Source organism: Scyliorhinus canicula, chromosome 8 (genome assembly GCF_902713615.1).
Source record: "Scyliorhinus canicula chromosome 8, sScyCan1.1, whole genome shotgun sequence".
Classification (NCBI taxonomy): domain Eukaryota; kingdom Metazoa; phylum Chordata; class Chondrichthyes; order Carcharhiniformes; family Scyliorhinidae; genus Scyliorhinus; species Scyliorhinus canicula.
In genome coordinates, this window is record NC_052153.1 from 176,271,046 (window position 1) to 176,343,134 (window position 72,089).

The 72,089-nt window shown below is 48.5% G+C and overlaps 1 long non-coding RNA gene across 1 annotated transcript; it reads left to right on the forward strand.

The window, feature by feature from the left end:
* Positions 1-42,733: 42,733 nt before the first annotated feature.
* Positions 42,734-55,224, forward strand: LOC119970031. Its single transcript, XR_005461524.1, has 2 exons — positions 42,734-42,796; positions 54,679-55,224. It is a non-coding gene; the product is annotated as an uncharacterized LOC119970031 (long non-coding RNA).
* Positions 55,225-72,089: the final 16,865 nt, after the last annotated feature.

Sequence of the window (72,089 nt, forward strand, 5' to 3'; positions counted from 1 at the left end):
CATTCATGAGTGATGATCTATGTCATTTCCTGCTCAGCAGGGGTATCGCCTCCAGCAGGACGACCAGCTATAACCCTCGGGGAAACGGACAGGTAGAGAGGGAGAATGGGACGGTACAGAGGGCCGTCCAACTGGCCCTACGGTCCAGGAACCTCCCGGCCTCCCGCTGGTAGGAGCTCCTCCCTGATGCACTACATTCCATTTGGTCACTACTGTGCAACACCACTAACAACACACCCCATGAACGTCTTTTTGCCTTCCCCAGGAAGTCCACATCCGGGGTGTTGCTCCTGACTTGGCTCGCAACTCCAGGACCCGTCCTGCTCCGTAGGCACGTCCGACTCCACAAGGCGGACTCGTTGGTGGACAGGGTGCAATTGCTCCATGTCAACCCCCAGTATGCCTACGTGGCGTACCCCCACAGCCGCCAGGATACTGTCTCCCTCAGGGGCCTGGCACCAGCAGGTTCCATACGCACTCCTCCGGCCTGAAGTTACTGTGAAAAGCCCCTAGTCGCCACATTCCGCCGCCTGTCCGGGGAGGCTGGTATGGGAATCGAACCGTGCTGCTGGCCTGCTTGGTCTGCTTGAAAAGCCAGCGATTGAGCTCAGTGAGCTAAACCAGCCCCTACGCATAGGTCTTCAGTTTAATCTAACGTAGTGTCGACCCACAGTGCAAGAATGTTCAACAGTTCTTAGCTTAATAAAATAGTGTTGTACTATTTCAAGTGTTGGTAGCCTGTATATGTTACTGGTAAGGTAAACGCAGCCTCCACAGATCCAGAGTACCCAACACATCAAAAAGGACAACATTGTGAACACCATTCTCTCAAACTTCAAAGTGTGGTCTCTGCAGGAAATGAGGTGCGATTCCAGCCGGATGGTTCGATGCGAGCCAGATCGCAATCCACCCACACTTAGAAATGATTTTTGAGGTTGAGGTGAACTGCTTCATGAATAGGTGTGCGGGAGCTGAAGACATCAACAGGTCCAGCTCCTCCGAGATCGGGTTGCAGATTTTAAAGGGTGCACCAATCTCGGACTAATGCTCTGACTCCACCCCCCCCCCCCAACCCTCCATTGTTGCCGGCAAAGCCCCCCCCCCCCACCCCCGGACCATGTGAGCAACACCCTGCTGTGGGGTCACCAAATGTCCTGCCCCTCCCCTTGACAGTGCTGGCACTGCCAGTGACCAGGGCACTGCCTTGCCATGTCCTCAGTCACCCAAGGCTACAATTGCCACTTGAGCTCTCCAGCGTGATCATCATGTCTGGCCTCCTTGTGGTAACTAGCAGTGATTTGCGCAGGCTTCCCATTGTGCAAAGTGAATGGGAGAAATTAAGGAGCTGGATGAATTTGGTTGAAAACAGACCCTGCATATTTAAATGGAGATCTAATTATACTGAGCGTGAGCCACATCACGCCAGCTGGAGCATCAGAAATTGCTTGGCGGCCGCCACCAATTTAGTTGCTCTAATTGGCTGCATAGTTTGCCTCGTAGCTGCACCAGCAATGCCTCCCTGCCCTGCCCCTGAGCGTTAAGGAAATTAAAACACCACTGAAAAAGCCTGCCAAGAAAACCAATCGGATTGTCTAAGCCGAGGATTTGCTTTCAGGCAGATCACACATGATAGGACCTCCCTATACAAGTGAAAATGATGGAAATTCAGATCCATGATGCTTAAACTAGATGAAACTGTACAAAGCATGTGACAAGAATTACATTCCCCTACCTCGCATGAACTGAAATATTTTCTCTGTTTATGAATTCAGCTTTAAGTTCTAATGATGTTAGTGAGTCACATTCTTGAACTGCTGCTGTCCATGTAGGTACACCCATGTTGTTATCAGGAGGGGATTCCAGGAATTTGACCCAGTGACAGTGAAGGAACAACAATGTAAATTTAATTAATAATCTTTATTGTTACAAGTAGGCTTACATTAACACTGCAATGAAGTTATTATGAAAAGCCCCGAGTTGCCACATTCCAGCGCCTGTTCAGGTTCACCTGAAGGAAAATTCAGAATGTCCAATTCACCAAACAAGCATGTCTTTCAGGACATGTGGGAGGAAACTGGAGCACCCTGAGGAAACTCACGCCGACACAGGGAGAACGTGCAGATTCCGCACAGACAGTGACCCAAGCCGGGAATCAAACCTGGGACCCTGGCTCTGTGAAGCAACAGTGCTAACAACTGTGCAGCCATGCTGCCCAATTGGAAATATATCACTGATCCTTCATAGGCTGGGTCAAAATGCTGCAACTCCCTCCCTAACAGCCACTGTGGATGTACCTACACCATATGGACTGCAGTGATTCAAGAAGGCAGCCCACCACCACCTTCTCAAGGGCAATTGGGGATAAATGATTAATGCTGGCGTAGCCAGCGAAGCTTAAATCCCAAGAATGCATATGAAAAGATTAAGCGTGCATGTCTTTGATGCACCTTTGATGGAGTTGGCAACTCATTCTACATCATATTTTTGGGATCTCCTTTTGCACGCACTCTTCAGAATAGCATAAATTGTGCGCATGTATCACGCTCATATTATTATGGCAACGTTTACAGCGCTGCACAATAGAACATCAACAGACAATGAAAGCTTTGTTTCTTGCATTGCAACACTTAAATACCTAATTTGTTGTACAGTGCTGTGTGGTCATGAAAATAATTACGCAAGTCCCTTTTTTTTGAGCAAAGCCATGTGGCTCATTATATTTTTGTGGATTCCAGACTGGTGCCAACACCCTTTGGTTCAAATAGTCACCCATGAATCATCTCTCTAGGATAGAAGTATTACAAAATAACGCTGCAGTTGTTGGTTGACATCGAAAGAAAGACTGCCATTTATATGGCACCTTCCATAACCTGAGGAAGCCCGTAAGTATTTTGCAACTAATGGAGGGCACACAAAATCTAGTCCCCATTGTAATATAATGAAATAATATTGAACAAATGCAACCTGGCACCGTCCAAGGTATTGGCATCTGCCTGAATGACATAATTCTAATGCTGATATATAATCTGAAACGCAACTTAAAATGCTATACCATTGGTTAAAGGCACACTGTTGCTATGCAGAGTCCATTGATGAAGCTCTGCACTGCTGGGAAGCCAAGAAAGTTGAAAAAAGTAAAGAACCATTTCTTTTTGTTTGTCATTTTCCTTCAGATAAGTGGTAAAATCTTTTTGCCCTTGCAGACTAAGCATCAATCAGCTCATCCATGCAGCCAATGCACTGCAGACTAGCTGACCTGACAATACCATTTAGTCTCTGTCCCCATGCACTGAGATTGTCAACTGAAACCTGTCTTTTAGGTCCAGATTTCTGCTGCGGCAAAAGTCCTGGAAATGGCTGGAAATTCTAAATTTTGCCCCCGACCATGGCATTTCCTATTTTTGCAGGGGCGGGAGAGGAGTCAGTCTGAGGCTGAACTTGGTGAATTTATTTGGATAACCCAAATAATGTCCCTGTGGATATGGTCCCGGGGAAACCTTGGGAGAGGTACGCTACCCTTTGGAGGAATTAAGGCACCTTTTGGGATTGTTAAAATTGAACAATTCATAAGTGCATTGGAACTATTAGGGGAAATGAATAGATTTAGTAAAACCTGACTTAGAGTAAAATCGCATGTTAGACAAATGCTTATATCTCAGTGAACTTTACACATCCCAAGGATATTAGCAAAGCAAGAACCCTCCAGCAAGGCCTTGATTGCTATTGTTCGAGGACAGGAATTGAGTCAGAGCAGATAGTGAGCCCTGGTTTTGGTTGAAGGTTTAACAATAAACCTATACAGGCAAGATTAGAATTTTAAACAATGTTCCATGAACCTTTAACAGTATGAGTATCTGTGACTTAGTGAGAGTGTAGCATTAGTGTGCTCCCTTTGTGAGTGCTGCATTAGAGGTGAGTGCTGCTTTGGAGGTTTCTCTGGGGTGTGCTCTCCATGCTAGGTATGAATAAATAATTGTAACTTGTACCTAAACCTTCTGTGGTTAGTTTGTTGAAGTCTACCACAGAAGAACTGTGAAGCTGACAAAGAGCTGTCAAGCTGTCCAGGAACTGTCAAAGTGGTTAAGCAACAGTCAAAGCATACAAGGTGAGCTGTAATGGAGTGTGTAAAGGCAGAGAGCAGTCGGTAGAGGCAGCACTAACATGAATTCGCATTGAGTTGATATCAAGTGAGAAAGGGCCATGGGATGTGGGGGCATACGCAATCTGTGGGGGGTAGGGGAGTGAAACTATTGAGGGCTGGATGGATTTTTTTGTCTTAATCATGTTTTAAGTAACTTAAAGTGCTGGAGCACAGAAGCAGGCTTTCCCTCTGGCCCATCTCCGCACCCGCCAGCCTCTGTACTCCTTATGGGGGCAGCGGGCCTGACTGCCAATCCAGACTGCCCCCCAGAACGATGTGGGCAGCCTTTTTAACGGTTGGTTTCATAGAGCCGGGAATTCTTCCATCTCTGCACACCTGACCTGGAAGGTCAGGAATCTGTTCCTGAGATGGGATTCTAAAGGTGGTAGAATTTACAGTGCAGAAGGAGGCCATTCGGCCCATCGAATTTGCACCGGCCCTTGTAAAGAGCACCCCACTTAAGCCGACACCTCCACCCTGTCCCTGTAACCCAGTAACCCCACCTCACCTTTTTTGGACAATAAGGCAATTTATCATGGCCAATCCACCTAACCTGCACATCTTTGAAAATGAAAATTGCTTATTGTCACGAGTAGGCTTCAATGAAGTTACTGTGAAAAGCCCCTAGTCGCCACATTCCGGCGCCTGTCCGGGGAGGCTGATACGGGAATTGAACCGTGCTGCTGGCCTTCTTGGTCTGCTTTACAAGCCAGCGATTTAGCCCAGTGAGCTAAATCAGCCCCTCTCTGCTCTCTGGGAGGAAACCGGAGCACCCGGAGGAAACCCACGCAGACACGGGGAGAATGTGCAGACTCCGCACAGACAGTGACCCAAGTTGGAATCGAACCTGGGACCCTGGAGCTGTGAAGAAACTGTGCTAACCACTGTGCTACCGTGCTGCCCGAGGTGTAAGAGGGTAATCCATCATATAATTATACACGGACTTGAGATGGCATTAGATGGATCAGTGACTTGGTGAGAATGCTATATTAGAGATGGAATTAGACAGATCAAATGGCTTTTTTCTCACTTTGGTTTTGTTCACATAGAATTATAAATTACTGAAGCAGGCCATTTAGCCCATCATGCCATGCCAGAAATGGGACAGCTTCGGAATTGTATCACATTTTTCAAGGGATAACAACCAACAAGAAGCAAACTAGGTTCTTCAAGTTTTCAGTGTGGCTGACGTCTCAAATGTGCAGAGCCTGATCAATTGATGCCACGTAGCTATGTGGCTTTTTTATGTCCTTGAACTACTAAAACCACCTGGCATGCACCACATGGCCTGCAACAGTTCAAGAAGGCAACCCACCACCACCTTCTCGAGGGAAATTAGGTAAGCCCAATAAATGCTGGCCTAACCAGTGATGCCTATATCCTGTAGAAGAATAATTTTTTTTAAAAACATGGACAAGTGCAGGTTGACTAAAGAAGCGGATGATTGAAAACCAATGGAGTGTTTCAAACCCCCCCAGCTGCACATTCACAAGGCCAGTGTGAGTGTTTCCAGGAGTAATTTTCAGGAGCTATTTTCAGTTCACTTGAGGCATTTTGAACAACTATTTCCTAACTTGGCTATTCTGAATAAGAAACTGGGAAATGGAGAATTGGAGCCAATAGATACTGTTCCCAATATTCCCATTACCATCAAGAGAATTGGCTAAATATTTGCAGAAGCCACAAATTATCATTTTAGAAATTGGGGCATTTGTCTATTTGGAAGATGTTCTTCGAAACAGTTCACTGAGTTTTGTGACCATTTGAAGAGTGTAAAGTCAGGATATCATTTATTTTCTTTTGTGAGACTTTTAATAAATGTTGCACATCAGAAAGAAGCTTTTATAAGGAAATTTTCACCTGGAAGAAATATTATAGGACTGTAATAATTTTTAAGGACAGACCTGGTTTGTGGATGCCACTCACTGGATACCGCCATAATTTACAGACCGACATTTTACAACATTGAAAGATGAACACCTATTGCCCAATTGTGTTTTTCCCCTCCGTGGCAGCGATGAATACAGGACATGTAAAGAGCAACTTGCTCGCAAGAGAATTGTTCTGTTCACTTCTTTTATTTCTAATCACATGTAATTTTGAATGAATTTATGAAAGAACTATCAATCCTGACCTCTCCATAGTCCAATCTATCTTAGACACCCTCGATTATTAATCATAATCTTTATTATCACAAGTAGGCTTACATTAACACTGCATTGAAGTTACTGTGAAAATCCCCTAGTCGCCACACTCCGGCGCCTGTTCGGGTACACAGAGGGATTATAGAATCATAGAATTTACAGTGCAGAAGGAGGCCATTCGGTCCATCGAGTCAGCACCGGCTCCTGGAAAGAGCACCCTACCCAAGGTTAACACCCCCACCCAACATTAAGGGCAATTTTGGACACTAAGGGCAATTTATCATGTCCAATCCACCTAACTTGCATATCTTTGACTGTGGGAAGAAACCGGAGCACCAGGGGAAACCCACGCAAACACAGGGCGAATGTGCAGACTCCGCACAGACAGTGACCCAAGTTGGGAATCGAACCCGAGACCCTGTCGCTGTGAAGCAACAGTGCTAACCACTGTGCTACCGTTCTGCCCACCGTGCTACCACCGGCACCAGCCACAACAGCATCATCTGTTATTACTCAACTTGAACTAATGGAAAATTCTGCACCCCCCCCCCCCCCCCCCCCACCTCCACCGCCCACTCATCACCTGAGAAAAATATCGTCCTGCTGTTGACAATATTTATGCTCTATTCCAAGGAAGTATGTGAGATTACTTTAAAACTGAATTGGCTGCATTATTGTTAACATGTAAAATCTGTGTTAGTTCATGAGGGCTTTTCTGCAAGATGGAAAATGAGGTTGTTTCTCCTGAAATGTTGCCCTCTTGCCCTTTCCACAGTTGCTATCAGGCCCGCTGAGTATTCCCAGCATGTTCAGTTTTTAATTCGGATTTCCAGCAACCTCAGTATTTTGTTGTACTGTCTCTAAATGCCTGCCTGTGGAGTTAAATAAAGAGATTGCTTGACTTCGTAAGTAAATAAATCCTGAAACGAAATTTGCTTGAATCATTGCTCCCCATAGGCAGGGAATAATAACTATGATTATGGTAGTTCATTAGCTTTTGTGTAATGCTGTTCTGTTCATCATTGACAAGCAGGAATAGTTTTTGTAATTGTTTGGCCAGTGAAATGATCAAATTAAAGGCTAATATGAGTAAAGATTGGCAAGGCCCTCTTTATTTTTTTTCCCTTCATGGCCTTGTCTGCACAGTTCAGCAATAAATCTGTGTTTGGAAGATTTGTGGGTGTAATAACTTATTATTAAGCTTCAGAGAGTGAGGTATTAAACAGACCTTGAAGACAATGGCATGGATGTCAGATCTGCACAGTTTTCAATTAATAACTGAACGTGGAATGTGAGTGCATGATACCACTGTGTGAGGTTGTGCATTGAGGTATCAGAGTGCTTCTGGTGAACCACGTGATCTAGAAAGCGACTCACTTGAGAAACACGACATCTTGGTGTCTGCCTTTAAGGTTTGGTAATAGATTGCTGGAATCAAGGTTTTATAATGGCACCCAGCCTGTTCTTTACCGCTGAGATTACATGTTAGATTCTGGACATTGTCTGAACTGGCATCTGGTGCATGCAATCTGCTCCTCATAAAGCCAGCAGCAATCCGGTTCCAAGTTCACAAACCAGGCAAGGAGCTTTTTTATCAGATCTCTCCCAAGGGAAAAGAAAATGGATTACAGAAATTCTGTAAAATGAAAAAAGTATGCAGGCGAGTGATTTTATATCAAGACCATATTGGGGAAAAGAAAGTTAATTAGTGCTGTTAATTAAGATGATTCATCAGGTATATATGATGATCATAATTTAGTTGTAACGATATTTACCACACAGTCCCTTTACCAGCTGGCCATCCCTTTGCACATGCAAATGATATCCATACCTACCTTTATCTAGGAACTCTATTATCCATTGTTTCTAATTATATATTTTTTTGTTTATATATTTCTCCCACATGATATGTACCTTTTGTCACTGAAATTGTGACTTGCTCCCAGGCTGTTGACCAGTTGCTTGAGGATGCTTCCATGTAACCCATAGAATTTACAGTGCAGAAGGATGCCATTCAGCCCATCGAGTCTGCACCGGCCCTTGGAAAGAGCACCCTACCCAAGCCCACACCTCCACCTTACACCTGTAACCAAGTAGCCCCACTAACCTTTTTGGTTACTCAGGGCAATTTAGCGTGGCCAATCCACCTAACCTGCACATCTTTGGACTGTGGGAGGAAACCGGAGCACCCGGAGGAAACCCATGCAGACACCTCCAATTGATTGATTACCTGAAATGAGTGGGTTAACTTATGAGGATAGGTTAGACATGATGTGTTATCTGTGCTGGTCTAACATTGACTGCAACTGGATGCAGTAAAACGAGAAACAGGCTTCCGACACAGGAGATGGTCCAACTCCGTTTTATTGAACCTGTTGATTGCTGTACATAATCTGCTGTGGGTTGGCACTCTATTAACCTAACTGATAACCTCCTACTGGCTTGACCAGACTATCTCTCTATCACACGGTGATGATGTTCATTGGCCTGTGCACTGTGACTATCTCCCTAGCCGTGTCCTGTGAGAGAGGGAGAGCCTTAATGCCCTGTGGGCTCTATAGTGGTGGTGTCCTGTCTGGTGATTGGTTGTTCTGTGTCATGTGTGTTCATTGGTTATCCTGTGTGTCAATCACTGCCTGTCTGCATCTCATGATATACATGAGGGGATATTATGACATCTCCCCCTTTTAAAATAAATGTTGTAACGTGGCTGTATATGCATGCATAACTATGGACAAGTGGGGAATGAATGAACATATGTACATGGGAAGGTGTCTATCATGCAGATACAGAGCAAACTGAACAAAATTTACAAGATTTAAATCTATAGATTCAGTCTTTGTGGTGGGCGACGAATTCTCGTTGATCGCCGCAGAGGTGGAGGGGGGGCGCTGGCACCTGGACAGGCAGGATGGCTGCCATCTCGGTGGCCTTGTGGACAGGTGGGATTACTGCCAGATTGATGGCCTCGTGGTGCAAGACGTCCGGAGGAGGCATGATGACATGCGGAGAAGTGTGGTTGGATGATGGGCAGGGAACTTTACGCAGCACCCTCCTGTTGCACCGTAAAATGGAGCCATCAGCGATTTGGACAACGAAAGACCTGGGAGCAGCCTGTCTGACGACAACAGCTGGGGCTGACCAACCTCCGTTAGGCAGCTGAATGCGAACAACATCGTCTGGAGCCAGCGCAGGCAGATCCGTGGCATGAGCATCATACGTGATCTTTTGCTGGTCCCTGGATCGCTGCACCTTCTGCAGCACCGTGAGGTGGTCAAGGTCTGGAACATGGATGGCTGGAACAGTCGTTCTCAGGTTGCGGTTCATGAGCAACTGTGCCGGAGACAAACCAGTCGACAGAGGTGTTGCCCTGTATGCCAATAGTGCCAGTTTGAAATCTGAGGCTGAGTCTGCAGCCTTGCACAGCAACCGCTTGACAATATGGACCCCTTTCTCGGCCTTCCCGTTTGATTGCGGCTAATGGGGACTGGATGTGATGTGACTAAAGTGGTAGGATTGTGCAAAGACGGACCACTCTTGGATGTAGAAACATGGACCGTTGTCACTCATTACCGTGAGTAGCATCCCATGCCTGGCAAACGTCTCTTTGCAGGCTTTGATGGCGGACTTGGACGTGAGGTCCGACAGTTTCACCACTTCCGGGTAGTTGGAGAAGTAGTCGACCAGGAGCACGTAATCACGCCAATTGGCACGAAAGAGGTCTATCCCCACCTTGGAACACGGAGAGGTCACAACCTCGTGCTGTTTCAGCGTTTCCTTGGGCTGAGCTGGTTGAAACGCCTGGAATGTTGTGCAGTTGGAGGACTGTGTTGGCAATGTCCTGGCTGATGCCAGGCCAGTAATCTGCCTGCTGAGCTCTGCGTCGACAGTTCTCGACCCCCAGGTGACCCTCATGGATCTGTCTGAGCACCATGTTTTGCATGCTTTGGGGAATGACGATTCCATCTCGTTTAGGAAGGATCCCCTCGACAACCGTCAGCTCATCCTTAACGTTGAAGAACTGGGAGAACTGCCCCTTTTGCCAGCCATGGGCGAGGTGCTTCATCACGCGCTGCAGTCGGGGATCTTTGGCAGTTTCTTTGCGTATTTGTATAACTCGTTCATTAGTGGCTGGGAGATTGCTGGCACACAGCTGCACCTGTGCTTCAATGTGGCGAATGAAGTTGCCCTGTTCACACGGCGTGAGGATGGATTGGGATAGGGCATCTGCGACGATCAGCCCCTTCAAAGTCATATCGGCGGAGATGAAGAAGAATTCGCTACAGCCGAGGTGTCATGTCATTTAAATCCTTTTGGATTATGTGGACTAAAGGCCTGTGGTCTGTTTCCACCGTGAACTTTGGCAGGCCGTATATGTAGTCATGAAACTTGACTATTCCTGTCAGGAGATCCAAGCACTCCTTTTCGATCTGGGCATACCGTTGTTCGGTCGGAGTCATGGCCCTGGAGGCGGATGCCACTGGAGCCCAGGACGAGGAGTCGTCTCGTTGGAGGAGCACCGCCCCAATACCGTCCTGGCTTGTGTCTGTGGATATCTTGGTATCCTTGGTTGGGTCAAAGAATGCCAGTGGGGCTGTGGTGAGCTTCGCCTTCAGCTCAAGCCACTCCGCTTGATGTGCGGGAAGCCACTGGAACACTGTCTACTTTTTTATGAGATGCCGGAGGGCTGTGGTGTGGGATGCCATGTTGGCAATGAATTTCCCGAGAAAATTCACCATCCCGAGGAAACGGAGGACCGCCTTTTTGTCGTCTGGGGTCTTCATGGCATTGATTGCCAGCACCTTGTCAGCGTCAGGTTGCACACCCTGCTGTGAAATGTGGTCACCCAGAAACTTGATAGCGGACCTTCCAAATGAGCATTTGGCCCTGTTGAGCTGGAGGCCGTTTTCATGTATCCTCTGGAAAACTTGTTTGAGGTGATCGACAAGATCCTCGGGCGTCGTGGACCAGATGATCACATCGTCCACATAGACTCGCACCCCCTCGATGCCCTCCATCATTTGCTCCATTATACGATGAAATACTTCGGAAGCTGATGTGATACCAAAAGACATGCGGTTGTAGCAATACCTGCCGAACAGAGTGTTAAACATTCACAGCTTCCGACTGGACTCCTCCAGCTGTATCTGCCAGAACCCACGGGAGGCGTCCAGCTTGGTAAAGAATTTGGCATGAACCATCTCTCAGGTTAACTCTTCACGCTTTGGGATCGGTTAGTGCTCGCTCATGATGTTGCGATTCAGGTCTTTGGGATCAATGCAAATGCGGAGTTCACCAGAGGGCTTCTTGACGCAGACCATGGTGCTGACCCAGTCTGTCGGTTCTGTGACCTTTGAGATGATACCCTGGTCTTAGAGCTCTCGTAGCTGCATTTTAAGACTATGCTTGAGAGGAGGCGGCACTCGGCTTGGTGCATGGATGACTGGGATGGCATTCGGTTTGAGCAATATCTTGTAACGATATGGGAGCGTGCCCATTCCGTCAAACACGTTGTGGTATTGCGTGAGAATGTCGTCTATCTCAGCCTGGAGATTTACATTGGGCCAGGCAGTCGCTGATGTCGAGGACGTGGCATGGATGCGCTGGACCAGGTTTCAGAGTTTGCATGCACGAGCACCGAGCAGGGATGCCTTGTCAGGCCGGACGATCTCCAATCATAACGTCACTTTGATTGCCTTGTGAGATGCACCTAGCTGACACGATCCACTGGCAGCTATGGCATTGCCATTGTAGTCAAGAAGCTGGCAGGCTGGTGGAAGAATGCTAGGTTGGTCTCGGATGCTGTCGAGGTCCGACTGTGATATGGGGCGGTATTCTCCGCTCCCGATAAAAATCGGGATGGCCGTTGTGAAATCGGCCGAGGTTCACGATGGCCTCGGGGCCCGCTCCCCGCACCTAATTCACCCCCACCCGGGGGGCTAGGAACGGGCCTCCGTCTTTCCCGGCTGCGACCTTGTCGCGCCGGAAATGACGCGCATAATGGCGCATTTGTGAGGTCACCCGCGCATGCGCGGGTTGCCGGTTCCAACCTGCGCATGCGCAGATGACTTCATCGCGCAGACAGTGCGAACCGCGCATGCGCGGTGGCCGTCTGTCTCCTCAGCCGCCCGGCAAGACGTGGTGGTTTGATCTTGCCGGGCGGTGGAGGAGAAAGTGTGCGTCTGTTTTGGACCTCCCGAGCACAGTCGCGGTGCTCCCGTGCCAATTGGGCCCCTAGATGCCCCAAACGGGCATCTGCCGCCCGTTTCACGAATACAGTGACCAGGTGTGGTTACTGCCGTGTTGAAACGGGTGTGAAGCGCCGGCCGCTAGGCCCATCGGGCTCGGAGAATCGCCGTTCGCCATGAAAAACGGCGAGAGGCGATTTTTCCGAGCCGGGGGTGGGGGAGGGGGGGGGGGATGGAATCGCTGGGAACGCCAGGCGGGCATGAAAAATGTCGGGAGGCCCTCCCACGATTCTCCCACGCCACGTGGGGAGCGGAGAATTCCGCCCACGAGGTTTGCAGATGCGCCAGTGTCCAATTTAAATCGGATGCGAGACTTGTTAACCATGACTACAGCACAGCACTCATTGTCAGGATCCACGGTGAGGATTGAAAGGCAGTTTGCAGGCATGGTGGAGGCCAGCTTGCTCGTGGTGATTATGCCCACCCGGTATGGAGACTCGAGGCAGTCAGCATCGGGGTCCGTTGGGCTGTCGGGATCCGAATCCTGCATGCCTTGTTGTACGCACCGGACACGTCTGCGCTGCAGCTGAGATCGCTGGCTGTTGGTCGGTGGAGCAGACCTGCTGAAGGCCGCGTAATGCCCAGACTTTCCACACTGTAGACATCGCCTTCTTTTGGCTGGACATTGCCACTTTAAATGGGTGGAGGCACAATTTGGACACGTCATGACGCTGACATCAGCGTGTTCCGTGCGCCATCGTGCATGCGCAGTGCGGCCGGCCGACATTCGCACATGCGCATTGGGGTCTTCGGCCTCGTCGTCCACCCGGTCATGGCGCGCATGCGTAGGGACCCAGGAAAAGCGCAGGAAACGGCCACTCTCCTTGATGCTCAGGCCTTGCATTTTTGCTATGGCCTGCACCCTTTCTGCCTCGTGGGAGACTAGTTTTGCATTTTCTGCTGCACTGATGCAGGAGTAATGATTCCTGGCATGCTCATGGACAACGCACGTTTCGATGGCGACAGAGAGAGTCAACTATTTGATTTTGAGGAGCTGCTCCCGCAGGGAGTCGGACTGGACCCCGAAAACAATCTGATCCCGGATCATGGAATCAGCCGTCGAGACTGCGCTAGGATGTGGAGATGTGTCAAGAAGGACTGAAAAGGTTCATCCTTACCATGAAGCCTCTGTTGGAAGATGTGCCGTTCAAAGCTCTCATTCACCTCAGTGTCGCAGTGGTTGTCGAATTTCAGCAGAACCGTCTTAAACTTCGTCTTGTCTTCGCCATCGGCAAACGTGAGCGAGTTATAGATGTGGTTGGCGTGATCCCTGCAGTCGACAGGAACGGCGTGATCTTTCGGGCATCCGATGCTGCCTCGAGGTCGGCGGCCTCGATATACAGGAGGAACTTCTGTTTGAAGACTTTCCAGTTGGTGCCGAGTTTGCCGGTGTTGCGGAGTAGGTTGGATCTTTTCCATGCCGCTGGATGGCTGCGTGCTGGTCGTTGCAGATTCACTCGAGGTAGGTTCGTTAGAGTTAATAGCTCTCTGGTACCATGATGTGTTATCTGTGTTGGTCTAACATCGACTGCAACTGGATGCAGTAAAACGAGAAACCGGCTTCCGAAACAGGAGATGGTCCAACACCATTTTATTGAACCTGTTGATTGCTGTACATAATCTGCTGTGGGTTGACACTCTATTAACCTAACTGATAACCTCCTACTGGCTTAACCAGACTAGCTCTCTGTAACATGGTGATGATGTTCATTGGCCTGTACACTGCGACTATCTCCCCAGCAGTGTCCTGTGAGAGAGGGAGAGCCTTCATGCCCTGTGGGCTTTATAGTGGTGGTGTCCTGTCTAGTGATTGGTTGTTCTGTGTCATGTGTGTTCATTAGTTATCCTGTGTGTCAATCACTGCCTGTCTGCATCTCATGATATACATGAGTGGATAATATGACAAGACAGGCTGGGCTTGTTTCTACCAGTGTTTAGAAAAGTGAAGGGTGACTTGATTGAAGTATGTAAGAACCTGAACGGGCAATTTTAGAATGACCAATCCACCTAAGCTGCACATCTTTGTACTGTGGGAGGAAACCGGAGCACCTGGAGGAAACCCACACAGAAATAGGGAGAACGCGCAGACTCCGCACAAACAGTGACCCAAGCCGGGAAGTGAACCAGGGACTTTGAAGCTGTGAAGTAAAAGTGCTAACCAACTGCATCATCACCTCTAAGGTTACCCTGATAAAGAAGACACTCTTGGTCAATGGCCATTCCCTAGAAATGGAGGTGGATACAGGAGCTGCCAACTCCATCATCGGAACAGACCTTCCAATATCTCCGGATGGATATCTTGTGTCTAAGCCTGTGAGATACCAGGGTCAGGTTGACCACTATAACTCTGGTTACCTATGGGCAGCAGATGGCCTGACTCCTGTTCATAGTTTTTTTAGTACCAATTATTTTTTTTCCAATTAAGGGGCAATTTAGTGTGGCCAATCCACCTAACCTGCATTTCTTTGGGGACCCGGGATTCGAACCGGGTCCTCAGTGCCGCAGTCCCAGTGCTAACCACTGCGCCACATGCCCTCTCCCCGCTCATAGTTATACAGGGTCCAGGACTCAGCTTCTTGGGCAGAGACTGGCTCCAGAGTATCTGTCTGGACTGGCGACAAATCTTTAAACTGGGAACGAGTGGACTGGGTGAGGTCATTAGCAAATACCCAAGGTATTCCAAGAAGGCTTTGGTAGAATAAAGGGAGAAAGTGCAAAGATTTATGTGGACCCCAATGCAATGCCCTACCCAAATATTTTGGGGCATGGCCAGTCTCATACACTTTACATACCAAAGTAGAGATCAAACTCAAGTGGTTGGAGATCTTTGGGATAATATGACCAGTGTAGTTCACAGAGTGAGTTGCACCATTATTTCCCATCCTCAAGCTCGATGAGTCTGTCCGCCTTTTGTGCGGACTATAAATTAATGGTTAACAAAGCCTCGCATTTGGATCTGTAACCCATGCCACGCATGGAAGATCTATATGCCAAACTGGCAGGGGGTCAAACATTCACCAAACTAGATATGAACCATGCCTGTGTCCAGATTAAACTAGATGAGTCATCCAGGAAAAATGTTACAATTAGCACCCATTAGGGTCTATACAGATATACATACCTCCCTTTTGGAGTCTCGTCACCATATGCCATTCCATTTTTCAACACATGATAGAGGACATTCTCTATGGATTATCTAAGATGGTAGTACACTTAGACAAGGTACGAATTGCAGGAGCCATAGAAAAAGTGCACCTAGAAAACCTGGAGGAGGATTTGAGACAATTTCTGATGCAGGTGCCAGTCTCAAATGAATAAAATGTGTGTTCCAGGCAAGCAATAAAAAAGTCGATTTATTAAAAAAAAGGCCTACACCCTGTAGAGGATAAAGATAAGGCCATCAAAGAGGCACTGACCCTACAAAATATGACAGATTTAAAATCTTTCCTGAGCCTCGTAAACTACAATGGGAAATTTATCCCAAATTGTGAAACTTTATTGTTACCCCGCACACACTATTAAAATAAATGAGAAGTGGTTGTGGCAGATGGCGTAGGATGAAGCCTTCATGGAGGTGAAGCAACAGTTACTATCATCAAATATTCTGGCACATCACGGCTCCAATAGAGAACTGATATTAACATCTGATGCCTCTCCATCTGGAGTAGGGGCAGACATTTCCCATCAAAGGGTCGATGGCACAGAGTGACCTATAGCATATGCACCCAGAACCTTGGCGGACAAGGAAAGACTTTATTCTCCGATCGCAAAGGAAGGATTGGTTGTTGTTTTTCAGGTGAAGAAATTCCACTCGTATGTCTGCATTGTCACAATTGGAACAGATCATAAGCCCCTGCTGGGCCTTTTAAAAGAGGATATGACAATTTTTTATTCTCCCCCATCTCAGCTTGGATCCAACGTTGGGCATATGTTGGCGGCCTACGAATACTACGAAAATACATTGCCAATGCAGATGCTCTGAGTTGCCTCCCACTGTCCACACACTTGGTTCCTCTTTTGGCATTGGAAGAAGTCATAATGACCTTGCCAGTATCTGTCAAGGAGGTTCGAGGGTGGCCCAAAAGGACTCCACGGTGACAAAACTGCGCCATATGATCCTCAGTGGCAGATTCTGAGGACATCCTCATGGATTACATGAAACGCTTCCACACTAAATAATAAGAGCTGACTGCAGAAGATCCTATGGGGAACCAGAGCAGTCGTCCCCCAACCAAGTAGGTCCCAATCCATACAGAATTACACAATGGACACGCTGGGGTATCCAGGATGAAAATGCTCACAAAGTATGGTGGCGTGGGCTCAATACAGACATCCAGAATCTGGTTGAGCAATGCTTCTTCTGCCAGGAGAACCAGAAGTTCCCATCTTTGGCCTCATTGCACCCATGGGAATGGCCAGGAAGGCCGTGGATACAGGTGCATGTAGACTTACATAGAACATACAGTGCAGAAGGAGGCCATTCGGCCCATCGAGTCTACACCGACCCACTTAAGCCCACACTTCCACCCTATCCCTGTAACCCAATAACCCCTCCTAACCTCTTTTGGTCACTAAGGGCAATTTGACATGGCAAATCCACCTAACCTGCACGTCTTTGGACTGTGGGAGGAAACCGGAACACCCGGAGGAAACCCACGCAGACATGGGGAGAACGTGCAGACACCGCACAGACAGTGACCCAGCAGGGAATCGAACCTGGGACCCTGGTGCTGTGAAGCCACAGTGCTAAGCACTTGCGCTACCGTGCTGCCCGCTGGCCCGTTCCTGGGATCAATGTTCCTTATTATGGTCAACACCCAGTCGAAATGGTTAGAAGTACATTATATGTTTTCAACAATTTCTCATGCAATAATAGGAAAACCCTGTGAAAGTTTTTGTACCCAGGGCATACCAGAAGTCTTCGTGTCCATTAATTGTACCCACTTTACCGATTGAACAACATTAAACATCCGAACGCTGCCGTACCATCCATCGTCTATTCGGCCTAGCCAAACTGGCGGTTCAAACATTCAAAACCAAAATGAAGAAGCAGCCTGCTCGTTCCCTGAATACAAAATTGGCCCAGTTCCTCTTTGATTATTGAACCATTCCACACGAGACGACGGGAGCCGCACCAGCAGAAGCGTGAATGCGATGGCAACTTGAGAGGGGGCTGGTGGAGTCAAAGCAGGAGACCCAAACAAATAACTACAACAGCAGAAGAATAAAAAGCACCTTCCGAACAGGAGATGCCAGCTATGTGCTGAACTTTGGAGATGCCTCCTAACGAATCCCAGGAGTCGTGTTGGGTAAGACTGGTCCAGTTTCCTACAAAATCGAAGTCCGAGGGAAGGCTGTAAAAAATCACCAAGATTACCTGAGAAGCAGGTAACCCACTCCAGCTGAGACAATTTCAGCAGAGACGATGTCCTTGACACCCGTTGCGACTATCTAGCAAGGAGACTCAGTCTATGTGGGACCCGAGAGTTGTTCCCTCCGATGATGAAGATTCAAGAGTCTGAAATGGAGACTGAAGAGATTGATCCTCCACCAGGGGTCAGCACCAAAGACAAGCCTCCGTCTGTGGCCCTTCAACAAGAAATCATCAATCCCAATCCATTTCAACCCCCCCCCCCCCCCCCCCCCCCCTCCCGATCTGGCTCCACCTGCCGCTGACTTGAGGGCTTGTGCCAAGTGATGAAAGAGGTCATATCATCACGGAAGTGAGGGGGATGATTCAGACTTGAAGAGGGGAGGGATGTGCTAACTCTCATGAGGACCATGGGGAATTGCTGATTAATCTCCTTGTGGACTGTGTAGAATATGAGTTTCCATGGTGAAGAGCAGAGACCAGCTCAGCAGGGGGTTGTTGTGGAACCTTTAATTGTAGCTCCCAGACTCGGGCCTGCAGTTTGCCATCGTCCTGGGCTGGGGTTATTTGTTTTGTGTGCTGTGCTAGGGGCTTTATTTTCAGTTTCAAAAAAACAGTTTGGCCTTTCACTTTGCGCCTCCAGGAATTATTACATTGCTGAGACAACAACGCCCAGGTGTGGTCTCACCAAATTCTGTAATATTGCAGAGAGGCGTCCGTACTGGTGTATTTCACTAGACCTGTATTCACTGGAATATAGAAGAATGAGAGAGGATCCCACTGCAACATAAAATTGTGACAGGGTTGGACAGATTATAATAATAATATTTTTATTGTCACAAGTAGACTTACATTAACACTGCAATGAAATTACTGTGAAAAGCCCCTAATTGCCACATTCCGGCACCTGTTCGGGTACACTGAGGGAGAATTCAGAATTGTCAGCTGGTACGGGAATTGAACCCGTGCTGCTGGCCTTGTTCGGCAACACATACCAGCTGTCTAGCCCACTGAGTTAAACCAGCTCCGAGATACGGGATGTTATTTCCTCTGGCTGGGGGCTCCGGAACACAGGGTCACGGTCTCAAGATACAGGGTAGACCATTTAGGACTGAGATAAAGAGCAACTTCTCCACTTGGGGCAATGAAGCTTTGGAATTCTCTACCACAGGAGGCTATGGAGGCCAAATCACCGAATAAATTTAAAAAGGATTGGATCAAGGGATACGGGGAAAGCGTGGGAATACGTCACTGTGATAGAGGATCAACTGTAATCATGTTGAATGGTAGAGCAGGCTCAAAGAGCAGAATGACCTATTCCTGCTACTATTATCTTTGCTTCTATGGGCGGAATTTTCCTTAATATCAGCAAAGGCTGATAACAACGGGAAAACTGGCTTTGAAACTGCCGGCACCAATGGTGGCATTCTCTGCCGCATCGTCCCAGACGTAGTAACGTCACTGGCAGGAGTTGGTTGCGCTACTGGTCAGGCTAAATCAGAGGGCTCTCATTTGGATCGTCAGTTGTCAAAGGAAAGTACTGGAATCATTCTTTACTCGGTCTTATATTTATTTACAGAGTTAAACATTGCAAGCATGCATCTCCTAACTCAGCCACACCACAGTTTTAATTAGTGTCTTTTTACAGGTGCTCAAGAGGAACAACAGAGTCCCTTCTTCATGTTTAAACAAACATTTGAGTTAATATGAACAACTAAATTTCAAATCATATCAATCAAAAACCTCCATATTCTGCATAAAGTATTTCATTGTAAGGTGCCAGCAAAAATAAATGCAAATTATTGAAGATGCTGGAATCTGAAACCAAATCAGAAAATACTGGACAACCTCAGCAGGCCTGACAGCATCTGTGGAGAGAGAAGGGAGCGAACATTTCGAGTCTGGGTGACTCTCTGTCAAAGCATTACCCTCATTGTAAGATGCCCCTCTTTTAGAAGCCCTAACAATTTACTTGTGCAAACATTTCTTTTTGTTAATGCATCATCCAGTTGATGACTTGTATCCACTTATTTAAATTTAGAGATTTCCTTTCTCTCCAGCATTTATTTCAAGCCAGCAAAGCCAATCATGGACCTTTTTCACTCACTTTTCGTCGAGTGTAAACTATTCCATAATGAATAATCATTTGCTGAACATTCAATGGTATGCTATCTAGAAAGCATACGATACACTACTTAGAATCTGAATTCAAATATTTCATCAATAGAATCCCACAGAATTGCTGCAGCAGAGAAGGCGAACATTTAGCCTGTAGTGTCTGCACCATTTCTCTGAAGGAGCAACTCACTTTGCTCCATTTTCTCACCTTCTCGCCATAACCCCGCACATTCTTTCTTTTCAAATAGCAGTTCCCCTTTGAATACTCAAATTGAACATGCCTCCATTATACTCTCACGCAGAACATTCTAGATCCTAACCACTCGCAGTGTGAAAACATTTTCCCTCATATCACTATTGCTTCTTTTACCAATTTCTTTAAATCTGTACCCTCTTGTTTTCCATCCTTTCGTGAGTGGGAACAATTTCTTCCCATCTAATCTGTCCAGAACCCATGATTTTGATTATCTCAATCAAATCTCCTCTCCGCCTCCTTTTCTCTAAGGAAAACGGCCCTAACTTCTCCAATCCAGCTTCACAATATGTGAATCTTTCTGCCCTCTGTTCAATGCCTTCACATCTTTCCTGAAGTATCATCACATAACTGGGTGCGAGACGCCAGCTGAGGCAAAAGTCCATTTCCCACGTCCATTTCCTCCAGAAGAGCGAGCGTTTCAGCAGCTAAAGCACTTTTAACAACCTTCTTTTATTTTCTTAGCTTTCCCAGCTGAAGTACAACACGCTACTTTTAACCAGTAAGAAATATTATGAACTTGCCACATTAGAATAACGATCAAGAAGATTATCATCTGATGTATTGCTAAAAATGAACTAAGGATGTGAACTTTGGGGCACATTTCTACAGGTTTAATTTTTTTAATGTTTCATTTGCACATATAACATTCTTGACTTTAGGTTTTTCATAATAGCACTTAACTCTAACACATCCAAACATGCATCTGGTCTAATTGGAGTACCCAAGCAATTGAACTCTGTGTAATTGAGCTTTGGAATTGCTCTGTATCTTCCCTATAAAACAAGATTGCTGATTCAAAGTTATTACAAACCTACTCTGCTGAACATCAAAATATATTCAGAGGCCCCACAAGTCAGACTTCCAGTTTTGAGTTCTACTCTAATTTTATTAAGAACACATTTCTCAAATTCCACAGTGCCACCCCATAAGAAATTATCAACACGCATTATGAAGATGTCAGAAAATTTCCTTTTATGATAGCAATAAAACATTGTGGGATCTGCTTTCAGTTGAACAAAGCCTATTTTCAGCAAAATAGATCTCACCAAAGATTTGCCCTGGAAGCATCATTCTGACAATAGATACATCTGTTTAGTTTCCATTGTTTTCTATCAACATCTGCTGCCTCTGGGTTGTCTTTAAAATTCTTCTCTCTGAAAAGAAATGCCAGCTCACCAACTCTGAAATGACGTTCCTTTGGATGCAGATATTTATTGTTGATAACAAACTAATAATAGTAATCTTTATTAGTGTCCTAAGTAGGTTTAAATTTACACTACAATGAAGTTACTGTGAAAATCCCCTAGTCGCCACATTCCGGCGCCTGTTCGGGTACACAGAGGGAGAATTCAGAATGTCCAATTCACCTAACCAGCACGTCTTTCGGGACTTGTGGGAGGAAACTGGAGCACCCGGGGGAAACCCACGCAGACACGGGGAAAACGTGCAGACACCACACAGACATGATCCAAGCTGGGAATCAAACCAGAGTCCCTGGCACTATGAAGCACCAGTGCTGGCCACTGTCATACCGTGCCACCCTCTTCATCGGTGAGATGACCTTTGTCCGAGGGATGATTGATGGAATGCATGTCGTCTCACGAGCACCTGCAGATGACAGTCCGATCTTCACAAACTGAAAGGAGTTCACGCGATGAACGTGCAGCTGGTGTGTGATCATGAGCTGCGCATCATGCACGTCTGCACCACATACCCGGGCAGTGTTCACGACCCGTAATCCTGTCATACTCGACGATTGTTGGCCACTTCGAGGTGCACCCCTGGCTGGGGGATTGGCTCCAGGGCGATGGGTTATCCGTCGTGGTTGTGGCTGATGACACCTATCTGGAAGCACAGACCGCGGAGATTGCTACAATGATGTCCATGCTGCGACCAGGGCCGTGATCAAGTGTTATTTTGGCATCCTGAAGATGCGGTTCAAGTGCCCTCCAGAATAGTGCTGGGAGGGTTGCCTACATCGTGGTGGCCTGATGTATCCTTTACAACATCGCGCAACAGAGGGGCGACATGTTGGAGGAAGAGGATAAACATCAGTCCTCATCTGATGAAGAGGATGCGGGGGGGGGGTGGCGAGGATGGGCAGGACATGGGGCTCTGGCAGGTTCTATAGGCCACACAATGTGTGCATCAGGGCCAATGCGCAAGGGACACTCTAATTACCTCTAGGTTCATGGACTGGGGAGGGGAGACTGGCCAGGGGCACTGACACCGCATCCTACCCCCCACTTGCAATCCTCTCCGTGATACATATCTGCCACACTATGGGGTGCAGGTCCTGGGTTGGCATTAACAGCGGTTATGGTCCATGGGATGGTGGATGATGACAACGCGCTCTGCAATGAGCTCTGGATTGACAACGTCTGGCTTCTGCCCACCGTAGCACTTCCCACCGTCCACCTGGATGATCCCTGCATGTGATCTGACCATTTTATCACTCCCCACTAAATTCATGGGGTGGCAGAGGTCAGCTCAGACCAGCCCATCCCTCACACCCTTCCGAATGAGTATCGAGGTAGGTTGCAGGTTGGAACATTGTGCACAGGTGTTTAATGTGACAACATATAAACAGATTTATGCCCTTGTCCCTATCACTACACTGTCTGCACCCATGCCATTAACTGGTGTCTACTCTTCTGGCCTTACCGGCCCTAACAGTACATCTAGGTGGATCCCCAGACGGTCCATCAGGAGTGAAGGTGGCCTGCTGTAATTCCCGCCCTGCGACCTGGGTCCCCTTTGGCGGGCGTCTTCTGGGCCGACTGGGCCTGGGTGGGCCTGGCTGCTGCTCGGGTGTGCCAGGTGGTGTTGTGCCACCCTGTTCTGCCCACTGCCCACCAGATACACCCGGGACAGAAGAGAGGAGTCCGAGGTGCTGGGGTGTTCAGGCACTTCCCCTGCAGTAGTCAACCGCACTGACCTCACCATCTCCTCGGGGTGTCCATTGGTCCCCAGGCTACTCTATAGGATGGGGGTGCGAGCAGAGCTAACCCCAGAGGCTCCCCTGCCACCTGACGCTGTCAGTCCTGGAGGCCCTTTTCATCCTCGACCAGGGTCTGCATGCTCACGGCCAATGAGCACAGGGAGTGGACCAGCTCTGTCTGGGATTGCGCCACAACATGCTGCAACTGTGCCACCACCTTCTGTATCTGTGCCACATCAGCCAGTGACTGCGCCATCTCCCTCTGGGACTGGAGCACCTCCGTCTGTCATAGCATGTCAGCTAGCGCCTGGGCAAAGCCATTAATGCTCTCAGCCATGGCCCGCTGTGACTGGGCCACGCTCAGATGTGCCGCTACAATGTCCAGGTGGCTCTGGCACATGACTGTCTGTGACAGGGCAGCCTGGTTCTGGGCCTCGGCCACCGCCTGCACAGAGTGCCCCAGATCTCGGGAATGTAAATCCATGGTCGAAACCTTCGCCCCAAGGCCTCCACCGCAGATGCCACCCATACAGTGTTGGCCTGGGTGGCAGACATGGTCGGCACCACCTCTTGCTCCTGCATGCAGTTGGACTGGCCAAACTACACCTGCAGATGCTGGATCAGCAGGAGAAGGAAAGGTACCTCCATGCTGAGGCACCCACAAAGCCCAGATAAGTTTTTTTTCTAACTTGCAGGGACTAGGCAGATGGGACCCTGTAATCCAGGATTCCATTATCAGTGCCTTTGCCATGGGTTAGCTATTGATGGCGGGTCGAGCCCTCTTTGGACCATGGCATGGCCATAAAGGGGGGCTCCCCACCCTGGGAACCAGCTGGAAGGCTGCCACAGTTCACCTGGGGGTTCCCCAAATGAGGCCCTCCTAATGCCAGTAAATTGCTGGTAGAAGTGTGATGTGGCCCTTTAGTGGTCCTCAATTGACACAATTGGTCAGCTCGTGGGAAACCGTGCTGCTGAGGTATCCTTTGCTGTTAAAGTGTCACGGCGGTGGGAAGTCTTCAGGCTCCCCTCCTGATTCCCTTTGTCGCCATTTTACTAGCCCACCTGTTTCATGCCGCATCTCCATGGAGAAAAATCCTGCCCCTCAAGTAAATTCAAAGATAAAGCTAAAATTAAATCGTTGAACAAAATTTCATCCAGTCCCACTCTTCAGAGAGTCCCACTTGAGTTAAATTTCCAATTTTTGCCATCTGTCTGCAATGTGCTTTGTTCTGTGACCACACCATTCTGATCATTCAATGGCAGTGATTCCACCTGAGGACTGGTTACAATTGGAGTTCCACGTAGATCAACACATGCCCCATTACCCCTCACCGTATTTTTCAGTGATTTGGACAAGTTCACAGTGAATAATACGATTGGCAAGGACCTATTACGGCATTAGATGAGAGTAAAAAAAATCAGTTGGAGTCATATTTATTTGCGATGTGTTTATGGTCTTGGGCCAGGCTTGTGTCATGTAATATAGATAAATGTAGTGTTAGTCACATTGCAGAGCTTATGCTAAGCATATGTCGGGTGGAAAACCTATCTCTATTGAATGGTCGGAAGACTAAGATATCCTAATATATAAACCGCTGGAGATTTACAACCAGTTCCAGCGAGACTATTTCAAAAGCAAATAGAGTGCTTGGAGGTATGATCGATTATAAAACAAAATTTACTCTATAATCCTTATATGTTGGTTCGGCCTCATCTAGAATACAGTTCCCAGATATAATCTTTTAACATGGTCAGAAGAGTGTCATTGGATTGATAGTTCAAAGGCCCAGAAAGTGCAGCGGACTTTACTCTAAGATGCGTAGACTTCTTATCCAGCTATACATTCTTACATCATGGTTACACACTGGAGACTTCACGGAATGATAGAATGGTTACAGCACAAAGGAGGACATTTAGCCCTACGTGTCCATTTAGTGTGGTGTCCAAAATTCCACAATACTCTATTTGAGGCCAAACCAGTGGAAGGTTCACCGTAACGTCTTTGTTTTTTTACCCTCTCCCTCACTTTATGAAGCCCAGAATACTTTATTAACCGCGTAAAAGTTCTGGGTTCCAACGACTTGTGACCAAGGACTTAGAACAACAATAGTTTATTAAGCACTCTGAGCATCTCTTCCATGTTTCCATCAGGTGGCCGTTTAAGTAGCCCCGTCATCACGTGGCTACTGGATTACAACTGCTTTCTCATCCTGTCCTACCACTTTCAACATATATACTCCCGATTTTTTCTGTTCCTGCACCCCTTTTAGAATTGTTCCCTTTATTGTACATTGCCTCTGCTTGTCCTTGTTATCAAAATGTATTACTTCACGTTTTTCTGCACTGCATGTCATCTGCTCAACTATCAGCCTGTCTATGTCCTCTTAAAGTCTCTGACTATCCTCCCAAGTTTTGTGCCATCTGGGTGACCGATATATTGATCAACACAACAATGTCTGTTTGAAAGATTAAAAGAATCATGGTGCTTAAAATTTGTTGGGTGATGGGAATGGGGGGCAGGAGTTTGGTAACAGCCGAGTATAAAGAAGAACATAAGAAATAGGAGCAGGAGTAGCCCATTCAGCCCGTTCAGCCTGTTCTGCTGTTCAACACAATTATGGGCGAGCTTTGGCCTCAACTCCACTTTCCCACCCAATGGCCATAACCCACAATTCCTTGAAAAGGCAGATATTTGTCTATTAGGATGCAAAGATGTGCCTTTGCCTTCATTTGGGGGCTCGAGGGTTCTCTCATTCACACATTTCAAATGGATGCCTGCACCACTGAAGATGCATCTTGGGCAGTCCTCCAGATCACTAAATGTGGTGGAGGCAACCTAATCCAGGAACAGAAGATGGTGGGCGGTTGCATAAATATCCTGCAAAGTTGTCCATTGTCCCACTTTTCATAGAGGGGGTTCCGACCAAGTGAGTTGATGTAAACTGCCCCCCCCCCTGTCTTTTGACTCTTCAGTTGACAGGAATAGGTGTTCTTAAAGAATCTCCTTACCAATTTAGTGAATGTTTAGCTGTTTAAATGCTGTAACTGTGAAAGACAGACACATACCGATTTATTTATAAGTTTTAAGAGGTGTCAGAAATGGGTTTTATTGTGCTGTGTATCTGGGTGGGGTGATTCTCCAAGAAAATGACTAAGGACATTATTCAGTGGCCTAATCACGCCCGACTTCATGTTAGGATGAGGCCATTGAATCTTGCGTGAGGTGTCTCTCGAGATTTGCCTCACTCGAAATGTCTTCACTGGGCCTCATTGGGCGAGACCCAGATCAGCACCAGATGAGCTGTGTGGCACACTTATTTATTTATTTATGTAAATTTAGAGTGCCCAATTCATTTTTTCCAATTAAGGGGCAATTTAGCGTGACCAATCCACCTAGCTTGCACATGTTTGGGTTGTGGGGGCGAAACCGACACAAACACGGGGAGAATGTGCAAACTCCACACGGACAGTGACCCAGAGCCGGAATAAAACCTGGGACTTCGGCGCCGTGAGACAGCAGTGCTAACCACTGCACCACCGCGCTGCCCACTGCTGCCCGTTTAAGTATACGTTGGCTGGATTCTCTCGCCACCCAGGACTCAATGGCCACACCTGTGAGAACTCGCCATGGCACCATTTAGTGCTGGTCCACACAAACGTGGGCAAGGCGTAATGGCACCTCGGCGGGTGGGGTGGGAGGTCTCCCAGGCCACTAGAGACCTGCGGGTAGTCGAAGACAGGGCACGGTGGCCCTCTGGCACCCGGGCACCTGGCTGGCAGTGCTAGGGTGCAAAGTTGGCAACGTCAGGGATTGGGCCATGGGGCTGGCACACCCAGAAAATCCTGCCCAGAGTCTTTCGGCTTCTGACTCGCTGACCTTGGAAAATACGTTTATTTAAATGCAAAGGGGTAGCTTGCTGATCACATGACCTGCATTTACGAACTGGCCAGTTACCGAATATAGTCACAGCAAGTTGAGGAGCCCCCATTCCAGATCCAAAATTTAAAGTGATGAGATTACACGGCCGGTGGAGTCTCCTTCTTAGGTGGCATCCATTGTCCAAAGTGATTGAGTCTAATGGATTGGCCTGCACCTGAATAACAGATTATGTCTGAATGGTTCAGGGGATGGGGCATTTACTCTTGTTTAAGTTCATTGTCTCTGGTCGGCCCCTTCCACACAGCCTGATTCTTTCTCATGACTTTGTAATTTGCAACGTGAAATTATGTAAATGTTCGGCCATCTTATGAGTTGCTGATTAAGTTACTTGGATCGCTGTTGCCAGTTTTTATTTAAACTTCTCCTGCAGCGTCATCCCACTCAATAAATAAAGACATATTCCATATAAAACATGGTTGTACAATGAAGGGGCTGAAGAAACCAATCTTGGGATAAAAGGGCTTTAGGAATCTTAAACAGGAAATGGCAGCTCTCCTTACACTGGATACCAGATGTTCTCTTCCAACAGGTTAAAAGAGCTTCCCACTCTTTGCCTATACCCTTTCTCATGCAGGTGATTTAATATAAGTCAGAGGGAGGTTCTGTTCCAAACAGGGAACAAGCAAAGGTCGGCGGTGACTGTCCATGTTATATCTGTCTGGGAGGTTGGCTAGCTCCGTGGCTGGATGGCTGGTTCGTGATGCAGAGCGATGGCAACAGCATGGGTTCAATTCCCGTTTGGCTGAATTTACAATGAACCTTGTCCCTTGCCTGAGATGGGGTGACTCTCAGGTTAAATCACCATCAGTCAAATGGTCCTCTGGGACCATGGCAACTTTCATTTTGTTATACCTGATAAGGGGCTGGCTTAGCACAGTGGGCTAAATAGCTGGCTTTCAATGCAGAATAATGCCAGCAGCGCGGGTTCAATTCCCGTACCGGCCTCCCCTAACTGGCGCCGGAATGTCGATACGGGGCCCTGCACTTCCGGTCGGTGGTCCGCGCATGCGCACGGCGGCGGCCTCAGTCGACCGCACCGCACGACATAGCCGACAGCAAAAAGATAGGCCCCCCCCCCCCAAGATCGGGCATGCCCGCTGATCCGTGGCCATCGATCGGAACCCTGGCCGTCCTGGAGGCCACACTCGGCGAAAGATCCCCCCACCAGGGCGGCTGCGGACTGTGTCCACAGCCCCCACGCCGAGTGCCCGCCGGGTAGAACCATTGGGAACCATGCTGGCAGGAACTCGGCCAGTTGACTTTGGAGAATTGCGGGTGCGGAGTCGGACCCAATCGACCATTGGGGTTGACGCCCATTCTCTGCCCCCGGGCTGAGCACGATTCTGGCGCGAAGGTTTGGAGAATCCCGCTCCCCATCTCCCGAGACTTACAATGGGCATGGGCTGGGAGACACGAAGAAATAATGGGGAGGTTGTGAATTTTAAACATTAATTGACAGGATAAAAGAATATCATGAGTGATATAAACAGTTTTGTTTTCAAAAGGCAAAGGAGATTCTCCATTCCGGTGTCGAAGTTCTCCCATCAGCGGAGATTTGGGACCGTGTTCTGTTGACTCCAGCAGCATTAATGGGGTGGGATTCCCATGACCTGACTGTGCAAAAATATGCAAAGTGCCGAACATGCCGGTTTCCCTGCAGTTACTGGGGTAGTCTCCACATCCTTCTGGTAGTGTGGCAAACAGAATTGGGCGCAATATTCCAAGTGCGGCCTTACAAAGGATCTATACAACTGTTGCATGACCTGCCAGTTTTTACACTCAATGCCCCGTCCAATGAAGGCAAACATTCTGAATGCTTTCTTGACTACCTTGTCCATTTGTGTTGCCACCTTCAAAGATCCGTGGACCTGCATGCCCAGATCTCTCTGACTTTCTATATTCCTAAGAATTTTGCCATTTACGGTATATTTCCCCTCTGTGTTAGACCTACCAAAATGCATTACCTCACATTTGTCTGGATTAAACTCTAGTTGCCATTTCTCTGCCCAAGTCTCCAACCTATCTATGTCCTGCTGTATCCTCTGACGATCCTCAACACCATCTGCCACTCCACCAACCTCATGTCATCCATGAACTTACTAATCAGACCAGCTACATTTTCCTCCATTTCCTCATGCTTGCGTTAGACATGTGCAGGGGAAGTCAGTTGATTATTTCAGTCAGTGCCTTATGCTGATTTGATGCCCGACCTGCTGTTTTGGCCTTACCGCTCTTGCTGACACAATCTTTAAGCACACACACATGTTCAGCAAAAGAACAGATCCCCTCCCCCTTCTGGCACTGTTTAAAGGCATCTATCCAACTTGCAGTTGAGTTGCTTTTGACTGGCTACTTGGGTGTTGCAGCGTTAGTGAAAGCTCTGTCTTGTTGAAAGAGTTTAGTGAAATGGTTTAGATCAGAAGGGTGTGGTGCTGGACATTTGGAAAGTGTGTGATTTTGAAAAACCTCTAAAAACACCACTAGTTCCTGGTCATAGGGACTATAAATTGCAATCTTCCTTGGATTGCAGTATCTGAGCGAGATAATCTAGAGGCTGCGGAGAAGTTTGCTGCTCACAGCGGGAGGAGGGAGAAGGGTTCTCAGTGGGAAGCTTTACCCATTTACGGTCTTCAGCACGGTAGCATTGTGGATAGCACAATCGCTTCACAGCTCCAGGGTCCCAGGTTCGATTCCGGCTTGGGTCACTGTCTGTGCGGAGTCTGCACATCCTCCCGGTGTGTGCGTGGGTTTCCTCCGGGTGCTCCGGTTTCCTCCCACAGTCCAAAGATGTGCAGGTTAGGTGGATTGGCCATGATAAATTGCCCTTAGTGTCCAAAATTGTCCTTAGTGTTGGGTGGGGCTACTGGGTTATGGGGATAGGGTGGAGGTGTTGACCTTGGGTAGGGTGCTCTTTCCAAGAGCCGGTGCAGACTCGATGGGCCGAATGGCCTCCTTCTGCACTGTAAATTCTATGTTACCCTGCCTCGTCCTTAACTGTGTTTGGTGGCTGAACTTCATTAAAGAGATGCTCACAAAATTGTGCCACGTCCTCAAACTGTTTCTGCACCTTTAGAGCAAAGGTGAGAATGGCACTGCTAATGGCTATCTGGAGCTCTGAATTTTTATAACGTCAGATCTTTTCAGGCTGGAACACACAACATCACCAATGTTTAATAGTTTGCCTTCTATCTCTGCACCGGAATGCTTCTCCATAAATAGAGAGAAGCAAGAGGAGTGGGCACAAGGCTTTGCCAGGTTGGTGGGCTTTCCAATGGTGCAGGGAGACATAGAAGCATACAAATGGCCTTGAGGGTGCTACATTTCAATAGGAAGTTCTATTGAAACCACAGGGCTACCAATCACTGAATGTGCAGTTGGTGTGCAATCATGTCAGCACATAATGTTGATCAATGCCTGCTACCTTGGCAGAAGCCTACAGTTCCATCCATATTCAAGCCATGACATAGAAGGTTGCTGCTCATTGACAAGGGCTATCCACAATCTTGTGACTCCTCTCCTGAGCCCAACCACAGCTGGTTAGCACTCAAACAATGAGAGCCATGCTGTGACTTGGAGCATTAGTGAGCAGACCATAAATATGCCAAAGCACTGGTTCTGCTGTCTTGACCGATCAGGGGAACACTTCAGTATTTCCTGGAGTATGTCTCAAGGACAATTAGGGCTGGACAACAAATGTTGGTTTTCCTAGAAATTCTCACATCTCATGAGTAAATAATAAAGTCTCCTGATCCATGATGGCCTGTTGTATGCTCTACAGCCGGGTCATCATGGGGAGATAGCGTGTGCCACCATGGCTTCCCAACTACCTCAGGAGGAGGAAGTGGAGAATTCAAGAAGGAAGCCCGTACATCTGTGGTCCAGACAGCTATTCATGAGCACATCATCAGACTCCAGTATTCCTGGAAGAAATCCAAGACATGCTTCTATGTTTTACCATCCCTCTGTTATGGACCACCACATTGTCCTCTTGGCTGCAATCCTGAATTGAAAGTTGCCATACAACAATCATTTGATACTACCATTATCCAACAACATGTCCAGTAGCTCATACAATCCTCAGAGTAATCACCCTTGTGCATTCCCCGGCATCTGTCTTCTGTGTGCCTTTGCCTATCCTCACGCCTCACATCTGAACCCTGGTGACGGTAGCATGTTGGAAAATTGCTGAATTTCACTTGTGAGACTGCAGGTGGTCTTGAGGGATGGCCCTCAGATGCCCAGCGACACGTGAGCCAAGTCCAGACTGCACCACCTTGAAATATTTGGTAGCATTTAGGGCTGCCTGGCTGACAAGCAACAACAAAGGCAGAGTATGTATGAGCAGTGGGAGAACACACATTGTCATCCTGAGAAAGGACAACAAATTCATGTACCATGGGGCCACACCACTCCCCTGGGTCAGCACTTCAGCAGTCCTAGTAATCTGCTGGAACATAGCTCTCTGGATTACAGTGAAAATCTGCATGCCCCTTTAAGTATTGTTACAGCCATGATGGCACAAACAAGCTTGGCTTTAAGCTGATCTCTATCTAGAGCTTCCACTACAGCAGTCAGGAGGTGGGTCACTTTGGCCTTTGCAGCAATGAAAGCTGAGACATTGGTCAACAGATGATACATCACCGTTGAGTCTGCAAGACTTGTCATAAAGTTGGCCCCCACCTCGGTACTGGAAAGGATGGACTCAAAGCTCTCTGCAAAGTCATGTGGCAAGTTGGAGGCAAACTATTCCATGCTCTATTACAGTGAATACAGGCTTTCTGCCAGGCCCTTCAATAAACCAGATATATCTGTCAGCACGCCCAACAGCCTTTTCCTGTATACAATCCCATCAAAGGTCACATCTGAATCCTAAGGAGTGGGAATCTTCTCCTTATCGAGAACTAGATTTGCACCTTATCCCTGCCAGAAAGGTTTGACATAATTTCTAAGTGTTCAAAAGCGCTAAATGCTCTAAAAAAAACACAATTAGTGACTATTTGGCAGCAAATTTGGAACAGTCAGCAGCATTTGCTATCTTTAACATCAAATGTGATCAAAGGTATCAAAGACACCCAAAGGCAAAAGGTGCTCGAAGGCATCGAGTGCGCTCAAAGGTATCAAGTATATTCAGCAACCTGCATTGAAAAACACAAAGAATCAATTACTTAATTAATTTCTGAATTTATTATGTTGTTTTCATCACGCTGCAGGGATTCTATGCATTCTATGAATTTTAAGTACCTCTCTCCAATCACCCCATAATCTATCTTATTCCAATATAAATCGCCCTACTTTTACCACATCCTTCACATTTTGATTTCCTCGTAACACAGACTATCATAGTGAATCTGCAATATACCCTCTGTGTTAACCTAACATCCTTCCTGGAATCCAAAACTGAGCAATGCTTCAGTTATTGTCTCACTATATAGAGTCAATAAAATTCCTAATGTGCAGAGCAGTGGTCATCAGAATTCCTTTGTACTGCAGTGAGACTGGACTAACATAGATCAGCACCAGAGATATTTCATCAGCAATGCCTCTTCTGAATTCTGCAGGTTCAATGAGAGGACCTTTAAACAAACCCTAGTGTTTTTCTTGAAGGCAGCTCCACAAGTGTTGAGGCAAAATCAACTTTAATGGGCTGGACACTGTCATGATGATTGAAAAGCATTTCCCTCGCCAGGCCCTGGTTTCTCAACATTCAAAGGGCCTGTGTTCCAGGGGAGGACAATAATACTTCAAAGACACCCCGAATCTCGACTTGAGGTGCAACAGCATTGACATTAGTGACTGGGAGGAGCTTGCTCTAGCTGTTCAAAATGTTGTCAACCTGTCCATAAATCTGCATCACACTTTGAGTCTTAATGTCTTAATGACAAGGTAGAATGGCAGAACAGAACAAAAGAAAAGGAAGAAAATCCTGCAATCCGGATCCTAACTGCCTCGCGGGACATTTTACCATATGTGCTGTCATGTGAGTGTCCCTTCAAGAAACATTTTTGTCTGATCACATGGCTTCAATTAGGTCATTTTATGGGTGGAGCTGGGCTGTGGCTGTGAGGTAAGTAGGGCTTTCAGTTTCAGTTTGACCATTTTGGACAACCGAAGGAGAAATAAGTGTTATCCCTCCCCCCCCCCCCCCCCCCCTGTCTTTCTACGTTTTAATTTTACAAGCTGTTCCAGTGAAACACATTGGTCGTGGCTATCTGCCTTGTTAACCTAAAAGATATAGTTTGCTTTCTGGAAGGAGTTTGAATCTTCTGGTTCAGATTCAGGGAATCTCAGGGAAAGGACCAGTCCCATTCAAGTGAGAATGCAGGGTGCCCTTGAAAAGGGGTTTAGTTTATCGAATTTTGTTTTGAATTGGAACAGTTAAGGGGGAAATCCTTAAGTGTTATCCACATAGATTACTGTAGCTGTGTGGTGTTCTGTAGTGGTGTTTTTGTTTGTCATTGATTAAAATTCTTGTTCTGTTTATAGATATATATGTGTTAACTACATTCTTAGAATAAACCTTGTTTTGATTAAATTGTCTAGGTAGTCTGAAGGTTGTAGGTCAGGTGAACTTCATAATACACTTTGGAGTTTCTAAACTCTGGCCCATTACAGTTCTAAAGATCTGCAGATTGAAAAGCAGCCTGGTCAGTCACATGAAGACCCATGACAGAAACTCTAAGTGGACATCATCCTTGAATTGAGGGACAGTCATCACCACCAATGACATCTCAACTTTTCTATTCAAAGTCACTTTCCCTAAAATCCAGCACTACATGAATATTTTTGGTCAACTTATCCACTTGAGGTATTTAGAATCATAGAATTGTTACAGTGCTGAAGGAGGCCATACAGCACCTAGTCTACACCAACCTGCTGAAGGAACACCCTACCTAGGCCCACTCCCTTGCCCAACCTCCATATCCCAATAACCTCAACGAACCTGCACATCTTTGGACACTAAGGGGCAATTTAGCATGACCAATCCACCTAACCTGCACACATTTGGATTGTGGGAAGAAACTGGAGGAAACCCACACAGACACGGTGAAAAAGTGCAAACTCCACACAATTACCCTAAGTCAGAATTGAACCCGGGTCTCTGGCGCTGTGAGGCAGCAGTGTTAAGCACTGTGCCAATGTGCTGCCCTGACTTTACTGACTGATGAACCAAAACTTCTAAATCCATCTGCTCTTACACACCACCCATTCCAACTATCATTATGATATTTTTATACCAAGTTTCAAAACCTCTTTACTGATATTAAACTCTATCTACACTTTCTTCTCCCCTATGCTGCTCAATAATGCCTTGCAGTTTCCTTTGCTCCACAGAATCACTTACCATCACACCAATTCTCAGAAAGAGTGCAAAACTGGCAGGTTATGGATAGAGCATTAGAGCAGCTGACTGATGCCTCTAGCAAGAACCCCAAACCACCTTTGTGACCAAAACCTGTCTGGATGGGTTTGACGAGCTGCCGATGTTTCCAGGGAGTCATCAATTTGAGGTGGGAATGGAAAATCTAGGGGCTCCTCCACTGAGTTCAGCCATGAATGAACCAGAAAAATCAGTCATACTTTTCTTTTTCTCGGGGGTTTAACAATGTTTCTTTTAAGACTAACTGGCTCGGCCACATCCCATACCTTTACCCTTTGATTACAACTTACCCAGCACCAGTGATTGACGCTCTGCTTACCCCCTTGTTCAGAGAATGGAATCTGCTAAAACATCTGTGCCCATCCAACGCTTCTTGTAGGTTCATTGTTTTCATTCAACTTTTTGAGTAAAAAAGTCAAATCACACTGTGCAGAGTCTGCATGTTCTCCCTGTGTCTACGTGAGTTTCCTCCGGGTGCTCTGGTTTCCTCCCACAGTCCAAAGATGTGCGGGTTAGGTGGATTGGCCATGATAAATTGCCCTCAGTGTCCAAAAAGGTTAGGTGGGGCTACTGGGTTGGGGGGGGTAGGGTGGAGGTGTGGGTTTAGGGTGATCTTTCCAAGGGCTGGTGCAGATTCAATGGGCCGAATGGCCTCCTTCTACACTGTAAATGGTATGATTCTCACACTGCATTCAGTTAAAATCAAGAATGAGAGATCCTTAATATTCCTCCTGGAAATTCTTCAGATTTGGCTCTTGTGCCTAGTCTCAAACCCTTCCCTGTTTTTCATTAGACTGCCCTGATTGAAAGTGAATATTGAAGTAATGATGAAGGAGAGTCCAGTATTTTTTCTGGAAAATGTCCATCTTTCTACACACTCAATAGGTTTTGCTTCTTGTGGAGGGCGTGAAAGCAGCTGCACTTTTTCTTCAGAAACAACAATTAGTGGAACTTAAGGTCATGCTCAAACAAAAGAATCCATTGTTCTGCCAAAGATGAAATCTTGTCAAAACACTTTGAACAGTTACCGTCGCTAATTTAGATTTGTTCAACGTCTTACATTTTAGCATTTTATTTATCTCCTCTTGTACACTGACCAAAGCAGGTTAGGTGCACGATGGTTGATTTCATAAACGGCCATTTAAGGTTGATTCGGTGGAGATATGTTTCACTCATTAGCTCGGTTTTCTTTTTTTACTTCTCCCATGGGGATGACGTGACGTTCGGGAGTGACAGAGGGCGGTACAAATTATCTAGCTTTGATATTATGTAGTGGGCTTGATGGAGCAACGGTCCCTGCTTGTTCAACATTTTTGTCGGATAAAGATCTATGTTGTGAAATCCAAATGCTTAACTTAAATGGTAGTTGCAGGTCAGGACTCGGTTGGCCTCTACGTATGCACTGGCGGGGAAGTGACAGCACATGCACAGTTTGTGGGTTTTTACACTCCTTTGGCCAGGAACTGGCCCTGCTCGGCTTTTTGGAAGAAAAGAAACAAAAGAAATGCAAAACCGCAGGTCAGGCGACCTGAACCATAGTGTCATGGTGCTGACGGTGTACCAGGGAGCTGAACACAGGGAGGGAGACAGGACAAAGTCCCAAAAGAAGGTCCAGGGCAGGGACAAAGACAGCGATTAGGAAGAGGTTCCAGAAGACAGTTCTAGGTAAGAGTCAAAGACCAAGATCAGAAACAAATCCTGTCAAGTAAAGTTGAAAGAAAGGAGCGGAGAAGTAAGCAGGGCGTTGAAAGAGAATTGTGCCCATAGTTTGAGTGAGACTAGTTTTCGCACAGCGTGTTGAACATCTGGGTGGATTGTTATACCCATAGAATTTGCTTGGGTCATATCTGCTACTTACTTTGTATCTGACCACAGCTCGCTTGCTAATTTACACGTACCGCATACTATGTGACAGAATAGTACAGATAGCATAGGTGGAATTTTTTGATTTGATTCTGAGTGTTGTCTCCAGTGGGAAAAGCGGTAATCAGCCAGCCAGCTGCCTTGCTGAATTATCCGACTGTACTTTCAAACATTAATAAGAGTTAAGGAGCAGGTGTCACAACACAGTAGCCCACCCTGCCTGAAACGTCAATTTATTTTTAAAGGGCATCCCAATCTAAAGATGAAATTTTAAAAAGAACCCCCGTGGACATGGAACTCCCCTCTCCCTACAGGCACAGGACTCCCGAGGAGGTAACGGCAGGAGATTAGTGCCAGGGTTCTGCCTGGGCATGGCCCTCTCCTTCCAGGGGCTGTGCGACTCTGGCGGGGACCATGGGCCAGGTCCTCCTTGTTTGCCAAGACCTGTTATAAAATTCACTGATGTGATGTCATCCCGGTGGGGGAGGTGGATAATACAGCAGGAAGGTTGCTAATGACATTCAAATGTATGGGAATGGGGTTCCTGATCTTTCATGCAGGAACCTCATTATGTCATTGATAAGGGGGGGGGGGGGCTATCCCAATTATAAACCCTCGCTTTGGATTCTCCGCCTCCTCCAGTTTTCCCATCTGCCAATAATCCCCCTATAACCGTTCTATCTTTCCGAAGGTGTATGTATCTCTAGAGCAGTTGCTGGGGTGAAGGAATAGTGACTATTTGAATCATTTTCTTGTCTTTGTACTGGAATCTTTCCAACCCTTTTATCTGGTGTGACATAATTAATTAGTCATGTTTAATAAACAGTATATTCTTTGCATGAATGTATAACAGAAGACTCCTGTGAATTTGTTCAGTAACTTTCATCCATGTTTTCAGAAAAAAAAAGTAGGATCTATTAGGTTGGGTTCCATTCCACAACCTGACTTGTCCAATATTAACGTCAGCTGGCATTGTAACAATTTAACCACCACGTTGCACCTGGCGCGGATCTGGGTGCACTGGGTGAATAGCGTGAAAGGGCAAAATCGAGATTTTCACCAGGTACAAACCGACGGTGAAATGGCGAGAATATCATAAGCGAGATTGAAGTCGAATGCTGCCTGGGCATTACCTGACCCCCAGCAAGAAATCATGCAGGCATCGTTTAGTACTCCTTTTTAAAAACGTGAAGCAGGCGCGATGGATTCTGATGAGGAGGTTTTCAGGGGCTGGGCATGGTCAGGGGCCTGAAGCGTGGGGGGGGGGGGGGTGAGGGGCTTTATGTCTGTGAGGCCTTCAAGCCATTTTTAAATATTGTGGAGACCCATGCAGGGGCAAACACGTCCAGGACAGAGTCCTGCTTGGCTTATCTCATGAAAGCCAATTTCACTCCCTTTGACTGTGAGCAGCCTCTAGCTTCACAACTGAAGGCTATTTCAAATGAGGAGTTAACCTTGCTGGTTGTGATAGCATGTCACACTGCTCAACCCTCCTTGAAGGCACAGGTGCCATGTTTCAGAGGATGATTAATGCATAGCATGTCAAGCAAACCTTGAAGCCTGAACAGTGTGCCTTAACTCTAGGAGCATCATCACCATAGAGGCAGCTGCCACCAATTAAACACTAAAGAGTGTCTGGATCAGGGGAGGGCACCTGAACATGGCTTAACTAATGTTCTTGGAAGAGGTTTGGAGTCTAGGGGCTCCTGATGTAGCCAGGAGTGAGAGTGCAGAGCAAGGTTTGCCAGCACAACTGGCTCGCTGAATGGCACTTTGAGAGAAGGCGGGATACATACAGGTCCTGGAATAGAAGCCCTAACTGATTGTTGGTCTTTCTCCACCTCCAATTCCTTACAGATACCACAACATTTGCTGGTGTCCATTCCGCAGAGGTTGCCCTCACGTTGCTGGAGCCAGGTGCTGGAGGCGGCTGCATCGACAACGCAGGCTGGAGGTGGTACCCCATGTGCAGGGGGCCGCCAAACACCCTGAAGACCAACAGCCCCTCCGGCTGAGGAGGGACCCAGCAGGGGAATCTAGTGACAGACTAAGTTATACATGTGCTGCAGAAGACTCCATCTCAGGTTGGGCAACTGTGCCATGTCCTCATCTTCACTGACTTGCCACTCTTGTAGGAGGAGGTTCCTGATGGCCATGAATGCCACTGCAGCTCTCACCCTTTATGCCAATGGTTCATTCCAAGTCTTGAGTGGGGACATGTGTGACATTTTACAATCTACGGCCTACAGATTCATCCGAGAGGTGACGGATGCTCTGTATGCCCGGCCATCAGACTTTATCACATTTGAGCTGGACATGGCCCAACAAGATGTGGGCTGCAGGATTTGCTGCCACCACCAGATGCCCCAGGTCCAGGGGTCAACCGATGGCACGCATGTCGCCCTGTGCGCACCGGGGCATTAGAGAGTGCCATATGTTAACAGGAAGGGGTTCCACTCCCTTAATGTTCAGATTGTGTGTGAGTACCACCTCTGTATCATGCATGTGTGAGCCCACTGTTCAGGGAACGTGCATGACTGCTACATCCTGGGGCCCTCAGAGATCCCCTGTGTCTTTGACGACCACCCCAGGATGATGGTTGGCATTTGAGGGACAAGGGATACCAAGGGAGGCCATGGCTGTTGACACCAATGTGGAGGCCTGAGACTGAGGCGGAGACACAGTACAGTTCATTGAGTGGTTCGTCGGACTGCTGAAAATACGGTCTTGATGCCTGGATGTCTCTGGTGGTGCCCTGCAGTTGTGGTCTGCTGTGCCCTCCATAGCATGACAAAACAGAGGGGCAACATGCTGGAGGAGGAGGAGGCAGGTCATGCGACCTTGTTTGAGGAGATGGACCGGGTGGGCTGGATGACAAGCCCAAGGAGGAGCCAGAGGACAGGCGGCGGCAACAATCCAACATGCCCAAAGGACCAGGGAGGCCCTCATCTCCAGGTTCTCAAAGGACAAGTTCTGTCCGTCAGCTCAACAACCCCCTGTTCCCTCCTTCCCCCTCCAATTCTCCCTCCCCAACAACCATTTCTCCCCAATAGCCCCTCCCTACCCCCATTTCCCTCCCTCCCTCAATCTCCCCTTCTCCAAATCCCCCCACCTCATCAATTTTCCCCTCACTCCATTTCCCACCTTCCCCATCCCTCTACCCCCAAACCCCCATTCCCCCCCCTCACCCCCATTCCCTCCTTCCCCCCCAATTTACTGCCCCTCTCATCACACCGCCCCCTCCCCGACCACCCTGTTCCATCCTCCAATGGTCTGTGTAACATCACTCCAGGGTGATGGGCCTGTTTCGGCACTGTCAGTGGGTTACGGTACAAGGCAGTAGAGTGATGATAGCTCACTGTGAGATTACCTCTTGTGTTCCTCAGTCTTTCTGCTGACAGTGCGCTCACACCCATCCTCTGAACATGGTCTGCATCGGGGGGCATCCTGGTCCACTGTGCGCGCGGACTGGGGGGAGCAGAGGGCAACAGGGGGTGGGCGTGTAAGCAGGCCCGCTGTGAAGGTTAGCGTGACAGAGGCTCCACATGTATCAGCTGTTACAGGTTTTAATAGAGCACTTTACATTTCCATTCCCCCTAACTACAGATAGTGAATCCCCCAGTGCCCACTCAGTGATCCTCACTCTTCTTGATCTTTTGTAGTCTAGTGCTATGTCTAGGTGTGTCCCCAGGATGCATATCAGAGGTGGAGGTAGCCTACTGCTTTCCGTGCCATGTGGCCTTAGATGGCCTTGATGGATGTCCTCTGGAGGGCCTGGAGCTGGAAGGGCCCGGCTGACTTACCGGTATCACAAGAGTTGCCGTGCCACCCTATTCTGCCTGCTGCCCTTAAGATGCGCCAGTGTCAGGAAGGGCAGATCGGAAGAACTGGAGCCCGCCATGGTCTCCTTGGTGGAAGACCCCAGGTTCGCCTCCAAACACTTCATCCTCTCTGACAGTGCCTGTGTGGCCCAAGGGGACTCCATGGATCTGTGAGGACAGCAATGGTGGCCTCCAGAGGCCTCTGAGCCATCTGGCGGACCTTGAGGCTCCCCAGTTCTGCACCATGGTGTCAACGCCCTCAGGGATGCTCCTTAGAGAGAGTGCCACACTCTGCAGTGCCTCGGCAATGTCCATCTGCATCTGGGACATGTAACTCAGTGACTGGGACAAGATTTCGAGGCCCTCAGCCAAGGTCATCACAGACAGAGCCATGTCTGGGCACAAGCACTCAAGCTGTGGATGTTGTGTTCCAGGCTTTCGACTGTGTTTGTGACCTTAGCAGTGTTGACCTCGGTGCCAGGCATTGTTGGCACTATCCCCTGCACCTGAAGCCTTTGGGACTCCTCCAATTGGCTTTATAGTCACTGGAATGTTGTTGACATCCCCTTCTGTGTGTTACGGCTGTGACCTATCATCTACATCAGCTCTGGGAAAACCTTAGCCAGAGATTAACTGACTAGGACCCAGCTGAGTCCTGGGATCCAGCTGACCTCTGACTGCTAACTCTCTTGGATGCTCCTGCCTCCACCTGATGTATATCAGCAACAGCGTGGTGCTCACCAGATTGTGCTCCAAAAGCCTGTCCACTAATGTCACCCACCGAGGACACTGGTGGAATGTGAGAGTGATAGCTGTGATGCCTCGATTGTGCTCTCCTCAGAATTCTCCTCAGAGGTGGTTTCTTGGGTGGCGGGGGGGGGGATTGAATCCACATGACCCGGCCTATCACATAGACATCCTGCGGACATGTGGTCAGTGGATCCTCACCTCTGTGGCGCAGGCCAACCTCGCTGTCATGACTGCTCCCTCCTCAGACAAACCCACGGATTATAGGCTCCTTTCCTCATGGGGCTGAGTACTCCGATTTCTGGAGGTGGCTAAGGACTCCGATCTCTGGAAGGCGCCACCCTCCGTTGTCTTGTCCATTTCCCGCTTGTTATGGGCTATCTTCTCCTGTGGGGAGAAGAGAGGGCATTGAGAGCCGCATGTCAAGGGGTCTGTAGCAGGTGGAATGTGTGGGCACCATACGTGGACATGTAGGGATTATGACAAAAGAGCTGGTTTAGCTCACCAGGCTAAATCGCTGGCTTTTAAAGCAGACCAAGCAGGCCAGCAGCACGGTTCGATTCCCGTACCAGCCTCCCGGGACAGGCGCCGGAATGTGGCGACTAGGGGCTTTTCACAGTAACTTCATTGAAGCCTACTCGTGACAATAAGCGATTTTCATTTTCATTTCAGTGGGTGCCAGGGGTTGCATGAAGATCGGATGTGCGGAGGGTGAGAGGTGTCAGCGAATGATTTGTGGGACAGGAGGGGTGAGAATTTGAGGGGTGGCAGGCAGAACAGATGCCGGGAAAGAGGTGGTGACTTACCCTTGCAGCTCACTGGAGGCCGTTGGACTTCTTCTGACATTGGATGCCGGTCCTCCTTGTAATGGTACCAATAGACAGTCTCTCCCATTGCTTCCCAGGCAGCATTGTTGACCCTACTCCTCGTCTATGACCCCCTCGCGAAACAGGGTGTCCCGCCTCCCTTCCAGCATCGGGAATCCTGGCCAGCTCAGCATCGTCAAAGCAAGGAGCAGGTCTGCGGCTGCCATGCTTGTGTGTTGACTGGGAGTGAGTGGTGAGGGAGCGTTTAAAAGCAGCAAAAACCATGCTAAATTGCCCGTAGTGTCCTAAAAAGTAAGGTTAAGGGGGGGGTTGTTGGGTTACGGGTATACAGTGGATACGTGGGTTTGAGAAGGGTGATCATTGCTCGGCACAACATTGAGGGCCGAAGGGCCTGTTCTGTGCTGTACTGTTCTAAGTCTAAGATAAAGCGCGAGACTGGCGAATCAGACAGCGTGACAGCCAGTAATATCGAGAATCTCGTGGGGGCTCATTTTTGGCACTAAGTGCCGTTGACTACGGGCCGTAATGTTGTAATGAGGCCATTGAGAAACACCCCACCAAACACACCCAAAATGTGCTTTGAAAATTTTCATTTAAATCGCAGCCATGATTTCGAAATTTAAATGCAAAGCACAAAACGTGGACGATCAAAAACCCTTTGGCGCAACTTACTATTTACATGTCAGATCTACCTTTTCACACACTCCTTTTCTGGGTTTTTGACAGAGAAACTTCTATTTGTTGGGATCTGTTATTTAAAAATGTTGATTGCATGCATTGTTTCTGTGAAATACAGATGAATTATGAATGATAATAGAGGTATTCAAATATAAAGAATGGCTTGATTAAAGTAATCAAAGCCATAAAATTAAACTGTGGTTTCATTAGAACAGATAAAGTTAAGAGGAGATCTGCTCGAGGTGTTCGAAACTGTTAATGAAAGTTGAAAGGAAGAGAGATTTGCATCTAGGTCGAAGGCTAAATGTTAGCTAAGACACCAGGTAAAACTACCCTCCCTCTTTTTTTGGATGTAACAGCTCACCAGAAAGTGTTTTGAGGGCCGGGGGAATGTGGCGCAGTGGTTAGCACTGCTGCCTATGGCGCTGAGGACCCAGCCCTGGGTCACTGTCCGTGTGGAGTTTGCACATTCTCCCCGTGTCTGCGTGGGTTTCACCCCCACAACCCAAAAGATGTGCAGGTTAGGTGGATTGGCCATGCTAAATTTCCCCTTAATTGGAAAAAAAAAATTGGGTACTCTAAATTTATTTTTATAAAAGTGTTTTGAGGCTGGCACAGTGGTTAGCACTGCTGCCTCACAGCACCAGGGACCCGGGTTCAGTCCAACCTTGAGTGACTGTGGAGATATGCAGGTTAGGCAGATTGGCCGTGATAGATTGCCCCTTGGTGTCCAAAGTGTTAGGTGGGGTTATGGGATTCCAGGGATAGGGCGGAGATTGGGCCTGGGGAAGGTACTCTTTCAGAGGTCTTGTAGACTCGATGGGCCAAATGGCCTCCTTCTACACTGTAGGGATTCTATAAAAGCTGGCACATACAAAGGTAAAAAGCTATTTTAACTGGTCAACAAAGGCAGCAATCAGAGGGAAATTTTCTCTTTATTTTGAGTCATGGGATTGCATAGGTTTGGCATTCTCTAGTTATTCTGAGAAGATGGTTGTGGGCTTTGTCTTTAAATGACTGCATTACAACTGAGTTGCTTGCTTGGCCACTTAAGAGCCAAATTAAGTATCATATATTGTGGGCTTGAATCATCTGTAGGCCAGATGAGGAGGCAGGTTCTCTTCCCTGCAAGACATGAATCAAACAGCTGGGTTTTTTATTTAACCACAATCCAGCAGCTTTCGTTGTCATTTTTCTGTCTTAGTCCAGATGCACTGAATGTGATTTGGTAATTCACCATTTGATGTCATAATTTCCACATTGCTGGTCCAGGCGAATAGCCGCAAACGTAGAAAGATCACCAAACAAGAAGAAGAGGATAGCAACGTAATTTCCTGGAAACTACCTTTGAGGGGAATAAAAATTACACAAGTTCAATGAAAAAGCTGCAGAATGGGACCGAATGAATAACACTTTCAGAGACTTGACACAGAAACGATGGTCCGACTGAACTTTTTCTGTGCGCTGTGATTTTTAAAAAAAATTCTCGACCCTCAAAACATTGTGCATGAAGCCTACATGATATTCAAACTTGTCCTATTTATCCATTGTTTACTCAAATTCTCTCTCATTTTTAAATGAAGAATTTGTAAATTCAGGAGGTGATTTTGGATGAATGGTGTATTATTTTTAAAAATTCATTCAAGGCTAGCATTTATTGTCCATCCCTCATTGCCTTTGTATGACAGGCCAGCGTTTAGAGAACCCCAAAGTATCATGGAGTGCACCTGACCCACAACTTTTAATAGATTTTAGTTATGGGGAGCACAAGGGCCACTCAACAGATGTGATGCAACAGAGATCTAAAGTACTTTTACAACAAAACAATATTTATTATATGAATCCAGTTAATATTTTATAAACACACAGTAAACATCTTAGCAATTATCAATTCAAATACTCCCCCCAAAGAATGCAGTACTCTATAAGTAACCCTTAATCCTTCCTAGCAACATCCATAAGACAAATACCCTCTTTAAGAAAGGCAGCCGATTTAAATTCTCTACTGAGAGCAGTTATCACTTTCAAATTAGCAAGTGATCTGAAGACATTCTTTTTATGCAGAGAGAGATCAAAATTACACCTTGTTTGGCTGGGTGCAGCTCCAACTCTGAAAACAAAACTAAACATACACTGTAGCTGCCAGCTCAAACACGGAAGTAAAGCAGACAGAGAGCCCAGCTCCACCCACACTGACACCACTGCAACTATTTGATAAACACCCATTTTGTAAAGGTACTCTCACATGATATTTGGGAAGGTGGTGGTGAGCAGCTGGAGTTGTGTGCTGTAGATACACCCACAGTGCTATTATGGAGGGAGTTCCAGGATATTGACCCAGTAACAGTGATGGAATAGTGACAATTTCAAGTCAGGATGGTGTGTATCTTGGATGGGAATTTGCAAGTGGTGGTGTCCCTGTCCTTCTGCTGTCCTTGTTCTAGGTGGTGGAGGTCATGCAAGGTGCAATTAAATGAGTCTTCCCAAATTGCTGCAATGGATCTCATTGATAATCTGCCAATGTACACTATTGTTGGGGGGACTGAATGCTTGGGTGGTGTTCGGAGTGCCAGTCAAGCTGGCTGCATTCATCCAGGCAAGTGGATCATCACATTGCTGACTTGCACCTTTTAAATGGTGGACAGACTATGGGGAGTCAGGAGCTTCTTACTTTGCACAGACTCCAAACCATGGGCCTGCTCTTGTGACCATAACCTCTATTAAGGTGGTGCTAAAGACGTCACGATCTAGCCAGCACTTAATGCAAGACCCTGGGCGGAATTTTCTGAAAAAATGACAAAGTTTCATTTTTGATGCGAAAATCGGTGCGATTATCGCCATCCCCAGCGCCGTGCTTTTCAGGCACTTGAAAGAATAATATGCAGGATCAGTCAGAGTCAGCATGGATTTATGAAGGAGAAATCATGCTTGACAAATCTGTTGATGTGATATATTTGGACTTTCAGAAGGCCTTTGACAAAGTCCCACATAAGAGATTATTGTGCAAGATTAAAGCGCATGGGATTGGGGGAAGTGTATTGAGATGGATAGAAAACTGGTTGGCAGAGAGGAAACAAAGAGGAGGAATTAATGGGTCCTTTTCAAATTGGCAGGAAGTAACTAGTGGGGTGCCAATGGATGCATGAAGAGCATCTGGTGGTCACACACCAGCTGGATATTGAGGGAGTGGAATCCCTTCTGTTTTATGAAGGGAACTCCGTGATGCCAGGGCACACATCGAGCGACATGGCTGCAGCCGATTGCCCCCTGCACCTGTGGAAGAGCAGCTCTTTTCCCAGAACCTCTTTTCATGCTCTGCCTGGTCCAGGTCAAAATGTATAAAGTCCAAAGCCCCAGAATACTGTGCATCTGTGACATCATGGATGCACTTATGGGGATTTGCCTACGGTATTCCCAAAGGTCACCCATGGAGGCCTGAAAAGACCCCATAGGGTAAATGTTGAAGACTGCTGTGACAATGTCCACAGAAAGTGGGTATCCTCCATTGCCAATGGTGTCAAGTCCGCAAGGATGTGGCACAGGCACCGTTCAGTTTCCCTGGTGAGGCAGTCTTCCACGGCACATGTTGTCCAACAACTCCATGAACGACACACGAGTCCTGTACACCCTTGGTCTCCTACTGTGCCTTTGCGCCTCCTGGGGCTGGTATGGCCTCCGATGCCTGAGCGTACCCTGCGGCCGCCTGGTCTCCTTCCACAGGGTCTTCCCTGGGTACCGCTGCACATTGCTTCTGGAGTCTGTGCTCCTCCAGCGATGTACTAAGTAGAATGGCCAGCTCCACTGGCTCTATATAGACATAGAACATAGAACATAGAACAGTACAGCACAGAACAGGCCCTTCGGCCCTCGATGTTGTGCCGAGCAATGATCACCCTACTCAAACCCACGTATCCACCCTATACCCGTAACCCACGCCCCCCCTTAACCTTACTATTAGGACACTACGGGCAATTTAGCATGGCCAATCCACCTAACCTGCACACCTTTGGACTCTTTGGATCTTTGGATCTTTGGATCTTTGCACCATCCAATATCAATTGGATTACTGGGATGAGATACAGAGAGAGTGTGAAAGAGCGAGCTTAGTGTCACAGCTGGATAACATTGCCTGACCCATTGGATTTCCGGACCTGGAAGCAGCCAGTCCCAGACATTATCTGGCAGGTGTCGCTTACCCACAGCTCAGGTTCTCTCCCACCTCCAGAACAGGCCTGACCCACCAATTTAGACTTGCCTTTATCCTCCCATCTGATTCTCCCCTTCCTTAGGGTCAATACTACTGGGGATTCTGACAGGAGGATTATCTGCTTCACATCCCTGATGGGCAGGGTCAACCCGACGTTGATGTCTGCCTGGGGTGATCATGGGTCCTGACTAGCAGGCATTGGGGTCTGGCACAGAAGCGAGCCCAGTGCCTCTTGATCCCGTGCAACCAATTGTTGAGCCCTGAACCCTGACTACTCACCCTATTCATTGACTTTGAGCTATTTTGTGTTCAAACAATTGAACTAAATCAAACAAACTGAGGGACAAATTAAGAGGGCCAGCTCCTTAAAGGGACACTGCCCTAAACAAAAACTTAAAACACGCCGAAAAGTGATTAAAAGGATCGGTAAAGTGGTAAAGTACCATTGGCATGGAAGCCTCGGTGCCAGTGAACAACGCATGCCCCCTCTCCAGGGGCACCCGCTGGGAATGAAGCCTCAGAGGAGATGCAGGCAGTTGGGTTGGACGACCCCCTCGATCCCCCGCTGCCTGGATCTGTTCTGGCAAGTTCTTTGACTTTGAACTATTTTGAATAGCTCAACCATTAAAGTAAACAAAACAAATTAAGGGATAAATTAAAAGGGGCCGCTCCTGATAGGGGCATTGCCCAAACAAAAAGAGCAACTGAAACTTAAGAACATCAAATTAAAGCGTTATTAAAGTGGTCGATAAAACACCCCTGTGGGGCCCACCAGGCCTCGATGGTGCCTGTGGATACTGCATGCTCCCTCTCCAGCGACACCTTCCCCTCGCCCTCCCCCACACACCCCCAACCCAGGCTGGGTGCCATGTTGCATTCCCTTTCAGGGTCTCATTCATTCAGCCCATTTGGCCTGGTTCCTTGCCTCTTATCAGATGCCACAGTCCACCCGATGCCCCCCGCAGTTGCATGCACCCTATACCCCCATGCCACAGACAACAGACTAACAAGTTCTAAAAACACATTTAAACAACAGCAGACTTCAGGACCACACACACCAACCTTGACCCCACCCAAACAGCACCACACCCTCCCCCTCCAATGCTAGCTAGCGGGCTCTGTCCCCTTGAACCCCCTAGTGCTCAGCTCCTTCCTCCATCAAGGAGGCCATGGCACCTGGTTCCCATTTTTAAAAAGTCGTAGTAATTTGCGATGGTGTGACGTCATGCCTAATGGTGTGAACATACAAGGAGGGTTGAAGATGCAACGTTAACCATGCTACGTATATGTTAAGTGTTTCAAATCATGCAAATCAGGTTGACCTCCTTCCTGGGCATGAACCTGACCGTATCATTGGGGAGGGTCCAATAAGATCGCGATCGGAAATCTCGCCTGCGCTTATCCCGCTTTTGGCCTTCACGAGATTTTGCGGCCATGACGGGATTTGCGGCTGCAGCTAATGTGGCCACAAAATCCCACCCACTATCTTATTAAACAAGTTGAAGCCTCCTAGGAACTGGAAAATTGCCAAGGCACTGATTGACAATTAAGTTGCGTGTTGGCGCTTATTAAATTGTCTGCTAACTATTTTGATGGATAATACTTTTCTAAACTACCTCTTCTGCAATGACCAGCTGAGACAAAATAAACTAATAATTTTGAATGCTACTTAAAGACATGGTCAGCTTTCAGCGTTCAATTACTGATTGCGATGGGCATATTGCACTGTGTTTGAAGAAGACTTTTTATACATATTGGGAGACTTTTTGGGATTGTCTGGACTTCACTAACATTCTCCTGGATATCTTCTCCGTTCCTCACCTACAACGATTGAGAGCTGTGCTATCCAACATCTTACAGGAGTCATCATTATTGGTTGATCATGGCCATCTTCCTAGCGATTCCTTTACTTTGTATAAGAAATTTGAGGATGAGATGAGGGCTGGCTACTGCAAGAAAGAGGAACAGGAGGGTATGGAGGGAACTTGAGGAGGGCCTGTATCGAATCAGCACTTGGATGTTAAGCTTGCACATTTTGCTTTCTACACTTGCAGGCATGTTGAAATCATGATAATCATCAATTAACCCAAAAATCACATGTTTAAGCCGCTCTTTCAAACAGTATATTTTATAAGTACAGCAGCCCCCCCCCCCCCCCCCCAAATATTAGCTTATCTCATCGGAGGGGGGAGGGGGGGAGACAGAGGGGGGGAGATGGAGGGGGGAGTGGGGGAGACGGAGGGGGGGAGTGGGGGAGATGGAGGGGGGAGTGGGGGAGATGGAGGGGGGAGTGGGGGAGATGGAGGGGAGAGTGGGGGAGATGGAGGGGGGGAGTGGGGGAGATGGAGGGGGGGAGTGGGGGAGATGGAGGGGGGGAGTGGGGGAGACGGAGGGGGGAGTGGGGGAGACGGAGAGGGCAGTGGGGGAGACGGAGAGGGCAGGGGGGAGATGGAGGGGGGAGTGGGGGAGATGGAGGGGGGGAGTGGGGGAGATGGAGGGGGGGAGTGGGGGTGACGGAGGGGGGAGTGGGGGAGACGGAGAGGGCAGTGGGGGAGACGGAGAGGGCAGTGGGGGAGACGGAGGGGGGGAGTGGGGGAGACGGAGGAGGAGATGGAGGGGGGGAGTGGGAGTGGGGGGGGGTTAGGTAGAGAGTGAGCGAGTGAGCCGTCCAACCCCGTAACAAAATGTCTGCCACCATGCCATGGCGTGTTGTTCACAAGGACAAGGCCGCTGTTTGCCCTGTGGCTTACGGCCACAGGCCACTGATGCACCCGTGAGGAGGACTTAGTTTACTGGCCGTTGGATGCAGAAAGTGAGCAGAGGTTAGGCTGCCTGCGTGTGAGCAGCGCGTCCAGGCCACCGGGACACACAGGTATCCCGTGGCTGGCAGCTGCCGAGTTGTCGACTAACCTCCGTCTAACATGTCCCGTTTCTCTGTCCCCACCACCCTTCTGTAGGTTAGCACAATGTCTGTGAACAGAACGGCTAAGTTCTGCGCAGTGGTTGGGGCCGCTGCACTGCATTTGGCGATGCAGCAGCATCCACACCCACAACCCGCAGTGGATGCAGGGCCAGCTGCAGCAGCAGAAGGAAGGGCCTAGGAGTTGCCAGTCGTCGAGCAGCATGGGGAGGAGGAGGAGGAAGAGGAAGAGGAGAGAGTGAGGGTGCAGCCACGGCGCCAGAGGCGACGACCAAGGCCGATGGTGTACCGTGTCCGGATCTCTTTCCTAACAATGACGGACATCACCTGCAGGAGGAGACTCCGGCTGAGTAGGCGGACCGTGATACATATCTGTCACCTCGTGGCGCACCTCACCCCACGTGGAACGGGGGGAGGACACGCGATCCCGGTTGCCATCAAGGTGACGGTCGCTGTTAACTTCTATGCTACCGGCTCCTTCCAGTCTCCAAGCGGGGACCTCTCTGGGATCTCCCAGTCATCGGTGCACAGGTGTATCCGGGATGTGACCGACGCCCTCTATGCCATCGCGGACCGCTACATCACCTTTCCCGAGGACCAAGCAAGTCAAGACTCGCAAGCTCTTGGATTTGCCAGCGTGGCCGGGATACCGAGGGTGCAGGGGGCAATCGATTGTGTTCACGTCCCCATGCGCCCGCCTGCAGGGGACAGGGACGTGTTCACAAACAGAAGGGGGACATACTCCATGAATATCCAGGTGGTATGCGACCCCCACATGAGGATCATGAATGTCTGTGCAAGGTTCCCAGGGAGTGTGCATGACTCCAACATACTGGCGCAGTCGTTCATCCCTGCGATGTTTGAGGGACGTCCCCCCCAGCTGAGGGGCTGGTTGCTAGGCGACAGGGGTTATCCACTGAGGTCTTGGCTGATGACGCCTATACGGAGGCCTCAGACCAATGCGGAAACACGATACAACGAGGCCCATGCAGCAACCAGGGGTGTGGTGGAGCGCTGCCTTGGCCTCCTGAAGATGAGATTCAGGTGCCTGGACCGCTCCGGAGGGGCCCTGCAGTACCAGGCCGACAGGGTCGCTCGCATTGTTGTGGTCTGCTGTGTGCTGCACAACATCGCGATGCAGAGGGGAGATGACCTGCTGCAGGAGGCGGAGGGAGAAGCCAGTGGCAGTGGTGCCAGCACAGAGGAGGAGGAGGAGGAGGAGGAGGAGAGGGAGGAGGAAGAGGAGGAGGAGAGGGAGGAGGAGGAGAGGGAGGAGGAGGAGGAGGAGGCTGGCGGAGTGGCAGGCGCAGCACGCAGACACGACCCAGGTGCTGGTTATGTCCAGGAGGCGGCACGACGGACCCGGCGAGGACGGCGGGCACGCGACGCCTTGGTGGCAGCACGGTTCACGCGTCGCATGTGACGTCCCCGCTGAACACCAAACCACCACCTGCATCGCTAGTCGTGCAGAGGGTCAACACACAACTGCCACCACCACAACCCCCCCCCCCCCCCCCCCCCAACCCCCTTTCAGTGTACACTGCTCCACTTAGACATCACCCTTACCACTGGGTCCAGACGGTATGGCACAACATTGATGGCTGTGTCAGCGGGTGTGATCAGTGCCATGTGGAATGATGACAGCCCGCTCTGCGAAGAGCTGTGAGCTCAGAATCGTTAGAGAGAGTCTGACCCATGGCAATAGCTGAACCATCCACCTTGGTGGCCGCTGAGATCGTCACGGACACTCTATCATGTGCCCGCGTGGGCTAGCTGTGGGAGGGGGTGGGGGGAGGGGCAGGGACTGCACACCCGGCACCGAAGTTTCACCGCTCGTCAACCCCAGCGACACTCGGTCACCATCACGATTCTTGTGGCTGTGGAAAAATCACACGGTATTACAAGTAAGGTGGAACAGTGCGTTTAATGTTAACAATTATTTACAGGTGCCCTAGCCCCTACAACTAAACTGTGCCCTTCACCCGTGCCAACTTACTCAGTGTCTATCTTAGTTGCCTTACGGGCCCTAACACTACGTCTAAGTGACTCCCCAGATGATACAGCAGGAGTGGAGGAGGATTGCTGCGAATCGCCCCCCTCGACTCGTTTCTCCTTGGCCAAGCGTTTCCTGGGGCAACCCGGCCTTGATGGGCCAGGCTGCTTTGCGGGCGTCTCGGGTGACATTGTGCCACCCTGCTCTGCCTGCTGCCCACCCGATGCACCAGGGATGGGACTGGGGGAGGCCGAGAATTCCGGACGTCCCGTGATGGCGTTAATGGGACGGGCCCCGAAACCTCCTCCTCCATCGGGGAGCCCGGTGGCCCCCGGGCCTCACTTTGGGACAGAGGTGCGAGCGGGGGGGTGCCCCGTCGTGCCGCCGACACCTGGCGATGCCAGTCCTGGAGGCCTGCAACAGTATCGACCAGGATCCGAAGGTTTGCAGACACGGAGTCCAGGGAGTTAGACATTCCCGCCAGGGACTGTGCGACCTCAACCTGTGTGTGCACGACGCCATCCAGCACATGTGTCAGGCGGTTGATGCTCTCGGCGACTGACTGATGCGACTGGGCCATGACCTGGTGAGACTGGGCCAAGGCCTGCAGGGCGCCGGCAATGTCGTTTTGCCTCTAGCACATTGCTGCCTGTGAGAGGGCAACCCTGTCCAGGGCCGAGGATGACGTGTGCACATTAACCCCAACGCCTTGCATAACCTGACCCATTGCCTCCACCGCGGATGCCACCCGTGTGGTGTCGGCCTGGGTCTCTGCCATGAGCGGCACCACTCCCTGCTCGTGGACGCGGTTCGACTCCTCTAACAGCGTCTGCAGAGTCTGGAAGGAAGCCCTCATCCCGTCATTGTTTCCCTGGGTTTCTTGAGGCATCGGCTGTGCGGGTGGGTTGAGAAACTCCAGGAACTCCGAAAACGTCTGGGAGCCAGCTGCATGCTGGGCCTGGTCTGGCCTCCGCGAGTCCGGGCCCTCGGTTGCTCCGACCTCCACCTGCTGTACCTGCTCAGCTGTGATGTGCGAACCAGACTGTGACCCAGGAGCCTCATCACTAAATAGGGCCGCCGGGGTGAGTGTCTCTGGGATGGTGGATGGTGTGGGAGATAGCAGTGCCGCAAGCCCGATGTTGTCGCAATTTAGCGCCTCCTCTATGGTGTGCCACCCGTGCGGTGTGGGGCCGCTCAGAGTCCGGAGGGTTATCGCTGGCCATTTCCGTGGCTTGTGGTATCGCCACCCTCTGGGCGTCCTTCTCCGCAGATTGGGTTGGGGAGGATGGGACTCCCCGCTGATCGGGCACCCTCTGTCGTTCGGCCCCAGGTGAGGTGGGGGCAGATGCCTGTGTCCGTCTGCAGCCAGACGGCCTTGGTCGTTCGGCATCACGTCCTAGGGAAGAGAATGAGACGGGTTATTTAGATTTGCTTGGCAGGCCGCTGGACGGTCCCAGTGGGCAGCGTGTGAAGGGACAGAGGATGGGGGAGGTATCCCAGTGGGCAGGGTGTGTGAAGGGACAGAGGATGGGGGAGGTATCCCAGTGGGCAGGGTGTGTGAAGGGACAGAGGATGGAGGAGGTATCCCAGTGGGCAGGGTGTGTGAAGGGACAGAGGATGGGGGAGGTATCCCAGTGGGCAGGGTGTGTGATGGGACAGAGGATGGGGGAGGTGTCCAAGTGGGCAGGGTGTGTGAAGGGACAGAGGATGGGGGAGGGGTAGGTGTTTGTCAAGGAGGGTTGTCTCACTTGTTGCAGCTCCGCCAACCTCGCATAGCGCGACATCCCGGGTGCCAGACCCCCCAACAAGGTCCAGTGCCCTCTGCTCAAAGGTGGTGAGGGGGTGCAGGTTGGGTGCCGCTCACGGGTGTTGTGAGCGGACTTGGCCTGTTGGGGGGAGGGTACATAGGTAGATCATTACAATATGGCAGGTATCAGCAGTCCGTTCAGATACTGGCACAGTTTGGGGGTCAAGTTGTCATAAGACAATTGCATCTCTCCACGGGGGCCAGAGCGCTGGGTCTGTGACAACTTTGTGAACCACCCTCAACTAACTCTGCCCCAATCCCCCTCCAACCCCCGTGCCAGTGGGGGAGGTGGGTGATTAAGTTAAGGGGGAGGGATGGTTGTGACCAGGGGGCACCTTCTTGGCACTTACCCTGGCAGCCCTGGTGAGGTCGTACAGCTTTTCTCGGCACTGCTCTGCTGAGCGAGGGGTCTGCCCCACAGCACTGATGGCAGCACCCACCTCACGCCAGGCCTGGCGCACCGCACTGGCAGGTTGGCGATGCCCTCTCCGCGAGCAGATGATGCCCCTCCTCTGCTCGACAGCATCGAGCAGCGTCTCCACATCTGCATCAACAAACGAGGTGCAGCTCTCCTGGGCTCCGACATCATGGCCTACAGATTCTGTGCTCGCCCGCGCCTTTTTACGGCGTCGGGCGGCGTCACGTGGGCGTGATCGTATCGTCTCCGCGTTCCGTCGTCATCGCGCACGTGATTGACGCGGCCGCGTTCCTAGCCCATTTCCCGGACGTGAATACGTCGGGATATGTACCTTCCCGACCTTCGTCAAACGCGCCCGTTTTTGACGCCAACTTCGCGATTTTTCGCGGGTTCGGAGAATCACGCCCCTAGCCTTTTCCGATGACTATCTTGTTCAGCTGTCTATTAAATCAATGACTGGAATCTTATGCTTCCCCCTGGTGGTGGATTGACGGTGTAAAATTGAGTGCTGTGGCAGCAACGTTGTGTCCATCAATGTCCACTTACTCTCACAGAAGGGGAGTGGGTGGAAGTGTTGTGTGGCTGCTCACCTGTGGACCGCCAGCTCAAAATGGCGGCCCAAAACCAAACTCTGATGGAATCTGGCAAGCTCTCCACCATGCATATATTTCAATGGTTAAGGAGTGAGACTCGCATGATTTTCTTTTGTAAACTGGCAGCATATATATTTGCATTTGCCAACCTGATGACCTGAGGCAACTGTCATATTTATATTGAAACAACATGGGCACTGCTTGTTCTTATTCAATTTCGGTTGATTGCTTATTTTCTTTTTCTTCTGTTGCATGATTCACGCACAGATGTCTTGATCTGCAAAATATCCTTCAAGAAAATGAACTCCATCTGTACCAGTTGCAGGCTGAAGGGCTGGACTTCTCCATGTTTGCTAATAATAGAGGAAAAATAGAAGCGAGTCTATTGGTGGGAACGCTGCTTAACGCTTGTACTTGCATTTCGACTAAAATTAGTGGAGGAGCATTATCTTCAAGAATGTGATTTTCTTCAAGCTTGGGAAAGCCATAGATCTGCCGTTAATGGTGCCCTGTGAAAAGAAAATAGAGACTTGCACTTAAATCACATTTTTCACGACCTCAGAATGACCCAAAGTATTTTGCAGCCAGTGAAATACTTCTTGAAATGTCCTCTCTGCTGTATCGGGAATGCAGCATCCAATTTGTGCACTGGACGATCCCCCAAACAGGAATGCAACAATGATCGGTTGTAGTGATGTTGGTTGTGGGATGAACGTTGGTCAGGGCGCCAAGAATAACTCGTCTCCTCGTTCATTCTTTTCACTGTGAAAATATTGCAACCGCTCTGAAATAAACAGCTATTTCTTTGTTGCCATTTTTATTAGTATAGCCGTGCTTGTGTATATTTCTAAACACGATGCACCATGGCAGTTTCTTCACCTGTGACTGTGAGAATTAATGAGCAGTTATTTAAAATGTTTTTCCTATGGAGTGTACAGCAGTATTTTGCCTGGAGGAATGTATAAGGTGGTTATGTTGTCTTTCCATGCCTGGAAAATCTGAAATCACTGAGGGTTCAACTCCAGGCCATAATAATGGCTCCAAAGGCTAATTGTTGGCAGAGATACCACCAGATTTTATCTGGATTAATCACTCAGTTGCACTGTCAGTGCTATCTGCACTGAGCTTGATCATTGAGGGCTGAGTCCCACTCTAGAGGCTAAATTTTACCAGCTAATGGGTTGGAAAACAAGGCAGGGGTCTGTAAAATGGTGAGGGCTAGGCAGGGGATGTAATACCTGTCTTCTTCCTGCTGCTTTGCCAACAAGGAAGATGGCAGATGGCAGGAAGTTGGAGAGAATTCTAGAAACAGTAAGGAATTCAGCTACTCTCTTTGTCAGCAATCTCACCTCACTCAACTCCACACTGTTGGAGTTGTATTGGACATTGGTGAGGCCACAGCTGGAGTACGGTGCATCCCAGAGTGCTAAAAGAGATGGCTAGGGAAATTGCAAATGCACTAATGATGATTTACCAAAATTCACTAGACTCTGGGGTGGTCCCGGTGGATTGGAAATTAGCAAACGTGACACCACTGTTTAAAAAAGGAGGTAGGCAGAGAGCAGGAAATTATAGGCCAGTGAGCTTAACTTCGGTAGTAGGGAAGATGCTGGAATCTATCATCAAGGAAGAAATAACGAGGCATCTGGATAGAAATTGTCCCATTGGGCAGACGCAGCATAGGTTCATAAAGGGCAGGTCGTGCCTAACTAATTTAGTGGAATTTTTTGTGGACATTACCAGTGGGTTAGATAACGGGGAGCCAATGGATGTGGTATATCTGGATTTCCAGAAAGCCTTTGACAAGGTGCCAGACAAAAGGTTGCTGCATAAGAGAAAGATGCATGGCATTAAGGGTAAAGTAGTAGCATGGATAGAGGATTGGTTAATTAATGGAAAGCAAAGAGTGGGGATTAATGGGTGTTTCTCTGGTTGGCAATCAGTAGCTAGTGGTGTCCCTCAGGGATCCGTGTTGGGCCCACAATTGTTCACAATTTACATTGATGATTTGGAGTTGGGGACCAAGGGCAATGTGTCCAAGTTTGCAGATGACACTAAGATGAGTGGTAAAGTGAAAAGTGCAGAGGATACTGGAAGTCTGCAGAGGGATTTGGATAGGTTAAGGGAATGGGCTAGGGTCTGGCAGATGGAATACAATGTTGACAAATGTGAGGTTATCCATTTTGGTAGGAATAACAGCAAATGGGATTATTATTTAAACGATAAAATATTAAAGCATGCCGCTGTGCAGAGAGACCTGGGTGTGCTAGTGCATGAGTCACAGAAAGTTGGTTTACAGGTGCAACAGGTGATTAAGAAGGCAAATGGAATTTTGACCTTCATTGCTAGAGGGGCGGAGTTTAAGACTAGGGAGGTTATGTTGCAATTGTATAAGGTGTTAGTGAGGCCACACCTGGAGTATTATGTTCAGTTTTGGTCTCCTTACTTGAGAAAGGACATACTGGCACTGGAGGGTGTGCAGGGGAGATTCACTAGGTTAATCCCAGAACTGAAGGGGTTGGATTATGAGGAGAAGTTGAGTAGACTGGGACTGTACTCGTTGGATATTAGAAGGATGAGGGGGGATCTTACAGAAACATTTAAAATTATGAAGGGAATAGATAGGATAGATGTGGGCAGGTTGTTTCCACTGGTGGGTGAAAGCAGAACTAGGGGACATAGCCTCAAAATAAGGGGAAGTAGATTTAGGACTGAGTTTCGGAGGAACTTCTTCACCCAAAGGGTTGTGAATCCGTGGAATTCCTTGCCCAGTGAAACAGTTGAGGCTCCTTCATTAAATGTTTTTTGAAGAATAAAGGGATTAAGGGTTATGGTGTTCGGGCTGGAAAGTGGAGCTGAGTCCACAAAATATCAGCCATGATCTCATTGAATGGCGGAGCAGGCTCGAGGGGCCAGATGGCCTACTCCTGCTCCTAGTTCTTATGTTCTTATGTTCTGGTCGCCACATTATAGGAAGGATGTGATTGCACTGGAGCGGGTGCAGAGGCCTTCCACCAGGAAGATTGCCTGAGTATTCATCTCGTGAGATTTCACTGTTATAAAATGGCTACTGAGTTTCTCCTGCCCCACAGCACGAATCACTGCAATTCAAATCAATCCATTATTCATGGAGTACTTTAAGTTGTTTCTGATAAATTTGGACAAGACACTAAATAAATTCTAGTCTTTCTTTGCCAGTTGTAACAGAGGGGGAATGTTGCGCTTCCATTAAGCTATCTCTGTTTCCCTCTCGAGTGTTAATTCTGTCCATTAGGTATCCAAAACTGTCTGTAGTTTTGAAGAGAGGTTGGATAGGCTTGGGTTTTTTCACTGGAGCAGAGAAGACTGAGGAGTGACCTGATCGAGGTGCACAAGATTATGAGGGACATAACAGGGTGGCGTCAGGGACCTGGGTTCGATTCCCGGCTTGGGTCACTGTCTGTGCGGAGTCTGCCCATTCTTCATGTGTCTGTGTGGGTTTCTTCCGGGCATCCGGCTTCCTCCCACAACCTCTGAAAGACGTGTTTGTTAGGTGCATTGGACATTCTGAATTCTCCCACAGTGCACTTGAACAGGTGGCGGAGTGTGGCGACTAAGGGATTTTCACAGTAACTTTATTTCCGTGTTAATGTAAGCCTACTTGTGACACTGATAAAAGATTATTATTACTTAGTTGAATGGTCGGTTACGGGGGGGGGGGGACACAATTTCAAGGTCAGGGGTGGGAGGTTCAGGGGGTATTTGAGGAAAAAAGTTTTTATCCAGAGGGTGGTGACATTCTGAAACGCATTGCCTGGGAGGATGGTAGAGGCGGGTTGCCTCACATCCTTTAAAAAGTACCTGGATGAGCACTTGGCACATCTTAACATTCAAGGCTATGGGCCAAGTGCTGGCAAATTGGATTAGGATTGGCAGATCAGGTGCCTTTCATGCAGCGGTGCAGACTCGATGGGCCGAAGGGCCTTTTCAGCATTGTATTTTTCTATGATTCTATGACTACGAAGATTGCCTGAGTATTCATCTCGTGAGATTTCACTGTTATAAAATGGCTACTGAGTTTCTCCTGCCCCACAGCACAAGTCACTGCAATTCAAATCAATCCATTATTCATGGAGTACTTTAAGTTGTTTCTGATAAATTTGGACAAGACACTAAATAAATTCTAGTCTTTCTTTGCCAGTTGTAACAGAGGGGGAATGTTGCGCTTCCATTAAGCTATCTCTGTTTCCCTCTCGAGTGTTAATTCTGTCCATTAGGTATCCAAAACTGTCTGTAGTTTGGTATTCATACATTACAGGGGGTGGGGAGATGCCGAATGGGAAATTGTTAATGGACAATAATTTTTCTTAATTCCTGACATGTGAACAAATGAAGTTACTGCCATCAGTCACAGCTACTGCCAGTGGGAAAATATGAATGAAGTTGTACCCTCAACATCAAAGCCGGGTCGAGACTGAGAAAGGCTTTGAGTGATGTCAGTAATGGATGGCTAATAGGTTATTTACATTACCGACGAACTGCCCTCTTCCCTACAATTCACTTTACACGCTATTTACTGTCCCCATTAATGTTGCTATTTCACAGGGCAGCTTCTGTACTCAATCAAACTTTAATACAACGGCTTAAAAAAAAGCTGATCTATAAAATGGAGTTTTGCCATATGGTTATACTATGTCATCTGTGTCACAATGCAACATGATGAAAACCAAAAATCAGAACTGCTGCTGGGAACCGGAGTTAGTAGGTAGCTGCTGATTTGAAACTATTGGATATTAGCATGAAGCAGCATTTCAGGAGAGATTTTAACATTGCCCTCAAAGTGCACTCTCTAACTTTAAGAGTTATTGACAATTTTATGGACTCTACTCTGTTCAAGTCAGTAAACCGTGGCTGAAGTAAATCATGTGAAAAAGTTGCATTTATCCTGTACATTTTAAGGACTTCGGGACAGTGGAGCGATGAAAGTCGTTGGATGCCAAAAGGCCAGAATTTGAGGAGCGCAGACATCTCTCTCGGAGGTTTTTGGGGACTGATGGAAGTTAGAGATAGGGTCTGGAATTTTCCGGCTGTTCACGCCAGCAGGATTCTCTGGTCTCGCCGATAGCGCAGCCCCCTCCCACGGGATTCCCGGCAACATGGAGTGGCTTCAATGGGAATTTCCACTGGCAGCGGCAGGAGCAGACAATCCTGCCATCAGTGAACGGCGCACCGTCTCCTGCCACTGAGAAACACACGGCTGGGAGGCCAGAGAATCCCACCCAGGGAGCAGCAAGGCCACGGAGGGACTTGGAAACAAGGATAAGAATTTCAAACTCAAGATGTGGTTGCCTGGAAGCCAATGTCAGCAAGCAAGCATGGAGGTGTTAGGTGAACAGGATTTGAGGCAGAATTCTACGGCCCCATTGTAAAAGGAACCAGGTCGGAAAGTGTGGCAAACCGATCAAAAGACTTTGGTGGGACAGGAAAATCCCAACAGCAGCAAGGGCTATAAAATGTCGCCCAAGGTGTGGATTAAACAAAGAACAAAGAAAATTACAGCACAGGAACAGGCCCTTCGGCCCTCCCAGCCTGCGCCGATCCAGATCCTTTATCTAAACCTGTTTCCTATTTTCCAAGGTCTACTTCCCTCTGTTCCCGCCCGTTCATATACCTGTCTAGATGCCTCTTAAATGATGCTATCGTGCCCGCCTCTACCACCTCCGCTGGTAAAGCGTTCCAGGCACCCACCACCCTTTGCGTAAAAAACTTTCCACGCACATCTCCCTTAAACTTTCCCCCTCTCACTTTGAAATCGTGACCCCTTGTAACTGACACCCCCACTCTTGGGAAAAGCTTGTTGCTATCCACCCTGTCCATACCTCTCATAATTTTGTAGACCTCAATCAGGTCCCCCCTCAACCTCCGTCTTTCCAACGAAAACAATCCTAATCTACTCAACCTTTCTTCATAGCTAGCACCCTCCATACCAGGCAACATCCTGGTGAACCTCCTCTGCACCCTCTCCAAGGCATCCACATCCCTCTGGTAATGTGGAGACCAGAACTACACGCAGTATTCCAAATGTGGCCGAACCAAAGTCCTATATAACTGTAACATGACCTGCCAACTCTTGTACTCAATACCCCGTCTAATGAAGGCAAGCATGCTGTATGCCTTCTTGACCACTCTGTCAACCTGCGTTGCCACCTTCAAGGTACAATGGACCTGAACTCCCATATTTCTCTGCACATCAATTTTCCCCAGGACTCTTCCATTGACCATATAGTCCGCTCTTGAATTAGATCTTCCAAAATGCATCACCTCGCATTTGCCTGGATTGAACTCCATCTGCCATTTCTCTGCCCAACTCTCCAATCTATCTATATTTTGTTGTATTCTCTGACAGTCCTCCTCGCTATCTGCAACTCCACCAACCTTAGTATCATCTGCAAACTTGCTAATCAGACCACCTATACCTTACTCCATGTCATTTATGTAGATCACAAACAACAGTGGTCCGAGCACGGATCCCTGTGGAACACCACTAGTCACCCTTCTCCATTTTGAGACACTCCCTTCCACCACTACTCTCTGTCTCCTGTTGCCCAGCCAGTTCCTTATCCATCTAGCTAGTACACCCTGAACCCCATACGACTTCACTTTTTCCATCAACCTGCCATGGGAAACCTTATCAAACGCCTTACTAAAGTCCATGTATACGACATCTACAGCCCTTCCCTCATCAATTAACTTTGTCACTTCCTCAAAGAATTCTATTAGGTTTGTAAGACATGACCTTCCCTGCACAAAACCATGCTGCCTATCACTGATAAGTCTATTTTCTTCCAGATGTGAATAGATCCTATCCCTCAGTATCTTCTCCAATAGTTTGCCTACTACTGACGTCAAGCTCACAGATCTATAATTCCCTGGATTATCCCTGCTACCCTTCTTAAACAAAGGGATTAGGACATGAGCAGTGGAGTTTTAGATGACCTCAAGTTTAAATAGTTTGTACTTGGGGCTGTCTGAAGCTCAACATGCCAATTTTCAGTGGCCATTTTAATAGCTTGTGCATGTGTCCAGTTTTATAAGTATTGCCTGAAAGTTCATAATATATTGGGACATGATGCAGGATAAATCCAATCAGCTAAATACTCTCCCGTTAGGCTAGTCTGGATTCTCAGCAAGGTGTCATCAACAGTGCTGCTGATCAATACTCAATTTGGGTTCCGCCACATGGTTTCAGGACCACATGGTTTCAGAACTCATTATAGGCCTAGTCCCGATATGAACAGAAGAGCTGAGTTACAGAGGCGAGATGAGACAGCCCTTGACATCAAGGTGCCCAAGGAGGACCCCCGATCGCTATGTATGTACACGGGGTAGCTACACAGGGAGAAGATGGAGAGGAGGGCCTTAATGACGGTCGATGTGGTCATGTCGGGGCAGGGAATGGCGAAGGGGAAGCGAGAGTATTCACCGATCACCGTCAGGAAGTAAATGTTGCGGTTGCTAGGGGGAAGGGGCCCCTTGAAGTCTATGCTGAGACGTTTGAAGGGGCGGGATGCTTTGATCAGATGTGCGCGCTCAGGGCGGTAGAAGTGTGGTTTGCACTCTGTGCAGATGTGGCAGTCACGGGTTACTGTCCTGACTTCCTCGATGGAGTAGGGCAGGTTGCGGGTCTTTATGCAATGATAGAAACGGGTCACCCCAGGATGGCAGAGGTTCGCGTGGAGGGAGCGGAGGCGGTCTATCTGCGCGCTGGCGCAGGTACCGCAGGACAGGGCATCAGGAGGGTCATTGAGCTTCCCAGGACGATACAAGATATTGTAGTTGTACGTGGACAACTCGATCCGCCACCGCAAGATCTTGTCGTTCTTAATCTTGCCCCTCTGTGCATTATCGAACATGAAGGCTACTGACCGTTGGTCTGTGAGGAAGGTAAACTTCCTGCCGGCCAAATAGTGCCTCCAATGTCGCACAGCTTCGACTATGGCCTGGGCTTCCTTTTCCACTGAGGAGTGGCGTAGTTCGGAAGCCTGGAGGGTTCTGGAGAAGAAGGTCACGGGTCTGCCCGCTTGGTTCAGGGTGGCCGCCAGAGCTACTTCTGATGCGTCGCTCTCGACCTGGAAGGGGAGGGACTTGTCGATGGCGCACATCGTGGCCTTTGCGATGTCCGCTTTGATGCGGCTAAAGGCCTGGCAGGCCTCTGTCGACGGCAGGAAGGTCGTGGTTTGAATGAGGGGACGGGCCTTGTCGGCGTAATTGGGAACCCATTGAGCGTAGTAAGCGAAGAAACCCAGGCAGTGTTTGAGGGATTTGAGGGTATTGGGGAGAGGGAGTTCCATCAGGGGACGCATCCGTTTGGGGTCGGGGCCTATCACTCCGTTACGCACAACGTAGCCGAGGATGGCTAGACGGTCGGTGCTAAACACGCATTTATCCTTATTGTAAGTTAGGTTAAGGAGTTTTGCGGTTTGGAGGAATTTTCGGAGGTTGGTGTCATGGTCCTGCTGGTCGTGGCCACAGATGATGACATTATCGAGATACGGGAAGGTAGCCCGTAATCCGTACTTGTCGACCATTCGGTCCATCTTCCGTTGGAAGACCGAGACCCCATTTGTGACACCGAATGGAACCCTGAGGAAGTGGTAGAGGCGCCCATCTGCCTCGAACGCGGTGTACTTGCGGTCACTCGCGCGGATGGGGAGCTGGTGATAAGCGGACTTGAGGTCCACCGTGGAGAGGACTTTGTATTTCGCAATCTCGTTTACCATGGCGGAAATACGGGGGAGAGGATACGCGTCCAGTTGCGTAAACCGGTTGATGGTCTGACTGTAGTCGATGACCATCCGGTTTTTCTCCCCAGTCCTGACCACCAGCACTTGGGCTCGCCAGGGACTGTTGCTGGCCTCGATGACCCCTTCCTTCAGCAACCTCTGGACCTCAGACCTGATGAAGGATCGGTCCTGGGCGCTGTACCGTCTGCTCCGTGTGGCGACGGGTTTGCAATCGGGGGTGAGGTTAGCAAACAGGGCGGGGGTGTCCACTTTGAGGGACGCAAGGCTGCAGACAGTGAGGGGGGGGTATAGGGCCGCCGAATTGGAAGGTCAAGCTCTGCAGGTTGCACTGGAAGTCCAGTCCTAGGAGTGCCGGTGCACAAAGGTCAGGGAGGATAAGGAGTTTATAATTTAAAAAAACCTTCCCTGGACCGTGAGGGCCGCGATGCAGCACCCGATGATGCGGACGGAGTGCGAACCTGAGGCTAACCCGATTTTGTGTTTTACAGGGTGGACAGGAAGCGCGTAGCGTCTTACCGTGTCAGGGTGAACGAAGCTTTCCGTGCTCCCGGAGTCCAGCAGGCATTCCGTCTCGTGCCCGTTGAGGTGGATTTGTGTCGTCGTCTTGGCGAGCGTGCGTGGACGTCACTGGTCGAGCTGAATGGTCGCGAGCCGTGGAGAAGATCCATAGTCGTCGTCGTCGGCCGAGTAGGTGCTGGCAGGACCTTGTGTGCCAGTCCAGGATGGCGGCACCCAGGACCCGCACATGGAGTCGGGGCCCCAAGATGGCGGCGCCCAGGACCCGCACATGGGGTCGGGGCCCCAAGATGGCAGCGCCCAGGACCCGCACGTGGAGTCGGGTCCCCAAGATGGCGGCGCCCAGGACCTGCACGTGGCGTCCGGGGCCCAAGATGGTGGCGCCCGCAGGACCCTCGTGGTTGCTGGGGGCGGGGTTAGCGGTATCGGCAGGCCGACCGGAGCGGCTGAGAGCGGGGGCAGAGAGGCGCGCAGGCTGGACTCAGGGGCCCGGGGGCAGGGGGGGGGGGAGATTGATGCGGTGCACTGGAAGGGCCCGGAAGGGCCCGGAGGAGGAGATCCCTGGTCGCTGCGCGGCACAGCAGCGACCGATTTGGCCTGGCAGACCGTCAAAAAATGGCCCTTCTTCCCGCAGCTCTTACAAAGGGCGGAGCGGGCCGGGCAGCGCGGGCGGGGGTGTTTGGCAAGCCCACAGAAATAGCAGCAGGGCCCCGCAGACCTGTCGGGGCGTCCCGCGACGCAGGCCTGAGGGGGGTCGGGAGCAGCGGATGGCGGAGGGGAAGCGTGCCAGGAGGCCCAGGGCACTGCAGCGCGGCTGGGGACATAGGCGCGGGCGTTTAAGTCGGCGACCTCCAGGGAGGTGGAGAGAGTCCGTGCCTCAGTTAGGCTGAGGTTGTCTTTTTCCAGCTGCCGCTGGCGGATTGCGGCGGACTGCATCCCAGCCACGTAAGCATCTCTGATTAAAAGTTCCATGTGCTCAGTGGCTGAAACTTGGAGGCAGGCGCAATTCCTCCCCAGGACAGCGAGGGCCCGGTAAAAATCATCTAAGGACTCACCGGGGAACTGTTGTCTGGTAGCCAGCAGATGTTGGGCGTACACTCGGTTTACCGGCTTAAGAAATTGTCCTTTTAGCGTATCCATGGTCACGTCATATTCCTTTTCTTCCTCTATGATCGCGTCGGCCGCCATGCCCACGCTGGAATGTAGAATATGAAGTTTCTGTGCCATGTTGGGGGGGCTGCTTGCGGTTGCTAGATAGCTATCGAAACACGCCAGCCAATGCTTGAAGATTGCCGATGCGTTCGGAGTTTGTGGGCTGATGCGGAGGCAGTTGGGCTTGATCCGAAGCTCCATCTTCAAATTTCTAGTATATTAAATTGATGTACCATCAATTGAATGCGAGACGAGTTGCTGAACAAAAGTATGGCTTTAATATACTAGATGTTAAGCCCTGCGGTTGATTACAGTAGAAGGACGACCACCGGGAATACTGGGTATTTATACCCCACCCTGGAGGCGGGGTTAGCTCAGCCTCTTGACCAATGAAATGAAATGAAATGAAAATCGCTTATTGTCACGAGTAGGCTTCAATGAAGTTACTGTGAAAAGCCCCTAGTCGCCACATTCCGGCGCCTGTCCGGGGAGGCTGGTACGGGAAGCCGTACGGGAATCGGGGAGCCGTCACATGACTGGTCTCAACCAACCGGTCGAGAGGCACATGACCAACCAGGGCCAATGGTAAGCCGGTGTTCTGCACCAATGGCAGGCAGCTATGCTAATCATACCACCACAGGGTTGACCTCTTCAAATTAGAGAAAGTCAAGAGAAAGCCATGCAGAAATTTGAAAATAGTGCTTCAAATCCCAAAGGATTAAGATAGAGAAAATGAAAATAAACTGTATCCAGTGGCTGAAGAGTCAATAATCAGAAATCTCAGATTTAAGATTGAACCAGAGGCGACATGGGGAGAAACCCTTTTACAAAATGAATAATTTAGATCTAATAGGGTGGTGGATAGAGACTCAATAGCAGCCTTCGAGGTGGGATTGGATAAGTACATGAACCTGGTACACACTCAGTGAGCTGAATGGCCTCCTTCTGTATTGTCATATGGAAACAGCTCCCAATAGTTCTGTTTTATTAAATTCATACTCAGGATGTGAGCGTTCCTGGTTAGGCCGTCATTTGTTGCCCTTCCCTAGTTGCCCTTCAGAAGGTGGTGGTGAGTTGCCTCCTTGAGCCTCTGTAGTCCTTGAGGTGTACACCCACAATGACTTTAGGGAGGGAGTTCCAGGATGTTGCCCGAGTGACAGTGAAGGAACAGTGACATTTCCAAGTCAGGGTGGTGAGTGATTTAGAGGGGAACCTCCAGGTGGTGGGGTTCCCAGATATTTGCGGCTCTTGTCCTTCTAGATGATAGTGGTCATGGGTTTGGAAGGTGCTGTCTAAGGAAGCTTGTCAAAACCCTGCAGTGCACCTTCTGCGCTGTTCGGTGGTGGTGGAGGGTTTGAATATTTATGGACGGCGTAGCAATCAAGCGGGCTGCTTTGTGCTGGATGGTGTTGAACTTCCTGGACTTGGAGTTGTTGGAGTTGCACTCATCCAGGCAAGTGGAAAGTATTCCATCACACTCCTGATTCGTGCCATGTAGATGGTGGATAGGTTTTGGAGATCAGGAGGTGAGTTATTCGCTGTCGGATTCTTAGCCTCTGATCTGCCCTGGTAGCCACAGTACTAATATGGCTAGTCCTGGTCAGTTTCTGATCAATGGTAACCCCAGAATGTTGATTCAGCGATGGTAATGTCATTGAATGTTAAGGGGCGGTGGTTAGATCCTCTCTTGTAGGAGATAATCATTACCTGACAGTGTGTGGCGTAAATATAACTTGCCACTTGTCAGCCCAAGCCTGATATTGTCCAGATCGTGCTGTATTTGGACGTGGACTGCTTCATTTTCTGAGGAGTCGCGAATGATGCTGGACATTGTGCAGTCATCTGCGAACATCCCCACTTCTGACCTTCCTGGCGTTCCTGGGATTGTATTCATTGGAGTTCAGAAGGTTAAGGGGAGATCTAATAGAAACTTACAAGATAATACATGGCTTAGAAAGGATGGACGCAAAGAAACTGTTTCCGTTAGGCGAGGAGTCGAGGACCCGTGGGCACAGCCTTAGAATTAGAGGGGGTAAATTCAAAACAGAAATGCGGAGACATTTCTTCAGCCAGAGAGTGGTGGGCCTGTGGAATTCATTGCCGCAGAGTGCAGTGGAGGCCGGGACGCTAAATGGCTTCAAGGCAGAGATAGATAAATTCTTGATGTCGCGAGGAATTAAGGGCTATGGGGAGAATGCTGGGAGGTGGAGTTGAAATGCCCATCAGCCATGATTGAATGGCGGAGTGGACTCGATGGGCCGAATGGCCTTACTTCCACTCCTATGTCTTATGGTCTTATGATGGAAGGTAGGTCATTGATGAAGCAGCTGAAGATGGTTGGTATTTTAGCCTCAAATTTTAGGTTGGTGGGAGCATGTCCCGGTAGGGTGAGAAACAGTGAATTAAACTTTTTTCCATCTCAGGTGGGAAAGAGGGAAGGGAAGTGCCTCGATCTGAAGGCCCCTTCAGATTTGGGGCGATCTCTCCACCAGAGATCCTGGAGCTCCAGCCCTCCCTCCCCCAGAATGCTTCCTCGATGCTCCAATCAACCCCCTCCCACCCCGAGGACGTGTGGGACGTACTTTGAGAACGGTCCTGGAACTTCCTTCCAGGCAGAGAGCTTCAGTACCCCTTCTGGCCACTACGGTGCTGTGCCTGAGCGGGAATTGCTTCCAAGGGCGGATGGAAATCCCACGCACTGCCAGCCAACACTCAAGTGAGTGTTAAATGGCCCATTTCTTTACTGACTGTTCATCATCCTTCAAGTTCTACCCTTGGAAAACAAACTTTTTTTAATGTACAGTTTTGACATGCAAATGCAATGATGTATTACTTGAATGTGGTGTTGCTGGAAGTGAAAGAACATTGCACAGGTCCCAACGAGGAGTGGAGTTAGTAAAAATGTTGAGATCAATAGATGTACACCATATTCCGTCATGTGTATATATCATACCATCTGCATCTCAAGCCACCAGGCCTGTAGAAACAGGAGCTTCGGCAGCAGTTAAAACACGTTTTGGCACTGCAAAAGAGTCTTCCTGTATTTTTTTGGAATTGTGCCTGTGTGCCATTCATTTACATCTGGGCTATCCTTTAGTCTTGTTGAAGATCAACATTCCAATAACACATGACCTGCTACTTCTTGATTTATATTTAATTTTGATGCATGAAAAGTTGCTTCCTTGCTAATTTGTACAGACCAGAGTTGTCTGAACTACTTGTGCATCAGGACTCAACCTGAACATTTTAATTAATACCTAAGTCATACACCTCTCCTATTGTCATTGTTAGCAAGCCTCGCTGAAACATCCTAGAACCATATCCGCTCTTTGCAGTGTTTGGAAGGGTGTGGTCTACTATACCTGGGCTATGGGAAAGTCAGGTATCACCAGAATAGTTTTGGTTCCTTGTGAACTCTTACCTTGGTTAATCTGGCGAGACCTCTGAACTTCTTCCTGCATTAAATCAGAGGATTTTGGAGGCTCAACACATTAGGATGATTCCATTTTTTCCAGTCCCTGTTCCAAGCTCTATTCCATTGGTACTAACTTAACCTCTTCCACCGACAACTGCCCAAGACTTAACCAGTCTGTTCACAACTTTGGTATTTGACCCTGAGATGAGATTCTGACCAGATATCTATGTCGTCACTAAGACTATCTATTTTCACCTCATAACAGTGTTGTTTAGCACAGGGCTAAATCGCTGGCTTTGAAAGCAGACCAAGGCAGGCCAGCAGCGCGGTTCAATTCCCGCAACAGCCTCCCCGAACAGGCGCCGGAATGTGGTGACTAAGGGCTTTTCACAGTAACTTCATTTGAAGCCTACTTGTGACAATAGTGATTTTGTACAGCTGGTTTAGCTCACTGGGCTAAATCGCTGGCTTTTAAAGCAGACCAAGCAGGCCAGCAGCACGGTTCGATTCCCGTACCAGCCTCCCCGGACAGGCGCCGTAATGTGGCAACTAGGGGCTTTTCACAGTAACTTCATTGAAGCCTACTCGCGACAATAAGCGATTTTCATTTCATTTAGGGGCTGATTTAGCTCACTGGGCTAAATCGCTGGCTTTTAAAGCAGACCAAGCAGGCCAGCAGCACGGTTCGATTCCCGTATCAGCCTCCCGGACAGGCGCCGGAATGTGGCGATTAGGGGCTTTTCACAGTAACTTCATTGAAGCCTACTCGTGACTCATTTTCAACTTTCCCACTGTCTCAGTTTATCTACTGCTGAAACCCTCATTCATTCCTTTGCTACCTCTAGCCAGCTCAGACCTGGCTGGTTTCCCACAAACTACCCGCCATAAACTTCAGGTCATCCAAAAAGCTGCTGCCAGAATCTTAACTAGCAACATTTTCTAGTCCCCTATCATCGTGTGCTTCCGGTCAAACAAGGTCTTTGATTTTTAAATTCTCCTTGTTCTTCTCAAAGCCTTCTATGGCCTTGCCTCTCCTCATCTCTAATCTTCCCGAGCTCCATAACCCTTTGAGATATCTGCACTCCTTTAATTTAGGCCTCCTGAGCATCCTCCACTTCTGCCTTGCTTGTGTCGGCATCACAGGCTAATATCTGTATTCCGACAACACTTTTAATGGCTGAGCCTTCAGTTGCCTGGACCCTAAGCTCTGGAATACCCTCCCTATATCTTTCCACCTCTCTACCTCACTTTCCTCCTCCAAGACCCACCTTAAAACCTAACTTTTTGATACAACTTTTGGTTATTGTCCTCATATTGCCTTATGAAGCTCAAAGTCATATTTTGTTTTATACTATTCCTGTGAGGCACTTTGGGATGTCTTATTACATTAAAGGTGCTATATAAATAGTAATTTTTTATCATTTGTTACCTGCCTCAGACAAGGTACAGAAAGAAATGAGCTTAATGAAATTGAGTCTCCTGAGGCATTTTCACCTCTTCAGTCAATATTTTCATCCGCTTCCAGAAAGAGCTTCAAATAAATGTGTCCGGGTGCTGACAGCATTAGCATAGAAATAATGGTCACCAAGGAAAAATAGGAAGAAATAATAATAATCTTTATTAGTGTCACTTGGAGGCTTACATTAACACTGCAATGAAGTTACTGTGAAAATCCCCTAGTCGCCACACTACGGCGCCTGTTCGGGTACACTGAGGGAGAATTCAGAATGTCCAATTCACCTAACAAGCACGTCTTTCGGGACTTATGGGAGGAAACTGGAGCACCCGGAGGAAACCCACGCAGACACGGGGAGAAGGTGCAGACTCGGCACAGATCGGTTCAAGCCGGGAATTGAACCCGGGTCCTTAGCGCTGTGAAACAACAGTGCTAATCATTGTGGTACCGTAAGTGAGCAGGACTGTAGTCCTGGAGAAAAGCTTTTTGGTCAAAGTCTCTGCCTCTGAGCCACAAGGCGAAGAAGGTTCCAGATCTGAAGGCCAGTGTTCATCACGTTTAGTTCATCTCTGACAGGGCGGTGGGAGGAACATTGGCCTTAGCAATCTTATCCTAGGGAGGTAAAAATCAAATTGAGTTCTCACTTCAACTGTGGTGCGATGAATCAGCTGGAAATACCCGTGAACGGACACTGGACAAGGACACAATCATCTGAGACTATTTGCAGAGCCAAACAGATGAATGCTTAGTGGGGGTGTGGTGGTGGTGGTGGTGGGGGGGGGCGGGGGGGGGGGGGGGGGGGGGAGAGAGAAGAGTTGAGATGCTTGATTCTCGGGTCTTAAACAAGGCATTGACAGTGCCGTAAGCTCTGAAAATTTGTAAATTTTGATTTCCGTGTTCAGTGACTTTGTACATGGCTCTCTGGATCAAAGTATGTAACCCAGCCCTGCACACTCTCCACTTGATAAACAAGGAGATGACCTTCATACTGCCAGCTTCTTGGACACAGGGTCATGATAACAAAACCTGTCCATCATTTGTTTTATTGACCATGTATATCTTGCCTACCATATTGATCGAAAGGATCAGGACTCCCTCCAGTCAGGTCAGGAGTGTACTGGAGGTCAATTGAAACAGCAAAGACAGTTGAGCATGCAAAATAATAGTGGCTTTCTGCAAGGAATGCTGAAAATAGTTACCAAGCCAAGCACACCCTCAGATTCCTGTTGTACAATTTCCAGTATGTTAATTGCTGTCTGTGATGTAATTTTAACTGCTGGCCTTCAGTACCACTGTGACATCTGTTTCGAATGTAAGGAAAGTAAACTTAACAGCGCTGGCCGGATCTGCTCTGGTTTACAGCTACCCTTTCACAAAACGTAAAAGAAAAAGGCTTGTGTCGGATCGAGGTGAACACCATCCGACCACCAACTTTTGTTCCGTGCGTTTATCTCTCAGAAAACACACACGTCCTTGTGGAGCGGGCCAGCTTTGATCTTGTGGAATGTGCCACAGCTGACTCATAACACTCTTTGAAAAAAAAAACCAAAAGCTACTTGTAACTCTGAGGTCCAAAAGGAAACTCATTCTTGTTTTCCCAAACTTGTTTATATAGACCAGGAAGAGGATGAATGTGCTTTTTTATTGAAACTTATGACCCTTCGAAATAGTATAAATAATGCCCAAACAAAAATGATAACTCCCTTTTCTTTTAATCCCTACTTTAAACAAGGCTGGATTTGATTCTGTATATAATCAACTTTTCAGTCTTATCAATTGATAAAATTACTTGAACAAGCTTGAGGTCATCTAAAAGTCTGCTGTTGATGTTCCTACTCACCATTCAGTTATCATCAGTGTACTCCCTGCCCTACATTGCTCCTGGTTAAGCAAACCTTCACTTTTAACATTTCCATCCTTGTTTTTAAATCCCTTCATGGCTTAACCCTCCCTAATTCTGTGATTGCTCCCCAGCTCTAGGCACTGGAGACAGGCAGGAGATACAAAAGTCTGAGAACATGCATGAACAGACTCAAAAACAGCTTCTTCCCCGCTGTTACCAGACTCCTAAACGACCCTCTTATGCTCTTTGTAATGAGTGGAATACTATCCCACCAGCGTCACCAATAATGTTGCTAATTGGCACCAATAATGTTGCCAAATGAACTAGATATGGCAGTTATTAATGATAATATTGCTTTTCTGTGTCGCTAGGTATCAAATGATACCACCACAAGGCTTTACCGGATATTGATCAAAGGACCAAACAACCAGTTAGTCAGTTCAAGTTTAAAGATAGTTTATTTATACACAAGGATTACTTCGACATGCAACATAAAACACTACAAGTTAAACT